At 33.9% G+C, this 72,089-nt stretch overlaps 1 protein-coding gene across 2 annotated transcripts; it reads right to left on the minus strand.

Moving 5' to 3' along the window:
• Nucleotides 1–2,087: 2,087 nt before the first annotated feature.
• On the minus strand, nucleotides 2,088–47,487 carry LOC143238762 (protein Wnt-11-like). 2 transcript variants are annotated; one of them, XM_076479277.1, is made up of 5 exons: nucleotides 46,703–47,487; nucleotides 26,211–26,452; nucleotides 23,863–24,140; nucleotides 7,706–7,998; nucleotides 2,088–7,308 (listed from the first exon to the last, which is right to left on the minus strand). In XM_076479277.1, the coding sequence occupies exons 1-5, from the start codon at nucleotides 46,783–46,785 to the stop codon at nucleotides 7,134–7,136; spliced, it is 1,071 nt and encodes a 356-aa protein (XP_076335392.1). In that variant the 5' UTR covers nucleotides 46,786–47,487; the 3' UTR covers nucleotides 2,088–7,133. The 2 variants fall into 2 exon arrangements, with proteins under 2 accessions (XP_076335392.1, XP_076335393.1); XM_076479278.1 differs by lacking the exon at nucleotides 46,703–47,487 and adding an exon at nucleotides 46,569–46,691.
• Nucleotides 47,488–72,089: the final 24,602 nt, after the last annotated feature.

Here is a 72,089-nt window from a genome sequence, read left to right on the forward strand (position 1 = left end):
CTGTGTATGGAAAAGTTTACTCCAGAACACAGCCCCCTCTAGAGGCAAGCTTAACTCTTTCTTTACATTATTTTGCTGTTGACCTAGCAGAGATGATATTCATGGCAAACCATAAAATTGTTAAAAAAAACACGTTACGATATTACCAACCTACGAGAATACGCACGGATAAACGAGACGTAGTCCAGTTTGGTCATACGTTGTTGCTATCTTCGTATTCAATAACATTTCGTTGCTTGCTTTTCTGTTCTCGATCTAAGCTTGAGAGGTAGACTCAATTAGAAACTAAATATCGTCACTAAACCTGTTGTACAACATCTCACAGCAAGAGAGATGCTATTCCAATAATCTAAAATAACAACTAGATGTTCAAGTTAACCATTAAAACTAACAAACCAATCATTCTTTCTCAATGAACTAAGTTAAATAAGTGTGTATGGAAAAGTTTACTCCAGAACACAGCCCCCTCTAGAGGCAAGCTTAATTCCTTTCTTTGCATTATGCTTCTGTTGACCTAGCAGAGATGATGTAGACAAGCACAGCCTTAGGGTTGTGATATGATGGCTCTTATCATATATAGGATCAAATCATTGTCTAAAATAATAAATGTGCATACTGAAAATAATAAGTTTTTAGTCTCCACATTATTAATTGGAATGAGTTTTGTTTCACTAGTTTAAAATTGATATCATGAATGTTTGTTCTCCAAAAGATCGATTAAGCCTAACAAAGCTACAACTATGGCGGAAAAGAAAGTAAAGCCCAATACGAAAATCATCAGCACATGTAAAAATGCTGAGTGAAACAAACGCTCCTGATTGTAATTCTTTCTCATATCATTCTTATACAAGTTCGACATGGTGTCGTTATATTTTAACAGATCTTCACGGGCATTAGTAAGGTTTATTTGTGGTTGCCTAGTAACGTAATCACGGAAACCAGACGAAGCTGCGTCTCTTTGCGCAGCCCAAATATAAGTTCTTTGGAAGCTTGAACAATGTGAATAAATGAAATATGATACATAAGTAGAACTTATTAATAACAGTAGGGGGTATAATTACTTTACTACAATAAATTCACTTTTAATCAGTCGTTTTAATAGACAAAAAGGCCAGTTACAACTAACTCAGTTTTATAATATTTGATTAAATTAGGTTCTGATAAATTTGTAAAGAACTTTTACTTTAGTAGATCCGGAGTTAAGATAAAATAAGATAAGATATGTAAATTAGCCTTCTTGGCTGAATTCTGCTTCAACCGTGATGGACATGAAATCGAGGATGTTAATGCATCTTTACTCAGTTAATAAGGAGGGGCTTCAGACTGGAAGAACTATTTATAATATATATATGGTGTGAACGACTTTTCCAAGCTGATGAAGCGAGATTATAATTAATTATACTTGTCATAAGACTTTGGTATTAGGCGTCGTACTTTTTTCAACAATAAATTCCTTATTTAGTCCCCTAGGGGTTTTCAAGAAGGAGAAAACTATATCATAGGATATCAGCCGCCATACTCTTCGTCAACTTTTGTACGATCGATTGTTTATTTTTTGAATTTCGCGCAAAGCTACTTGAGGGCTATTTGCGCTAGCCGTCCTTAAATTAGTAGTGCAAGACTAGAGGGAAGGCAGCTAGTCATAACCATCCACTGCCGACTCTTGAGTTACTCTTTTACCAACGAACAGTGGAATTGACTGTGACATTATAACGCCCCCACGGCTGAAAGGGCGAGCATGTTTGGTGTGACGGGGATTCGAATCCGCGACCCTCAGATTACGAGTCGAACGTCTTAACTCACCTGACCATATCGGGCCTTGTATGATCGAAGAGCATGATTTCATTATCACTCTTATGGCACGCTCACGGTTGCTGGACGCGAACCATGAACTCTTAACTTTACAGTCCGAGAACTATGTACGAAGCCACACTGGTCCCAGAATGAATAAAAAGTATATGAGCTATAAGAGTATCTAACTAGATTCTTAACTTGAAAATTACTGTGAGTAATTCGATTTTAATTAATTAGAAGATTATTGTGATTTTAAAACCCAAAACACATGATAAACAAAGTGGTGGCTGAAAACGACTTATAAATAAGCCAGTGCTTTATTGTGAAACTTAAATAATTGTTTGTTACATCTCAGAAAACATTAAAGTTACAATATATATAGAGACATATATGTATATATTACACACTTGTGCTTTGAACATCAACAAGTTATCTGTATTCAAACCTGAAAAGCGTTCTACAGTTTCACACGGAATAATAATTAACACATACACACACACTCACATCAGATTCACAACAAACACCAAGTAATCCATAAAATAAAGTTATGATATATGTAATTGATATGGGAAAAATGCGAGTGACAATACACAATAATAAATATGTACAATTTTTTTATAACTTTCCAATGGTGTTTTGATACAATTACCAGAGTTGGGTCTATTCAGTAAACGTTCGTGAGTTCAGAAACAGTAAAGCAATACACATTGTTACCAACGTAGGAGAATACAAACACATAAAAAATCCGGTTTGAACAACTTTTTCATTTACTGCTACGGTTAATATCATATATTTAGTGAATCATTAGGATATTGATAGCACTAAAATACACATTAATGAAATAACTTGTCTATAATACTTCTAACAAATTGTTGTTGCTGAATTCAGTTAATCAATGTTTGTTATACAACTCGTTTTAGTTTAGTTCATCTAACTAAGTATTCTGATTGGTGCAAAGTTTCAAGGATGCTATATTTCTTTACTACTGAAAAACATATTTAAAAAAAATTAATATAATTATAAACTCTCAAATTGAATTTTAATCAGAATCACAAATTATTTGCATCATAACGCAAGGTTTGCATGTAATTAGATAATGCTATCTGTCATGTCGCAGCACGACCTGAAACAATGAGATGTAATGTCTTGGTTAATAGCAGTTGTTCCAAGTAAATATTACAATGTTTGTAGTTTGATGTAAAAGGGCATGGTGTCATTGCTAAGCAACTGCCTTGCATCTGTGCTTCAACTGTATATATATATATTATTATTATTATTATATAAGCAAACGTAATCAAGTTAGGTAACCCGCTTCGATAACAAATAGACATAAGTTTAACGATCCCTGGGAAAATTTCATTAATATCATTAAGAAGTAAATACTTAATAGAAGATTTTTTTATATATTTCATTTCTTCGAGAGATTCTTAAAAAAATTTTGAAAACTTCCTTATTAAAGTTTCGAGTTTTATCTTTATAAAAACGTAAAACATTTGAACTTCTTCCTGAGATTCCGATGAGTTTGTTATGAACTAATAATAAAAACTAACAAACTGTAACCGATTTTCAAAACGGTTCAACATCTTCATGAAAATCTTGTAAGAATTGATATTTCTGTTGTAAGATTACTCAACGATATGAAAGTTATTTTAAAGTTTCGCTCAACGCTGCATAAATATATATATATTTACCTAAGTTAAACAAAGGAGCATTCAGAAAGCTTCCATTGCTATAAAGGTGTAAGAACGCAGCAACCCTCACAATTGGGTTGATATTGAAAGATATATAAGTTAGTGATCTAATTCTGTACAGACATATCCGTAAGAACTAAATGTGTCCTTATTGTGGGTTTGCAAAACGTATGAAAACGCGAACCTTTGTATTTTCGTTTTGCAAAAGAGGCTTTTCCGTTAGATTTATTATTCGGTCATACTAGGGCAACATGAATATAGATACTTAGTAAAATACAGAGTTTGAGAAAACAGTGATTTGTGTAACTTTAAAAAAGTTATATTTATAAAGCTGATTTCTCAAAGGTATTGTACCTTAAGGATCAAACAACATACACAAATGTCAGTATATTTCCTTATGAAAACACCAGAGGTTATTCACTTATTTCAAATAACTTAAAATCCTTTCCATAATATTCACATTGTGTCTTCTCAAGACACTTTGTTATGATTACTTGAACGCTCGCAATGACTCACAAACAAGTCAAGCAAAGTAGAAGAGTTTGGTTATGTTTTTAGTACCGTAAGCAAAACTTATTTTCATAATCGAAATCTAGTGAATATGAACGTTTTTTCAGTTTTTTTTTCTCAGTCGGTTACTCCTACACAAAGTTTAGAACTGTCCATTATTGATATTTCAATGTTTGTCCCCTTCTGGTACAGCGGTAAGTCTACGGATTTACAACGCTAAAACCAGGTGTTCGATTCCCCTCGGTGGACACAGCAGATAGTCTAATGTTAAGTTGCTGTAAGAAAAACACGCACATTTCATTGTTTTATGCATGTTTTAAAACTTTTTGGGTCAAACTTGATTTGAAACATTCTTATTTTACTATTTTTCTAAGATTTTGATTGCTTTGTACAAAATATGCCAGCCTGACGCGTTAGTGTGTAATTTGTATAAACAACCATGCAAACAGACATGTGTTGTTTAATAAAATTCATCTTGAATTTTAAGATATAATCCACAACCTGCATAATATTCAAGCATAATTAATTCCTGAAACTAGCCTAAACATACACTGAAGTTTTCATTTTATTTTTACTTACTAGTTTAAATAACACATTCAGGATATATTACTTGTATTGCTTTGATAGTAAAGTTGTGTAAAAAAGCAGCATTTACAGGGAACGATATATTGAACTTCAAATCAAACTTCTTTTAGAACGTCTTATTTACGTATTTACATCCATGTGGAATTTTTTTCTTTCAAAATGTGCATTAACTTAACATGCCAATTGAATGGGATAAATATCTTACTCATTTCACGGCCCGTTTCCAGAATACTTAAGCTAACAAAAATACAAATAAAAAGATATGGAACCAGAAATACAGCTGTCTATACCAGAAATGTTTGTAGGTAAATCTATGACAACTACAACTAGAGATAATATTTGTTTCTACGTGTTATATAATTGTAATTTCCTCCTAATATCTTTTCTGAAAATAAAGATGGCTGCTCAGTTTAAATCTAAAATTAATTAATAAAGTGTGAGAAATACATCCAACTGTTTCCTGCTTTGTTACGCAGTAAACTTAAATAATTTTCTTCCACGTTGCAGTGTCATAGGAAACAACATCATTTGCAGGGGTCAAAAGTACATTCTGAGAATCAATTTGATATCTAAACACCTACTCAGTTAAGAGACAATAATTATAAAATTTTCACCTTTCATTAAGAGAGATGTATTCAATAACGACAGAACAGAACCATTTATATATACGGATGGTGAATATAAGTAATAAAGCTAATATGAATACATTCTTTTCGTACAATTAATACACTGGCTTATGAATCTATTAGGATTAAGAGTTGAATGAAATGTTATTGATAGTAACAACAGACACAGAAAAATTGTGAAACACTGTCGATAAACACTATCAGTAAATTCTCTGCTTTAATTTACTGTTAGGAGATATTTCGTACCAGTGCTCTTGGTCAGGGCTAACATCAGGCAGCCCAAATAGTCATCTGATATTTAGAGAAATTATTATTTCACCTTTACTTTTGTGAATATATTAGTTACTGATTACATTAGTACTTTTCCTTTATTTTTGAACACATATTAATCGGTGGGTACTAGTCCAGCAATATCAGCCACTAGTATGTGTCATTATCAGTTTTTAAATATGCATTAACATACAAGGCTACTAAAAGACTAACATTGGTCGTTACTTTCCACAACTTTACATAATTCTTCAACTGTCTCGAAATATTTTCTTGTTTCGTTCCTGAGTCTTTTTATTCACATCTGAATTAATATTTTTTAGCACCATCTGAAGTGAATAATCACTAGTTTTTTAGCAACATTCATGGAAAGGTATCAGAATATTAGAATGAAAAACAAAAAAGTGGATATAGGATTACGATTTAATTGCTCTCCTAAATCCTAAATTGCCATCATTTCAAAAGTATATTTTCTACTTATTCTTCACAATTAGTATTGCTTTTCGTGAAGTTTAAATAAATAAATAAATAAAATAAAATATGTTTATGGCTTTGCAAACAATAATCTCCAGGAAATATATACATATTCGTGTTAACCAAAAGTATCTTTTGCTGGTTTGTGAGTCATCGCAAATGTTCGTGGCTTATTTTATATTAAACTTACTGTTGTTTATTGAAATAGTACGGCAAATACTATAGTAACAATTGGAAAAATTATTATTTTATAAATATTCATGCGGGAAAAGTCCTAAACTGTCAGAAAACCAAATAATAAAGGAAGTATTGTGCCAGAGAAAAGAATACCTAGTATTTAAAAAAGAAGATAATTGTACCAAAACAACAAAAGGAAATATTTGATTTGGTCATCAATCTTTGGTTGGAACTCTTTCAAAAAACGGTATCCTTAGACAGTACGAACGCCTTTCTAGTTGGCCGTAATGAACCGATATTCAGCGCCATCGTGATTTATTGTGTGGAAAGGTGGCAAATAGATGAGCTTTTTTAAAACAGGTAGTTAAGTTGGTTTTAAATAAAATAAAGGCAATCCATGCTCTATCTTCAGCCATATAAAACAACTCCTTAAGAATGTGATGGTAGAAGTTGTGGAAATGAAAGCACGTGGCCAAATTTATTTTAGTCCTAACGCTTGGTCAGTTATCTAGAAAAAACAAAACAAAAAACTTTAACTGGAACTAAGTGGTTGGTTTTCTTGCCACCGGAGACAACGTAGCCCTGTCGGAAGTGCGTGGTTGACTGTCTTGTGGTTGGTTGGAAACAATAGATCTACTATTTAGCTGTCTAGCTGATCGAAACGCTGTATACGTCGCAAAGTCGGTTTCTTTTGCCAGCTCAAAAATAGAAGTTGGTTGTTTCCAAAGGCACCAACTTATAACAGTTTGCATGGTTAATGTTGGTCATCACTTCCTTTTCTGTCGAGAGTGCAGGACTAAAGTAGCCAGAAGAAAAAGAAAACCATGAACTAATTGATCGATTCCTTACACCAGTTACAAACTTTTAGATGTTTTTGGTGTTTACTGGAGATTACCACTGTAATGTATTCTTAGACTAAACACAATAACTACCTGTACGGTGCATGGAGGTGTGCTACACATAACTTTGGAATACCCGACTGTTACTGGTATCAATAACATTGATAGTTTCAATTGCATTCGTACACGTCTACCTGTGTCCGGCATTCGTCACATTTGACGTAACAACACCAATAATATTTACAATTACACCGTTCTAATTTTTCCACTGTATAACTTTTATAACCTCGGCCACAACACATGGAGTCACAACTGTCGGTCCCATCGGAAGTGGCGTTACATCTCCTGGCGACAAAAAGATGAAACGATACCATTAATACGGATTTTAAATAAATTATGAAACATTTAACCATATCAATAGAATTAGTGAAGCAAATATGAATGAGTAACCCTAATCAAACGGGAGTTTTGAAAATACATAATTTTATGTGTTTTATTTTATAAATATCTTATTTATTCATCAACGTTAAAAAAGACATAAAAGCAAGCATCTCACCTTTATTGATTACAGAAACGATAATAATAACGATCTTACTAACATGTTTCTACAGTTAGGAATTGGAACTTTGATTACACACACATACACACTTCAAACATCTCTGTAACATCACCTTAACTATAAATTAATAAAGACAAAATTAAATAATTCGAACCTCAAGCTACAAATCGAGACTATCCTTACCTTCCCAATGTACCAACAGAACCGACCTTTGGGTTGGGCATGCAGTAGTCAGGAGATTTGTTCGTGTAAATGAGGTCGTCATTTTGATACATTCCTAGCTGGCTATTGACTGGAAGTAGCTCTGGCTTCCCCCTCACCCTATGATCTGTAACCTCTATAGCCACATAGTACTTTTGTTTCAAATAATCGGCAATAGTCTGAATCCTCGGCAAACCTTTCCAGCACGTTTTAATGTTGCAAGAGCCGGATACACCATGACACTTACACTGAGTCATCAAATTAGCACGCAACGCCTGTTGGACAAAAAGAGAAAACTAAATCACTTTTAAGATCGACGTCCTATGAGAGAAAAAAAAACAAAACTATAGTTATCCGAATAGTTGATGAAAACGTAGTAATCGCATTAACACTTTTCTAGAAACATCTTATCAGATTCTAAATGTATTTTATATGATCAAATAACAAGACAACGAAACGAAATTATTACACAACTGTACTATTTATGCAATATATAACGTATTGATTAAAATACTTCAACTAGCTTTTCGGTAACAGAATTTATGACTTTCGTCGTCATGTTTGTTTTAACTGTATTGGATTCGCTTTTATACTTTAAAGGGTTTGTATTGGTGTATCGCAAAAGTTGAAAATATTTTGGTATTTTCGTTTTAGAAGCTAGTTTCCAATAGAGTTTTACACGTTTTCTGAATAAAATCTACATAAATAGGATCTTCATTTTTCCTTGTTAGTACATTTAATTATAATATGCATTAAACCTCAGCCTCTAAAAAAAAAAGAAGTTAAGGACTACTGCGTTTTATTTCTTGTAAGATAAATATCTGGGCTAATAACAAGTAAGAGTACGAAAATAGCTCCCGAACTCACTTTTCGAAATAAAATAAAATTTATTTGGTATTTCAGAAGTGAAATTCTGAGGTGTTCACTAGCGTTCAAGTGAAATTTATTTGTTTTAAATTTCGGGCAAAGCTACACGAGAGCTATCTGCGCTAGCCGTCCCTAATTTAGCAGTGAAAGACTGGAGGGAAGGCTGCTAGTCATCACCACCTACCACCATCTCTTGAGCTACTATTTTACCAACGAATAGGGGGGATTGACGGTCACATTATAACGCCCCCACGGCTGAAATGGCGAGCATGTTTGGTGTGACGGGGATTCGAACCCGCGACCCTCAAGTTACGAGTCGAGTGCCTTAACCACCCGGCCATGCCGAGCCACGCATAGATAGGCACTATCTGGTCCTCTTTAAGAGGTTTACCAACATGATACGTACTTATTTATAAACTACTTATATGAGAAATGTTATATTTTCTGTTTTATATGACATTGTAAATAAAATAAGCCTCTAAACCTAAAGTATTTCTGTTGCACCTCTTTTTATTTCAAACATTTTAACAAAATATTTGATACTTAGTATTGTAGATTGGATAATGTAAGATCCATCCGAGGCGCAACCATGGATAAAAGCTTAACTTATATATAAACTGCTTTTGACCAAAACGTTATTTCTCTGTATTCTAAACTTGTCTACCGCTATTCTTGGCAAACAAAGGTTTCATGTGGAAAAGGTATGAAACGAAACAGTCGGTGCTTACATGGCTTGGTGGTCAACTCGCAACCTGTGGGTCGCGGGATCAAATACCATCCACTCTCTTCAGCAGTGGTAGCGTTACAATGCGACGGTCAGTCTCACTTTTTGTTGGTAAAGAGTAGCTCAAGAGGTGGCGGGGGGTGATTTTGATTAGTGGCCTTCCTTTTAGTCTATAACTTTAAAACTAGAGGCGGTAAGTGCAGATAGCCCTCGGTAGATTTGCGCGAAATTAAACAAGTATAGCAATCGATAAACCTGGAAGATTCGTGTCTTGGGTAGATAGATTTGTGTTTGATGAATAATATCAAAGAAACTTGCCAATGCAACTACACTGTGTGTTTCGTAAAAGCAACTAACAGACCCCAAAACAGTTCCGTTCACTGCGAAAGAAGTTAGAGACTTGATTATTTTGATATCGATTGCGAACTACTTTTCTTGGGTGTTAACACTTTTTAAATATTTTTGTTTCAAGATCTTTATATTTGCATATTCATGGGTGAGAAACGAACACTGTAAAGTTACGTAAGCATCCAATTTGTTTGAAAAGAAACAGGGTATAAATAGGTTTTTGAGGGGCTAATAAAAAAGAATACAGATCTTCTGATGACTTCAGTAGCAAGAGGTGATTATGCAGGTGGTGATGCAAGACATAGACTTTGATAACTGAAACTGGATAAAATTTGTTTAACAAAAAGCTGAACCGTAAATTATAAATTAGGGCAAAACTTGTACTTCAAGTAAGTATTACGAGATAAATATAGTGCATTTCTATGCATTTTTAGAAATAGGGATTGAAAACAAAGAAATGCTCCAGGCGGCGCAAATTTGGTTACTGAATGTTTTTCTGTGAAAAATGGTGTTTTAGTTCACATAAATATGGACTCTGCGCTTTCCAAACAGTCACTAACAGGAGCAATTTTCGTGGTGAATTGCCAGGATGTGAAACAAACAACCACCGATTCTAAGTTAATGATATAAGGAACCACCAGTCGCAGCGGAATCTTTGGTGTTTCCGCTGTTATTTTAAATGCACCTGGAAGAAACCACGCGTACTAATACTGACACTTTATTTATTTTTCGTCACAGAAGAGTTCGTACTTTAAATGTCACGAGGAACTGTGAAACAGACTAAACGTTTACACGTGCAGATCGTCAACTAGCTTCTCGGAACGTTCTGTCAGTGATTAAATTGTACATTGCAAAGATAATAAACTTTACTTTTAATTTTCTATGGCCGCACATTGTGTACAGGCTATAACATTTTTTAGGACTGCGAAGTGATAATCTAGTTCGCGTCCTGTTTAAGCCTAGTTGAGCAGTTTAAAATAGCCCAATTTAATCCTCGACAAGCCCGAGGGTAGGTAAGTCAGTACCGCGGTCAAGGCGCCGCATATTCCCTGTTTTGCTGTCTGTGTGGTCTGGCGTTCCTTCCCGACTTCGGTGGTGAAGTTGGTGACTTAATTAGCACTATTGTGATGGCCCAGGGGATAATTACAGCATAGCTATGGCACAAAACCTCCTTCCATATCCCTCCGGTGTTGAATACTAAGAGATTTCCATTACAACGAAGATTTCTGACCGTCGACCATCCTCTACAGAAGAAGATGACAATTATAGTCTTCTCTAACTCTCCTTGTCTCTATTTATACTTGATATGGCCTGAGCTCTTCCGTGTAATTACAACCATGTAACTATTACACACCTATAGTCTATTTATAACTATACACAACTCCAAGACAGTAAAAGTAACATCAGAAATGTAAGTGTAAAATGAAAAGCGCTCCAATTGGAAATAAATGTAGTTTGGTATATATTGCCACTGACTTGAATAACAAACCTTTAAATATGAACATGGCAAGAGGAATACGTGAATTTTTTTTTTATCTTTCCTTCTGCTCTATATAAAAAACAAAAGCATCCGTTTCATACTTTGTTGAGAAACTAACAGATGTTGGCTGTTTGGTGGGATAGTATCCAATGAGTGTGTGGGTGGGATTCGCAAAGAAGTGGTAATATACCAGATGAGAAGTTTATGAATAAACGTGGTAGACAGCATCGTTCTATGTTTGTACAGAGTATTACTTTGAGTGAATTACTGTGTTTTACTAGCACTCCTTGAACAAACCAGCAGTCACGTTCAGAACCTGATGGCGCCTGACTAATGGTATAATCATTCTGAATATGTACACTTCGCTCATAAGAAATGAAAAGGGAAGGTTTTAATCAACCCAGTATACGACACAAGTTATTCACTGCAGTAAAACTTAGATCTATGAATGAGAAACACCACTTGGTTTGTGATAAACTCGTTTAACATAAATGCATTAAAGAACTGACTCGTCTTTAGTGCATACCCCCTTAAAAAAAAACATCGGTATGGAACAGTCGCTACATAAACAGTTAGTTTGGAGGCTCTTAAAAACAAATATGGAAGACAAAAATGAGATTATTCAAGTTGAATGTATAACAAAACATGCGTGAATATTATGTAACTGATTAGATTATACAGGTATATTATATAAGCATGTGTGAAATGTTCAACTAACTATTAATTGAACGTATAACTAAACTTACGCAAATTTTGTAATTGATTATATTATAGAGATGTATCGCATACGCATGAGTTAAAAGTACAACTGATTGTATTGTATGGCACGTGTGATGTATTGCATTGTTTGCACTATTGTGTTACGTGCAGGAATTGTGGAAGTGTGTGTGAATTGTGTAGATGAGTGTATTATCTAGTATGTGAACTGTAAAATCGTGTTTGCTCCTTGTAGATCATTGTGTTATATATATTAATTCAAAGAACCTGCATGAATTTTGAGGTAACTGTTACGTACTTGCATTATACAAAACGTATGATGTGAATTGCGTTGATTATTGTGTTAAATGTGAGAAACTGAATGAGTTTTATAGATGGCCGTGTTACGTACATAAATCGTGAACACACGTGTGAATGTTGTAGCCGATTAGATTGTGTTATACACAGGAATCGTGAAAACGTGTGATTTATGCAGATGACTGCCTTTAATTTGCTTCATGAAAATGTGTCAGGATAAGTGGATAGTCTCTTATATAACCTAATCGTAAAATCACGTGTGAGTTTTACAGAAACTGTATTATACAGGTGATAATGATAAGTGTAAGTTTCGTTGTACGACAAGCACCATCCCTATAACTCAAGTATATGTAGTCTGTGTACTACCGAATGTACGACATCTGCAATTCGAAATTTCTAGCTTACACAAGGCCAAACAGAAGAACAGTTTTGTGTGTGTGTTTGTGTGTTACACTTAATAAATATTGATATAATTACATACAAGGTGATGGTATAAAATAAATTTACCACGAGATCTGGGGAAGGGGTTGACATAAGGAATTGCACTTTGATTTTTTACTTGAACAAAAATAACCCTTTTAAAAGTCTACAAATAAATCGACTATATTATATTTGCTAATTCTAAGAAACAATTGTTTTCTTTTTAAATGTCGTCACACTGGTTTATTCTTTGTTGTCTGTGATAATATTAGATCAGCAAATACCTCCTTCTCCCCCTAGCTCAACGACAAGACTGAAAGCTTATAATGCTAAAAATCGAGTTTCAATACCTGTGGTGGCCACAGCACAGACAGCCCATTTTGTAATTTTGCGCTCAACAACAAAACGAATGAGCAAAGGTAACTTAAAATTAAATGAGATCAGCGGGAAAAGCAAGGTGATGTTGTTGTTGTTTCTAATTAAACACAAAGCTACACAATAGGCTATCTGTGCTCTGCCCACCACGGGTATCGAAACACAGATTCTAGCGTTGTATGTCAGTAGACATATGGTTGGAGGGCAGCAAGGTGCTCACCCTCGTAGAATGAATCACTTTACGGTCTTCAATTCATTAAGTAGCAAAGAGGTGCAGGCACCTACTTTTTTTACTGAACACATTAGATAGAACAGTATAGCACCCTCTTCTTCTAACGAAATCATTAAATGGTACACGTTTCTTTAATTCGGCACATTAAATACCACAGCAGTGCGCCCATTCCTCTTACCAAGGAAATGAAGTATCACAGCAACGCCCTAAATTCTTTAACACATTAAATAGCACAGCAGTGCGCTCACGTTTTTAACTCAGCAAATTAAATCAGTTAAAACCAGCGGTGCTTTCAATTCTTCAAATTATATGCCACAACAATCAACTTTTCAAGTCATCGAATTAAATATCAAAACAATGCGTCAACTTCTTTAACTCAGCACATTGAAACTAAAGCTATGTTAACATTTCCAACCCAATAAACTAAGTAATACCACAGTGTACGTGTTTCTTTAAACTAAGTAATACCACAGTGTACGTGTTTCTTTAAACTAAGTATTACTACAGTGTACGTGTTTCTTTAACTCTAAACTAAGTATTACTACAAAGTGCGTGTTTCTTTAACTCTAAACTAAGTATTACTACAGAGTACATTTTTCTTTAATTCTAAACTGAGTATTACTACAGTGTACGTGTTTCTTTAATTCTAAACTGAGTATTACTACAGTGTACGTGTTTCTTTAAACTAAGTATTACTACAAAGTGCGTGTTTCTTTAACTCTAAACTAAGTATTACTACAAACTATGTGTTTTTAACTCTAAACTAAATATTACTACAAAGTGCGTGTTTCTTTAACTCTAAACTAAGTATTACTACAAAGTGTGCGTTTCTTTAACTCTAAACTAAGTATTACTACAAACTACGTGTTTTTTAACTCTAAACTAAATATTATCTCAAAGTACACGTTTATTTAACTAAAACACATTGTAGAACGCTCACATACTTAACTCAAAACATCAAACAGTACAACAAAGCAGTCACTTCTTTAGATCGATAACTTGAAACATAGAACAAGGAACTTACTCCGTTAATTTTACCTATTAAATTTTATTTCACTTAAAAGATAAAATTCTTAACCGAGAAAAACATTATGTGTATAAACAAAAACAAAACAGATCAATGTTGTCAAAATGCAGGATAAGCCAGTCTTCTTAATACTTGTAAAAAAGGATGTAGCGTAATTAGATCCCTACAAAATAAAATCTCCACAATTTGCAAACCCACAAATAGAATAAAAATAGTAAAACTACTATTTAATCTTGGGCTGGTGTTGGATTAACTTATATAGTGAAACATTTACTGCTGCTGTTGGATTAACTTGTATAATGAAACATTTACTGCCGGTGTCGGATTAACTTGTATAAGGAAACATTTACTGCCGGTGTCGGATTAACTTGTATAAGGAAACATTTATTGCCGGTGTCGAATTAACATGTATAAGGAAACATTTATTGCCGGTGTCGGATTAACATGTATAATGAAACATTTACTGCCGGTGTCGGATTAACTTGTATGAGGAAACATTTATTGCCGGTGTCGAATTAACTTGTATAATGAAACAGTCATTGTTGTTTATTAGATTAACTTGTATAATTATGTTAATAACTGTTGTTAAAATAATGTTGTGTGCGTTTTCGGTTTTTATGCTTCGAATTGAAAATAGCCCACCTAATTTTCTACAACCAGTAATTTAAATTGATCTAGCTATTAAAAAATCAACAATTATGTTTTAAATATTTTATGTCTTGTTCACAATGCATTCTTTCAATAAAATATTTATTTCGTACATTATAAGAGAACTGATTGATAGAATAAAAACTGTATTATTCTTTGATCACCCAGTTAAAGGTAGACCATCGTTCGGATAGTAAAGTTATTAAAAACACAGTGTTTATATTCTGTAGTTCATTGTTATGATTTCAGTTCATGCTCTCGGAAGTCATGAGAGAGAATGATTCTCTGAAACCGGCCTGATTTACGTACTAAATCGAGCCACACAATTTTCTTCACTTAAAAAAATTCTTGATTACAAATAAAACGTAGCTACAAAACTCAGTGTCTGGTCTTATTTCCCTGTTCTGATGAGCTGATAAGGTCATGAGAGAAAAGAATGTTTAGTTTTTCAATAAGTTGAAACTGTACGAACCAGTAATATTACGATACACAAAAGGGCATGTTATAGTGCAAGGTGTCATAAAATTTGATTTATCACATGGCGCGTAAAAATGAATAATAACAATATATTTTGTTTGTTTTGAATTTCGCACAAAGCTACTCGAGGGCTATCTGTGCTAGCCGTCCCTAATTTAGCAGTGTAAGACTAGAGAGAAGGCAGCTAGTCATCACCACCCACCGCCAACTCTTGGGCTACTCTTTACCAACGAATAGTGGAATTGACCGTCACATTATAACGTCCCCACGGCTGAAAGGGCAAGCATGTTTGGCGCGACGGGGATGCGAACCCTCGACCCTCAGATTACGAGTCGCACGCCTTAACACGCTTGGCCATGCCGGGCCATAAAAACATATAATAATAATATTTTGAAATAAAACACTTTTTTTTAACTTCATTCATAAAAAAACCGGCCCTGGTCCAATGGCTAGCATAGCCAGACTGCAAATCCGATAATTTGTGGTACGCCTCCCATTGCGGCAAAAATAAACAAAACATGCTCCGTAGTTTAGCACCATGGCAGCACTATAAAAATAACATTCAAATCGGTCAAACAAGAGAAAGCAATGACTACTGTAATATATCTAACTGCCTTCCCTCTGCTGTTCAGTTCAAATTATGTAGTTTCAACATGTAATTTCAACAGCGGAAAAGTGAAATCGCAAAATAGGGATATTTTATACTGTAACAGATAAATCATGTTTGGTAACGAATTCTAAAACAACAGCAAGAGAAGCTGGATGTTATATCAAACAAAGTTCCACTAGATGGCGTTCTCTGTCTTTGTTTAATTGAAATGGATAATGTTCGAAACCAAGGATCCGATCTGCTCGCGCATGATAATATTTTCATTACGACTTAAACTACCATAATCTGAAGACAACTAGAGTTTAAGATCTTAACAAAAAAGTTTGGTATCACCAAACCTCAATTCCTACTAAAAGCTATTAAAACTATACGTTATGTAAGAAACAGTTACGATACAAATAATTCAAGAATTTCCACTTGATTTGACTAAGTTTTCAAAAGTACTGAGACAATTTAATGCAATCGAGTGCTTTATAATATAACATAAACTCAATAGTTTTGTTTCTGAGTGTTGTATAACACAACAAACACTATGTAGTTTTGTTTGATAGCATTTCACAGCTCAACAGAAACTTGCTAGTTTTCTTAGCGAGTGTTGTATAAAACAATAGAAAGTTGCTAACATTGTTTGCAAATCAATTTTCAATGAACCATTAAACAAAACTGAAAAAACAGTGAAACTGTACAAATGATTATATTGTAATATATGAACAATAATGTTATAATGTATGAATAATGATTACAAAAGGTAATGCTAGAATATATGTTGTCATAAAATAGAAATTTTCAGATGTACTGCATAGACCAGAAAAATTAAATTAGAAAAACGTAAATCATTTGAAGTAAACCACATTGTTAAATTCATTCATAAAAGACCTGAAACGGTCATAGTGGTTAACGTGGTCGGACTGTGAATCCATCAATTCAAGGTTCCCGTCCCGTTAGTGCATAAACGTGTTTTGTATTTTGGGACTACGTGTGCACTATAAGAATGATGTTTTCAGCCAAACAAGAGTTGGTGGTGGCTGCTGTTGTGTTATGAAACAATTTTTTTTGCGAGTATTGTATAACACAATAAAAAATCGTCAGTTTTGATTGCAAATACTCCATAACACAACAGAAAATCTCCAGTTTCGTTTCTGAGCATTACATAACACAACAAAAAATCTCCAGTTTTTTTTTTACGAGCATTACACAACACAACAGAAAATCACCAGTTTTATTTGCACCTACATACGCTAATACTTGGTATAACAGTGAATATATATACATATATTTATGTGATTATATTACGGATTACTGCGTTGAAACACACTACTGTTTGATGTGTAAAGAAAAGATAAACTAGTTAAAACCATTTTACATAGGTAGCTATCTATTTTACTACTCTATTATATTTCTATTGAAACGCAGACTTCTATTTTTGTCAGAGCACAAATATAGTGTTTGTTGTGATGTTTGAGTGATTTCAACAAAATTCCGATATTTATTTAATTTATAGACCACGTGTTTTGTTGTTTTATCTTAATACATACTAATGCGCATTCATAACTGTTAGTCGAACACTTTCTGCAGTTGCTAAAGTATTCAAACTTAATTTTTAATAATAAATTAAACTTATCTTTAGAGAAATAAATAAACATTGGTAAAGAAATATGATACACTATTTTCACTGTTTTCTCTATATCGTAAGTTACTAGAATCATTTCTCTGGTTGTTTTAACTTTAGCTTGTGATACATGTATTTAACTGTATGCCACCACACCGGTAACCTGATTTGTGAACTTTGAGCAGTAGCTGTTTAAATGAGTTCGTTGTAAATCAAGGACATTGGTGTTCATGGAACTACAGTAGCTTTGGTTTGTTCATTATATTTAACTAATCTTATTGCAGTTCTCGTTTAAAAAGTCATTCCGCAAATATGTGTTCATTAAATGCTATATATGTGTGAAATTTCTGCTCAGACCGGTCTCTGTCCTCATTAATACAGCACTCAAACGAGTAAGTGCTTTAAATGTACTTGAAAACAAAACTGAAGTGGGTATTATACAATGCTTCACAGTGTAATACGATGCTCAAATTGAGCTCAGGAATTTAGAATATTCAGATACCAAAGGTAGTTTGTGTAACTGGTTTATCATTTCACATACTCTGTAAAAACCTGAGGTGTGATACAAGTATTCTCAATATTAACGTTATTTATTACGAAAATGAGTAAAATTTCACAGCTCAGTGTGTAAGTGAACAAAACGTAGGTAAAGTTTTAAGTAAATGGTGTGTATGTACATCTTTTTCAGGTGTATAATTTCTATCAGTATTTCTAAGATGTGTTTTCGTATTTTACTTTCTTAAAGTGTGAACAGATTTCGTTAATCAATAGTATACCAAAGATCTCGGTTAAACTGCCTCAGATGAGATTAGTTCATAGGTTTTCATATCATAAAACATTCGTTGGAAATATTACACATTCGCATTAAGGAAATAAAACTGTCAGTGAAAAATAAAAAGAAGGAATCTAAAGAAACTGTGTTGGTTGGTATAGGAAATATAGTTGGTTTCTTGTCCAACCGTTTCGATCAGAGCTAAAACGTGATATGCTATGGATACCAATAACACGAAATTTAACCATAGAGCTATAAAAGTTTTTGGTCGATTTTTTTTTTTTCCAAATTGGAATATAACTTTGAATTTGCTTCTGGTTTTGTATTTTCTAAACAACAACAAAGAGCTTTCATTACCATGATAGACAAGTCACGAAATCTTACGTATTTGTAAGGCAGCATAAAACAACAGACTGCCACTCATGATAGGCTATTGATAAAAAAAAATCGTACACATTTAATCACGAATGAACGAGGTTTCTTCTGTTTGTTTTTATCATTTGCGTTGACCATAATGGTATAATGCTTATCGGATTTTATCTGTTTTCTTAAATCTATTATTCACAGTTTATTGTCATATGGCGAATTTTAGTTTAACTTCGTAAGTAACAAAAACAAGTGTAATGCCATTTCAGGAGGTTTAGTTCAGTGAAACATACTGTATGACCCGAATTAGAAACGAATCTGTGTCAACCAAGACGCGAAGAGCGGGTGGTCCTACAAAGCTTATATAAACTTGTTTATAACGTATGGCTATTTTAACACGTATTTATATCTTTATATGGATGTTTTGCAAATTATGTGGAAATCTATTCACAGGCTGATAATATTTTTGTTCAGATATTCTTTGTGTTTAATGGGAGCAGAAGGTACAAATGTGATATATTGTTTCGTATTTTTTGACACAAAAACAAGAATTGCTTCTCACAACATTATCCTGTCATTATACCGATAGAGGGTGCTATAAAGTGAAAAACAACCTTTCTTATTACAGCATTGCTCTCGCCATTATACTGATAGGGTTGTTTGTTTTTAGTTTTGCGCAAAGCCACACGAGTGCTATCTACGCTGGCAGTCCATAATTTAGCAGTGTAAGACTAGAGGGAAGGCAGCACGTCATCACCACCTACCGCCAACTCCTGGGCTACTCTTTTACCAGCGAATAGTGGGATTGACAGAACATTATAACACCCTCACGGTTGAAAGGGCGAGCATGTTTGGTGGGACGGGGATTCGAACCCACGACTCCCGGATTACGAGTCGAGTGTCTTAACCATCTGGTCATGCCAGGTTACTAATAAAGGATACTATAGAGTGAACTTGCCTTTCTTATTACAGTATTATACTGTCATTATACTGATAGAGGGTACTATAATGTAAACAAGCCTTTCTTATTACAGTATCATCCTAGCTCTGATACTACAATAAGTCGTTATTCAATGATTAGTCAATAATAACCATAAACAGTGTAAACTTTGCATACTAGATATTCTATAAACACAAACACTTCTGAACATTAAATAAACAAAACTATATCCATTCAGATAGCCTATTTCGAAACTTTGTGCTAAAACAAATAAACCAATGCTTTAAAACTAATTTGCACGTCATATTGATAAATCATTCAATTCTTTTTTTTAACACATGTTGCTTTTCAAATCACTTCTGTATTTCACCAAATTCACAAGTATCGATGTAAAACAGTTGGTCTGGTTTAGCTCTACAACGAAGCAAGAACCATCTAAATTTTGATTAAAAATCCCATGTCTTCTAAGAACGCGCGAAATTAATTTTGCGAAGAGTCGGCACTCCTTTGTGACGTCGTTTGATGTTGTAGATATTATTAAATTAACTTGTCGTGAGATGTTTTCATCACCTCGAGATCAGTAAAGCTAAACTGTTACAATATTTCTACGTAAGGATGAGTCATAAATGTTGAGCGGAATCGTGTGTATAATTAATATAAATTACTTCCCCAGAAATTACACTCGGACAGCTGTCCTATAACGGTGATTACGAAATCGTAAAGATATACGAAGTAATGATGCCAAAAGTATTCCTTTGTACGAGATTAGCTATATACAGTCATCACGAAACTTTTGACAGATGTTTATGCTGAATTTATACGTCTGAATTGAAAACCGTTTCTCTCTCGTAGATAATTTTATAAACTGTTAGGGGCACTTTTTTATCCTTTTGCTTAATGAGTATATATATATATACACTTTCAGTCAGTTACAATATATATATATATATATATACTCTTTAAGCACTTTCAGTCAGTTACAATATATATATATACATTGTGATAAAAATCAGCAACTATTCACATTTTAATCCTCAAACTATCTATATATTGTATATGTTAAGTAAAATTATTTATTTTCTACGTCAAATACATTGGAAATTTAAGGAGTAAGTTGTAGAATTATTTGTTTTGTTCATCAAAACTACTGAGGGCTTTTGAATTCACCGCGAAGAATCGATCCTAGGATTTTAGCGTCTGAAGTCCATAAACTTGCCACCGGTCCACCACTTATTTGCAATATGTTTCTATTTACAGATTTCGTTTGAGTATAAGGAATCCTTTACATAACAAAGTTAAGAACACACGGGCAGTTTAGTGCATAAATAGTTTAGAAAACTATTTTATAAATCTGATAGGGACTTGAACCCTATCAAATAGTTCTGAGGTTCAGAGAATAATTGAAAAAAAAAAAAAAAGATCACTCTAACTGTGTAAATAATATTTAGCAGGTGGCGACATCTTTCAGTAGCCTCAAGAAAATATAGTAAACATCAGGCTAAGAGAATAAGAAACACTCTGTAGGCGTAGAATTCTTTCTTAGTCACAGTTCAAAATCATAAAAATAAATTTTCCACACACACACAATTTTAGTGAATCTACAAGTGTCTAACAGTATGAAAGTTGGAGCATGTTTCTCTAGCTATGTTTATTGCATAAAAGTTGTTGCTTTCAACACAGTAAGAGACAAAAATACATTTATTACATTCAGCTTAATACTTTATATAAAACAGGGTGTTAGTAGTTACCGTCAGCACTAACACAGTCGTAGTTTAAAGTATGAATTTAGTAGGTTAGTTGGTCGGTCACAGGGGAAAGCAGAAAATAGGTCATTACAATGGTCAAGTCCCGCTCTGGTGCAGCACTAAGTCTACAAATTTACAAAGCTAAAATCAAGGGTTTGATTCCCCTCGATGAACTTTGTGTGGCCTGATGTGGCTTTGCTATAAGAATCACAACCACAATAGTCTGAAAATGTTAGTTCTGTAGAGTTAGCGATCATCAATGAGTTATGCCATACAGAACTCAGACTTTGTCTCATCCAGCTCAAACCTCAATATTAGAACCAAATACAGCTCTCTTTGTATTGGAAAGTCACCTGAGAGGTACAAGAGACAAACTCCAAAATTCCATAACTTAGAGATGCCTTGTGAAAGGAGTGGCGGTCTATTCCTATAGATGTGTACTACCTGTTGACGATAAATGTTAGTAAAAGAACAAAGACTGTCAAAAACGACACAGATGGGCCTTTTCCTTACCTAATTCAAACAATTAAGTAGAAAATAATGAGTGATGCACACGCCAGAGGGACAGAGAGTTATGTACTACGTTACTGGAATTAGGTAACATTTATTTACCAGTTCACCCTGTAAGGAATGTAATGAATATGGAATGAGAACTTTAAGATATAAGTTTTGTTTTGTGATTTGGTTTGAATCACCCGTTTTATTTTATGTTTTTCTGTCTCACATAGTGAGCGGCAGTTCTAGTTGTGAGGTGTTGAGAACTCGATCTTCTATATCTATTTATAATTCTTGAATTTAGTTTATTTCACACGAGAACTTGTATCTCTCACTTACCCACTCTAAGTTGGTCACACTTTCGTACGTACCTCTCTCAAAAAAGAATACGTTATTTCTTTTCCATTCCATGGTTTGTATTCTAGTTTTATTCGTAAAGTAATTGCTGATGGTTGCAAAAGAGATCTCTCTGTCCTACAATAACAAGTGGTATGAAGCTGGGCTTACTATTGGTACATTAACAAGATAATTAACAGATTTAAAATTGACAAAGACGTATAGACAAAAACGTTCACAAGGTTACAGGCGTATCTTTAAGTCAGTGGGTGCTTTGTTCATTAAGATGACAGAATAAAGCAGAGTTACACCACTAACATTCGACCACAGTTTCAAAAAATTCATCGATGCAAAGTCCAGTTGACATTTATACGCTAGCTTGAATGAATGTAGTTTCGGAAACTAATATCCATGCACTGTGAAGGGCATGTGAATAGTTTACTAACAGTGTGCGTGTGTTTAAGACTGACTCAAAAACCTGTTAGAGTAAAAAACTGTGGTGTGGGAAAACATCACACAATCACAGCCACACATGAGAATAATGATGAAGGTTATGATTCCAAGAGTATGGATTATACAGTATTCAACTTATAGTTAGTGATTAATCTATGGTTCCAAGAGTATGGATTATACAGCATCCAACTTATAGTTAGTGATTAATCTATGGTTCCAAGAGTATGGATTATACAGCATCCAACTTATAGTTAGTGATTAATCTATGGTTCCAAGAGTATGGATTATACAGCATCCAACTTATAGTTAGTGATTAATCTATGGTTCCAAGAGTATGGATTATACAGCATCCAACTTATAGTTAGTGATTAATCTCAGTCTAAACGAGTTATAATAAATTTAATAAGAACAATAATGTTTTACCTGACTTTAATGAAGCCTGAAACTCAAATATGTCAAATAATTCTAATTTTTCGCACCAAAGAGATTTCTAAGGATCAACTGTAAACTTATGTTTCATTACGTTATGGTTTTTATCTACTGATCACAAGAGTGTCTTATATGCACATACGTTTTTATCCATCGCACCCTGTCCTCCTGTGGGTCAGATGTAAGTCTCAGGGGTTACATATGGCATTATCAAACTGTACTTGTGAAGCCATTTTCCATTGAAAAAACGTTTTTCGCTTACTTACACATTTTTCATGTAGTTAATCACAATTTGATTATTAATAACATATGATTAATAATTAACCATATAATTTGACTTTGTATATCAAATGTTTGATAAATACGCAACCTAGGCAGCTGACGTCTGACGTTTTCACAAACAATAAAATAGTTTTAATTCAAATTTGTAATGTAAATACAGTTACATCATTAACTTACTTGGATTAAAACGAAAGAGTTAAAGTTAACCTAACAGGTCTTTATTTTCGCCTTTACATTAGTAAGTTTGTATATCCTTTTGAATCCATGTGAATGGCAAAATGCCTATATATCTCTATAGTGTGTAAAATAGTTACTTGTGAATTAATATGAAAGGTAAAAGACATTTTTATTTTTATTGCATCTGAGATGGTTACTTCTGAATAAATGTCAAAAGGCATTTTCGTTTCTATAGTGTGTTACATACATTTCTTTCATTGATTTTTTAATAAAGTATAGTAAATCAAAAGATAAACATAGAAACATTACTTGCCCTCCTTCCTGCTCTGTTGTTATGTCTGTTTAGGACGCCATCTACAGTTTTCTTCGTTTTCTTTCTCGTCCAAGGACCATCAGAAAACGAACGGGAGAATTTTATTCCATATTGCAGGTTATCTGCGCAGCCGCCCCATTTGAAATCCCCGTGTGGTGGTCCATCTGGTACACGACCGCAACCGCATAAGAGCAGCGTCCCGGCACTACAGGCACGTGCGACTGTGTGGCCCAAAGCAGCAGAGGAAAGGGCATACACGAAAGCTTGTTCTCTCGTCCCTGTAATTCAGTCATACAATCAACACCCATAATATGTCGTCATTTCATTTTAATACATCTTTTATTATGGGTGACATAACCACGTGACTGTTATTCAAATACGTAGATTATGGAGAAAATTTAGTGGCGTTAATTTGCACACAAGTTAAGTGATGGTACGAAACTTTTAACACTTTGTTCAACGCTCTTTTTCTGAGCATGAAGGAACTTCTAAAATATGTTTGTTGTCAGAAAATATTGTTGAAATCAGTTAAAGTCTAACATGTTTTGTGTATATCCCACAGATTATTCTACTTCTTTATCTATTACCGTTTCCCTTCGTTTGCTTTTACAGATCTCTCTAACCGCCACGTCATCATGACCATATCTTAGAGCATGGCTTGAAAAAGAAATTATAAGCAATACTTCCGATGTCAACGAAACTACGAGAGATTGTAGTAAATTGAAAACCATTATTTTTGAAAGGCCGCACATATTTTAGTGTGTAAAATAAATTATCAACCATTAACTAATTCAATAGCTAAACAGCATCCTCCTTTGTTGCATTAAACTCTACCAGTCTGATCTCCTAGAACATTTTGATAAAGCGTGGGGCAAGTCAAGACTTTCTGTTTGTTTGTTTATGAATTTCGCGCAAAGCTACACGAAAGCTGTTTGCGCTAGCTGTCCCTAATTTAGTGGAGTAAGACTAGAGGGAAGGCAGCTAGTAATCACCACCTACCATCAACTCTTGCGCAACTCTTTTTCTAACAAATAGTGGGATTGAACGTCACATTATATCGTCTCCACGGTTAAGAGGGGGAGCATTTTTGGTGTGACTGGGATTCAAAACCGCGATTCTTATATTACGAGTCGAACGCCTTAACCCACCTGGCAATGCCGGGCGCCTTCTGTTTAATTTCTAGCATTCGTGTATTTTTGTTTAAAATAATTTCTAACTGTAATTAGCTTTGGACCTAAACTTCAAAGTACCAATCAACACTAACTTTACCACAACCCTCCAGACGTTCTAATTAGAAAATAAAAGTGAAAATTAACGTCAAGGCTGATAATGTTTGTAACAAAATAAACACCAAGCACCTTGAACTTATATCCTATGTCTCAGTAAGTCTAAACAAATAATTAGCTGCGTTATCCATTTCACATGTTACATTTCTTTCACAATTTCTTCCAATGCCCGGCATGGCCAGGTGTGTTAAGGCGCTCGACTCGTAATCTGAGGGTCGCGTGTTCGAATCTCGGTCGCACCAAACATGCTCGCCCTTTAAGCCGTGGGGGCGTTATAATGTTACGGTCAATCCCACTATTCATTGGTAAAAGAGTAGCTTAAGAGTTGGCGATGGGTAGTGATGACTCGCTGCCTTCCCTCTAGTCTTACACTAGTAAATTAGGGACGGCTAGCGCAGATAGCCCTCGTGTCGCTTTGCGTGAAATTCAAAAAACAAACAAACGCTTTCTTCTTGTATGTCGTACCTGTAATTACTACATTTGTTATGACATGCATGTTTTTCTATTAATTTTACATGAGGAAAGGGAGTAAGAATTTATCTCTCTTCTTATGATCCGAACAGTCAATAGTGTCTGATTTTTAGAACAGCCTGCGATGTAACAGACAGCCGCCTTTCTTTATTATTAAAAACTAGTTAATTTATTGAACATGACCAATTTAAGGCAATCCTGTAATAAAACAGACATCCACCTCTGGTTTTGTTTTCAAAGCTACCTAGCCTATTACAGGAAGAAAAAATACAGAAATTACATGCTTACGAAGTAAAATATATTAGTAATTAGACCAGTGAACTATTATTGTGCAGGTTGGATAAAACAAATTATTTATATAAGGATACAAATATAATTACACATGCAATCTTAAAAAGAAAATACTGTGAAATAATTTAGTATTACACGAATTATTAAAATATTTAAATAACTGTAAGGCTTATAAAAAAACTGGATCAGTGGCATAGCGCTTAGCTCTAAGGTCAAGTCAACAATTCTTCTGAGTTTAGTATGCCCGTGCAAGTAAGCTAAGCACTGAAACACAACATTGGAACCTTACGTAACGCATACCTGATGTAAGATCAGGGGTGTAGTTTGGGGCTAGAGTAATCGATGAGCAATTCCACCTTCTGCTGCTAAAAGTTTCCTGGCAGGTTGTCATGGTAACGTTAGATGCTGTGGTGACGTAAGGCATGACCTCCAGCTCGTGCTTACAAACCTTGCACTGTCTACCTTTGTCTATCAAATGTCGGTTCCGGGCTTGTACGCACCTGGACCGCTTGTCCCAAGTTATCGTCGTCTTAGCTAGAGATCTGATAATTAAATAAAAAACACCATAACTTATTATTGAAAAACATACCAATAGAGGGAATGTTAACTAAGTTACGTTCACGCTAAAGGATTATGTTTAGTTGGCTTTAAACACCCTAGTACTTGCATTGCCTTGTCAGCGATTCTGAATGTGACGGTTTTTGTACTAAGCAGCTACGTCATGTTTAACAAGATAAAAATCAGTTAGTGGGCTTTCTCACGTACACTACACCGGCGTTCGTTCTGGCATCAAGAATGTCTAATGTACGAAGCACGAACCGCTACACTCACGATCTTTGCTCAGTTGTTTTCAGGTTCTCAACACCTACAACTGAATTCCATGACCCTGCATGCGTGGGTCTCAACTCTCAAAGAGTTGAAACCAGCTTCTGATTTTGTAAAATCAAAATACTTGACAAAGTTCACTCATAATATGGTCTTCACAGTCCTTGGAGCCATTTTATCTTATGCTTTCTCCCTACAAATACTGGAATACTTGTATTTCACACAGTCAAATAGCTTACTTTCTCTCTTTCTCTTTCGTTTGTTTGTTTTTTGAATTTCGCGCAAAGCTACACGAGGTCTATCTGCGCTAGCCGTCCCTAATTTTGCAGTGTAAGACAAGAGGGAAGGCAGCTAGTCATCACCACCTAACGCCAACTCTTGGGCTACTGTTTTACCAACGAATTGTGGGATTGACCGTTACATTATAACGACCTCACGGCTGAAAGTGCGAGAATGATTTGTGCGACCGCGATTCGAACCCATGACCCTCGTATTACGAGTCGAACACCTTAACCCACCTGGCCATGTCGGGCCCCTCTTTCTCTTTCACTCGCTCTACCGAACCTGTAATGTGACGACTAAATGTTACGTGGTATTAACGCGACTATTAAAAATTTCGAATTTCGTTATATAATTAACTGCTTAATATAATAAAAAAACATTATTCACAATTTCAGTATACTGTATTCTATGAATCAGTTTCAAAAGTGTGTCAGAACAATCACTTTAGCCCCTTATCCCATATGAGAATAATACTTTCCGTGTTAAGTCACAATTACTTTAGTTTATTTAAAAGTAACTTTTTGCCTGACTTATGAGTTTTCTATTCTATTTCTTACCTCCAGTGGCAGAGCTGTATGTTTGCGGACTTAGATTGCTAGAATCCGGGTTTCGATACCTGTGCTGGGTAGAGCACATATAACCCATTGTGTAGCTTTGTGCTTAACTTCAAAAAAATTCTCTCTCTTTGACATTGTATTTTTTTTATTTGTTCACTGGCTAATACAAAATTTAAGCCTTCTTGAAGTGTCTGAAATAAATTTTGTTATAATTGTGTTACTGAGATATTGGATTATACTTAATATTTATAACATATTCACTGGTAACTATAAAAGAAGGTTTTGTTTAGTGAATATCAATTTTTGTAAAGTACTAAAGTATATAACATATATATTATTGTATAATGTTTAAGGTGGTTACTTTTGATTAGTACAAGGCATTTTTATTTTTATAGGGTGTGAAATAACTCAACATCTCAACAGTTCTGTATTTGCTGGTGTATAAAACGATCCCCTGTGTAAGACGACTCTTAGAGTTTTTGGAGAAAATAGAGTGTATTTCTTTGAGATTTGGTCTGTAGGACGACTCTCTGTTGCAAGCAAGTCTACGATGCTACTTTTGTAAAGAAATTATTGGAGGCTATTTTAACCTGTGATAACCTGCACTCTGCGATAACCAATACAACCACCAGTGTGAGGTTTTTATGCTCATCAAATGCTATAGACAGTGCAGTGCAGCATAACCTTAGTCATAAACATACACTAAACAACTTTACAAAGTTTTTATCATGATTGAGCTCCTTTTGCATTACTAAAAGTATTAAACCTTTAGTTATAATGACTTACTATAAAAACCTGTTTATAAACTTTATGCACTATACAAACTCTAACTTTTTTATATAAAATTAGCAATATTTTAATGTGAAAAGTGAGATCAACACATTTCAAATAAAAAGATTCATAATTAATTTTAACTAGAATGTGAGATAAATAACTTATGGTTATGAAGAATCAAAACAAATGAAACGATTATAAATATGTTATTGTAACGCAACAGGTGGCACTGTGTCAACGTACTTACTCAAAAGCAAACAAAAGTAAAAGGAACAACATAATTTGTGTTAAACATGCTATTAAGTGGAGAGTCCTTCCTGGAACTCGCATCTCTTAAACTGTGTAAAATGAGGCATTTTTGTAATAATAAAAAATATTACAACTGTCTACAACTTCTTATTTAAAATAAATTGCTCATCGTATTATTTGTACCTGGATGACTGAAGATATTAGTGATAAGATAATATCTTTACTCAAAACTGGCGTAGTCTGAGCCAAATAATGAAATAAGACTAAATAGAGTTTATTATATTTGATTTATAAAGTCCTACAAGTTGAAGAAAAAATCCAAATGGATTTCCGATTGACATTCCTCTCACATCAAGAAAGCAGACATCTAAAAAATATATGTACATACCAACAACTGAAGTTACGTCCTAGACAGGAATTTCCAAGCAAAAAACGCTATTATGTTAACTAAAACGTGAAAAAATTACTACAGACACGGGAAATGGTTCACTTGATGGCAAAGTGCCAAAACTCTCAGAAGTTTGTTTTTACACGGATAAGTTTAAATGTTATAGATTCTAGTTCAACCAAGGATAGCATATCCCTCTCTTATCGCATATTTCTTAATGTAAACTGTACTTTCTGTAAGGATATGTCTATATATGTATATGATATTACTCCTAATAACGCCCTCTCTCTAATTATCGCCCCAGGTATTTTTAAAGCTTACCTTGTGTGACAGCAACAGCAATCCAACATATGATCCACTTTTATTACCATAATTTTGATGTGAAAAAAAAGAAGGAAACATACACCATTATAAGCATTAAAATCAACAAATCACATGTGGCAAATAAAATATGAAACTGCACAACACTATAATTAGCGCTCCCACTGCAGTTTGCAACGCCCCCGAGGGCGTTAGATATAATAATATGAAGTTCCACAGCCTATTTATCACATGTATATATGCGTGTATGTAGTATGTATATAAGTAAATACGACGGTTGTGTTAAACCATACGTAAAACAATGAGGTCAATAACAAATAATACGAAAGTATATTCAAACAAACTAATGATTACAGCATAATCACCATAGTAGAAGAGACATGTGAAAACTGAGCATTAATACAGTGAAAAGGATACCCAGTCTATCAGCTGTATGTAACTCGTGTTCGCAAGCTTTACATGCAAAGTGAAACTCTTTAACTTGATTTTTTTAAAGTAGGAACGACGGAGGTGCTCAAATTGTGCAACTGAAAGTACCAAACTATTTTCTGCAGCTAGTTTTAAGACTAAATCTCTAACAGAAACCAGAAGGGTGATAAAACACACGTCAAAAATGGCACCTGAACGGCAACTAGATTAGTTCAATACAAGTTACCATAAATACTGCACACCCACTGTTCTATTAAGAAGGTGCAAGTTTTATGTACTCTAACATACACGTGCTAGTCACTCAACCATGGAGAATGCTGAGAGTGAAACAGGTATGATTTAATTGAGTAAATCTATAATACTCGTTTTTTTGTCTTTGTTCTGTATAATATAAAACATCATCTTTTTGTTTTTACTTTGAAATTAAGGTAAGTTATTACAATAGTTAATGTCTGGTATTTGAAAACGAAATCAACAAATTGTGTTGATGAAAGTAATTTGCTTGAAAGGACCAAATTAGTTTGTTACAAATCCTTAAATATGCAAGTAGTTCTAAAATTACGATACCTTCTATGAGTGCAAAGGACTGCTACAAGTAGATAAAGAAAGACCGTAAATTGTGAGAGAGTAAACATCTATACTCATGACCAATTATTAAGCAATTTTTCATTTTATCTGGATAAGTAGTTTAAGCAGGTATGGTGTTTCCCATTATATAATATAATTACAGTGAGATCTAGCTAATAGTAACACAATCGGTTTGGTTTGTTTTGAATTTCATGCAAAGCTACACGAGGGCTATCTGTGCCAGCCGTCCCTAATTTAGCAGCGTAAAACTAGAGGGAAGACTGCGAGTTATCACCTCCCACTGCCAACTTGTGGGCTACTCTTTTACCAACGAATAGTGGGATTGACCGTCACATTATAACGCCCTCACGGCTGAAAGGGTGAGTATGTTTGGTGCGATGGGGATTTGAACTCGGGACTTTTAGATTACGAGTTGAGCGCTTTAACCACTTGGCCATGCTGGGCCAACAGTGACAGAATTATTGATGTTCTGATTATTCATGCTAATTGGACGGGGAAACATAAGTTAGGCACTGTTTATATTCTCATAAAAATTAAACTTATACTTGTTTAAACTTATTGAGGATTTTAAAAGTAAGAAAGACGGCAGGTATGTTATAAAATACACCATGTTTTTTTACAAGTACTAAAGATCTAAAGACATTAAATTCCAAAAGACTTTTTTTTAAAAGCCTATACCTGCAAACTGGAATATTAATAGGTTGGATTATAAGGCAGTAACTGTGAGGTTTTTGACTTCTGAATACCAAACAAACATGAAATTACTTGGCATGACTTAAAACTTTGATTATATTTAAGCTCACGTCCAGCTGAGGGGTATTAAACTGTTCATTATTTGTTTCTATAATACACGTGTTAATTTTCACGCTATCGTCAAATTCAGCTTTTTCGTATATAATATACTTATTTCTTAGTATTACCCTTTACCAGAGTAAATGTGAGTGGCGTATACAGGTGACATGCATGATTATATAAGACTAATTTTACACCTTAGCAGCTGTTCCGGATGCATAATGGTAATAAAGAACCGAAGACTACATATTGTTTTATTAGAAACAGAATGGTAAACTGAAACTTTTTCTCTTTATTTTACAATATACTGACCTAGTCTTAAGTTTCATTATTCTGTTTAAACACTTATTTGTTTATTATCGGAGTTGTACTACCAGCGAATATTCATTTTACTTGTTACCTCTAGTGGTCTGTTTTTCAATAACTAGTTTAGTTTTATATATTTTCTATTTCATTACGTGCAACTAACAGTTGAAGATTTGGGTCACTGTACGGTAAAGCTCGCATATTTGTACCTGATTTTAAAACCTAAATTGTACTTACTTATGCTTTCATTTCACGTTTAAAACTTGAAAATAAAAGGTTAAATCTGACGGGCGGTGTATCTATCTCTATTGCTGTGTGGGTAATACCTACACAAGTACCTCCCTACCAAAATACGTTATTTTATGGAGAGAAAAAGTCAGTAAAAAAAGAAAAAGCTATAACAACTAGAATAAATACTTTCGAGCCGAAATTCAAGGTTTCTAGGTCACGTGACGAAGAAACTGTCTGCAGAAAACTGGCACAGTGCCAAAGAGCTTAATCTAATTTTTATTTTATTCATCTCTGAAAATTTATATTAATTATATCTTCTGATCACGACCTTACAGTTTTAGGCAAATACAGTACATACAGATTAGAGAAAAAACAAAATTTGACCTTAATGCTTTTATCTGTGATACTACTAAAATATACAGTGTGCAAAAAACACGTACTAAAATATACAGTATGAGAAATACGTACTAAAATTTACACAGTGTAAGAAATGCATACTAAAATTTACACAGTGTAAGAAATACATATTAAAATATACACAGTGTAAGAAACACGTATTAAAATACCCATTCTAAAAACACGTACTAAAATATACAATGTGTAAAAAACACGTACTGAAATATACAGCGTAAGAAATGTATTAAAATATACATTGTAAAAAAACACGTACTAAAATATATAGAGTGTAAGAGGCAAGTTCGTCCTTCAACACCTTTTATAAATTGCGAATGTTTTAAACCTGACATAAAACACTAGAGTCGAAGGGTGGAGTCGCCATCAGACTAGCACTTTTATGGAACTAAACCACATAGTTTCAAAAAACGAAATGCTGAGAAAAATTCTTTCACATTAATCACGATGTGAAGGTATCACGTCGCAGCTTCATTTTTTCCTTTTTTGTGTAATCATTGTTGGTTGTTGTTTTTTTGCGCGAAAGTTGTGCGCGTTGATTCAGTGAATAGATAACTTGTTTCAGAATCTCGTGCAAAGTGCCACACTCTTGGATTAATAGACTAGAGCAAGGATTCTGAAACTGTGGTACATGGAGCTTGTGTCAGTGGTACACGACACAATTAATATAAAAAATCATAAAATCTGTAATAAGCCCTACCTAAGCCTTTTCACGAACTACATACCTTATTTATGGACTCACCTTCTACCTACATAAGCCCGTTAGTGTTTTCTTCCCTTCAAATTCACAAAAGTTGCACCATATATTCTTCAATCTTGTCAGAAAAAACAATCGCATCCTTCGGCTTAATGGGTAAGTGTTAAAAATATGAATTTTTGCTACCAGGATTTTTCTTTTTTTATTTAGAACTGTGTTTGTATTTTTTAAAAATAAATAAAAAATCAATAGGCGAACCTGAAACGTTTGAAAACCATTTGACTAGAGGAGAGGTAACTAGCTAACAGAACCCTCCGTCAAATCTTAGAACCACTCCTGTCCGACCGAATAATTGGATCTTACCATCACATTTATAGCATACCCGCGGCTTGAAATTCCGTTTTGGGACGAAACTGGTTGCGAAATATAATTCCATGTATTGGCAGTTTGGTCACATTAATCACTAGGCAACACGATAGATAGCCTTTACTTTATTATTCATGTTTTCTTTTGACTTGATTTTATGATTGTGATGATCTCATGCTTAATTAAACTTTGCAAATTGCACAAATGCAAAAAGAATCTGAACAATTTACTTTTGAACAATAGTGGTCAATGGGTTATTTGAGTTTGACCATTTACGTCATCTCTCCCTTCTTACTTGATAGTCACAAGTTACTTCTCAACTGAAAAAATAAGATTCAAACTAAATAAGCCAAGGTTAAGTTTGCGATTCAAGAAATTTTGTTACCAACACAGCAACAAGAGAACAATAATAAAAAAAAACAATCATTTATGACTTTGTCTTGAAAACAACGATAAAAAAAACTGTTGTTAACAAGTGCTACCGGTGAGCATAGATTTTCTTTCCGATGTCTCAATTTCTTCGTCACAAAATATAGAGGTCCCGCCCTAAGTGAGGAATTGAGGAGCTAATCGTGAAGGCGTAATACGTTTGGGGACACCAGTTTACCGACCCCTTCAAGTTCGCGAGGTTTTAATATGTCGCTGCCGGATGTAGCGCTCCACACACACCGCTGTAGATAGTGAGGGTGAGGCTTTCGGGTCCTAAGAAAATTACAAGACCCCCTACCCACAACCCCGTGCTAGAATTCACAAGTAATACACGGCATTGTGAAAAACAAAGAAACTTCAGTAAACACGAACATTCTGTTGAGACATCGGGGAGATGGGGACTCATGGGGTTATCGTGTGAAACTGTCTAGAAAAATCTGTTAAATTTCATATTTTGTATCATATGCTTATAGTTATGCCAATACTGAAAACTATCAACAGATGAATGGGTCGGAAAATGTAATCCTTAGAATTTTAAAATATATTTTTTCTAGGTTATCAAACATCGTCTAGAAATAGTCACAGGGGGCGCTATAATCTCTGCTACAAATAAGACACATTTAATAGTTATTTTTTTATTCACTGAGTGTTCAAAGCTGCCACATTTAATAATTTAGTTATAAACGACGGAAAAAAGTCGGGAGAAAAAATTTGTCGTCCAACCTAACCAAATGAAGGCCTATAGAAACCTCAATTATAATGCTAACCCTCTGTGCTGAACTTATTAACTTGTTTTAATCCTAATTTTGATCAAAACTCAGAAAGCTACTAGAATATTAATCTTCATCAAGTAATTCATGACCAAAAACCTCTTTTTCACTTTTTGTGATTTATTCGTTATATTTCATTCAGCTATTAGATTAAAAACTCATTGGTTCCCGTTTATCCTCTGACATTTTGTTTTTCAGAGAAGGTTATTCTGAAGTCTTTAAAAACTATGTTTTCATCTTTAGATGGCTCATCTGGAAGTCTGAGAGCTTACAAAGTTAAAACTCGATACAACCAGTGAGAAAACCATAAATGGCCCTATGCATAACATTGCAGTTAACACCAAATAAGCAACAACACAGGTTTGCGGTTCGACTCACCTCCCTAAAGATGCATTTTATATTGCAAAGAAATTAGATTACATGCCATTCTAAAAACGTATTTCTGTCTTATAATGACTACGATGAAAATATAAATGAAATATGTTGTAAGATTCTGTATTGTGTACCCTTTTAAAAAAAGATTGGGCATGGCCTCGTGGTTAGCGTTCTCAGATTTAGAATTCGAGAATTCACAATTTTGGTACATTGCCGCAGAAACGCACTCCGCAGTTTGAGTCTTGGGTGTCTTTTAAAATCGAGTAACAGTGACTGTCAAGCTACAAAAATTCGGTTAAGGCAACCTAAGCGTTGGAGATGGGTACTGTTTGCCAGTTGCCTTCCTTTTAGACCATCAGATGAAAATTAGAGACGACTTTGCAGAGATAGCCATTCATTCGTGCACAAGACTTTGAAAGAAAGAAGCTTACGTCAGTCACAAAGACACTGTTCGAACAAATGTCATACTGCTGTTAAAGCAAACCACTGTTTAATAGAAAAATTTCTGATTAATACCACTAAATAACGTACAAAGAGGACACTGGATTCCTAGTGTTTTTGTTCTGTATCCGTACTTATTACAAACGATAAAAAAAATGTTTACGCAAACAGAACTACAAAGTGTTGTATAAAAATAACAGGCATTCCAGACATACCTGAAAAACATCCATAATGAGCCGCAAATAATATGAGAAACCCCTGTATATCAGCTTTCCTTCACTCCATTACTAATGCATACGTACCAGCGAGTTTTCAGATATCAATTTCAAGTATTTTAATACATTTAGCGGCCTTCGATAATTGATACAACCAGTGATTATTTTTTGTATTTAAGTCCGTCATATTGTAGCCACAAGAACTGGCTATAGAGAGTCGAATTTTTATTAGCATAAAATAATCAGTTGCGCTGCACATCGATTGATATCGATTTAATTATTGGTGGACATAACGTGTTAGTCACTGAACCACATCGGTTTCTGAATCACACGAAACTGTGAGGACTCTTAAGGTCGTGTATCAATTAACACTTTGATGTAACAGGAAATGTGCATTCGATCGTTCAGCACGTTAACAGTATACAAACATCGCACTTATTTGAGATCAGCTACTGTATCACTAACATACAAACTAAACCAGCTGTTATAAAATACAATATTGCATCGTTTCTTCTTGTTTGAAATACTGTATAAACAAAAACAAGTACAATTTCTGTACCAACATGTACATCATCTGCAGTGCTTTAGTAACGCTCAAAAACACAGTTTTTACCTTAAATGCAAGAATAATCCTATTCTTAACCTGATGATGACCCAAGGATGTCGAAACGTTGTTATTCGTTTCGTATTTTAAATAAACCTTTTAATATGTATATCAGCCATTTCTGCAGTATTTATTTACTTCAAATGGGTTCTGCGTCTCCATGTTCTGTTTTCGTTTTGGATTTCGCGCTAAGCTACAAGAGGGTTATCTGCGCTAGCCGTCCCTAATATAGTAGTGTAAGACTAAAGGGAAGACAGCCAGTCATCACCACTCCCCGCCAACTCTTGGGATACTCTTTTACCAACGAATAGTGAGATTAATCGTAACCTTATAACGCTCCCACGGCTGAAAGGGCGAACATGTTTGGTGTGACGGGGATTCGAAAACGTGACCCTCGGATTACGAGTCTAATGTCTGAACCACCTGGCCATTCCGGGCCGAGTCTCCATGGAGAGAAATTTAGTGAAAGGAACTGAGTTACTAAGTTTAATAATAAGTTATTTATATAAATCATTGTCTTAAAAATCGTCAATAATAATAACAACAGACTAAATAATTTCAAAAACCCGAAATGAAAAAACTGTGCAGGCCTGCGATAACTTTATTGTCTGAAAATTTATACACGTCCTACAGTAATTCCTGTACGTTGAATCCGAAAATGATATCCATTTCTCTCCATCACGCACAGAGTTTTCGCGAAACATCACATGTATTTTTACTTAAATTAATTATTTAAATGAAATAGGGTCACATTTTGTTATGCTCAATATGTTGATAACCACTGAGTATAGATTTATTTAAACCAATCGCGAAGTGATATCGTTTTAGAACTTAAAAAACAACAACATGGTAATAAATAATGTTGATTGTGGTAAACGAAACAACAATTTAATACAGGTAAAAGTTTGTTGTTGTTTTTTCTCCCGATTTGTTAAAAATTCTTACGCGATAAACGAACAAAATAATATTATTTTCTAAATCCGCGTAGCGGAACTATGAAAAACCAGTCATTAACACTAAAACAACTTTTATTAAGTTTACATTCGCAGACCCGCACTGCAGAACTGTTAAGGAAACCGTTTGCTAAAACAAAATATCAATAGGTTTAACTGAATCTTTTAACTATTAGCGTTTCTTCAGACTTTCACAGGTTGTTGAACAAAGGATAACTACATTGTTCGAACTCTACAGACGCCGCCATATTTCTATTTTCACCAGAATATCTAAAACGTATATGTTTCAATTTATTCGTCATCTAGAAGACTGGTTCTCAAACTGGGCTCCGCCGATATAAAGAGGTCCAGTGGTCACTTCAGGACCCAGCATGGCCAGGTGGTTAAGGCGCTCGACTCGTAATCTGAGGGTTGCGGGTTCGAATCCCGTCATACCAAACATGCTCGCCCTTTAAGCTGTGGGGGCATTATAATGTGACGGTCAATCCCACTATTCGTTGGTAAAAGAGTAGCCCAAGTTGGCGGTGGATGGTGATGCCTAGCTGCCTTCCCTCTAGTCTTACACTACTAAATCAGGGACGGCTGGCGCCGATAGCCCTGGTGTAGCTTTGCGTGAAATCCAAAAACAAACAGTACATAAATATTATCTTTCAGAGTTAACTCACGCAACCAGAAATTTATTTATTACACTAAATATAAGTACACATTGCTGTCTGTAAGAGACATTTTTTTCTCTTTCATAGACCAAAGTAAAGTGAAAGAAAGGTGCCACAGTGTGGCTATTATTCAAAATTTATTTTCAAACTTTAGATGTGGACCTCAATGTAGGCGTCTTAGATTTAGCGAAAGGATCTCGAACTTAAACATTTGGGAATCCTAATTCACAAACCGTGACACCACAGAGAGTCGTGAATCATATGGTACTCAAATGCTGTGTATTAATTAACACTTACTATACCAGGAAATGCTCATTTGACCACTCAGCACTTCATAAGAAAAGAAAACCAAAAAGATGGCACGAAGCTCGTAATGTCGTCATTAAACCGGATCATTATCCTTTCTGTTGTGATAACAAACAAACAGTACAGCTGGTTTAGTCCACATGTTATGAACCTGGATTTTAATAGCCTGTACTTGTTGACCTTAGTACGTGTCAAAAGTGAAAAGACAAATCATGGTAAAACCTTGAGTATACTCGGCTCAAGCGAAGCCTGCTGACTCAAACGAAGGAGCAAAGAGATGCCACTCGGTCTGAAAAGGTCTGATATAAATAAAAGGCAAGCACATGTGGTGCATGCCTTTAAGGTTAACAGTGTAACACATTTCTAAATATGCTCTTCTAGCTGTGTAAGCAATCTAAGCAAAGGATTCAAAACTATGTGGCTGTGGTGATGTTGGCAGCGGCTCCCAACAGTGAATGTCATTTTTAAAGTTCACCGGTAGACTGCGAGATACCGCAATAAAACTGAGCGTATTAAAACTAGGGTATACGCGAAGCGAAACTGTTAGTATATGAAAAACTAAAACATCAAAGTTTTAAAATCTTCTCGTATAACCTGTGGAGTAGAATGTACATTTAAATATTTCATTGAAACCATGAATACTTAACGTATAAAACGTTTATACACTTGGCAAATTACGATAACATACCTTCAACAATACCAATGTACAAAATACTCTTAAAGTATTATATAAAGTGGAATATTCCATCACTTCAGAAATTTATAATTAGCAATTAGTTTCTTCAAGGCTTCACAAATGTGTATCTATATATATATATATATATATATGTGTGTGTGTGTGTGTGTGTATTCACATATACTGTATATATGAATAGCTTTGTAGGATAATATTAGATTTAAAACGTTTGTGTGCCCATTAAAATAACTAAATAATCATTTATACGGAAAGAAAAACGTATAGTTAATATGGTGGCATCATTTCTATAACAACTGTAAGCACGCATACGTTTAAAGATTTTCTAAATTAAATTCGTAATATTAATATTACGATAATAATAGTTAATATCGTGGCATCATTTCTATAACAACTGTAAGCACGCATACGTTTAAAGATTTTCTAAAATAAATTCGTAATATTAATATCATACCCCACATTAAGTCAATTTGTGGCCTTCACGTTAGTACTCACATTATTGAAAAACAAATAGATTTAACTGTTTTACTTTATGCTCAAGACATTTTATAGATGTCTTTTGTGTTTCTTTTATATCCTTGATTTGGTAATTTACGATACTCAACAAGTTAATAATAACCTCAACTGTTAGCAGTTTACCTCGGTCCTCATCGGTGGACTCAACAGACAGCCCGATGTGGCTTTGAACTTAGAAAACAGACAAACACACATTCAGTCCTGGCCCGGCATGGCCAAGTGGTTAAGAAATACAACTGGTGAAACAATGTAATATTGAAGACTATTTTTAAACCTATGGTTTGTTTGTTTCTGTTTATAGCTGTTGATATTGTCTTTGCGCAAATAACACTAATAACAAAAAATACCTTGAGGATGCTTCATGAAATAGAGAACTATATAATAAATATAAGAAGGCCCGGCATAGCCAGGTTGGTTAAAGCGTTCGACTCGTAATCTGAGGGTGGCGGACTCGAATCTCCATCGCACCAAACATGCTCGCCCTTTCAGTCAATCCCACTATTCATTAGTAAAAGAGTAACTCAAAAGTTGACGGTGGGTGGTGATGACTAGCTGTCTTCCCTCTAATCTTACAATACTAAATTATGGACGGTTAGCACAGATAACCTTCGTGTAGCTTTGCGCGAAATTCAAAACACAAACAAACACTCAGTCCTCATACCAAGACTTGTACTTTAGGTACAGTGTTATTAAAAAAAAAAAATTATCGCCCAAAGTACTACTAAACCTTTAGCCTAACGTTTCCTTGCAATAGCTTTATTCGTCGATAATGTGATTACCATAAATATTTGATACTTGAAAGACGAGTTTACACTACTCTCCAGAAGAAACAGATTTACATCACATTTCACTTTGACTAAGGAAACAAGCATATAAGACAATTTTTGTACATTTTCAATGGATTGTATTATATAATGATATGTTCCGTTTTTGTCATCAAAATTATTTGATTTACACTTATGTTCTAGGCTCTTGAAAGACTCTAACAATAGTATTGTTTTATTGTTACTGAAGACGTTAGAGTTAGATACTTACCAGTGTTTCTGATTACATAAAGGACTAAATCTGTGTACTCTAAAATTTTTGCACTTTTGTGAACAATATTCAATAATTTTTGTTTCACTCTATATTTAAAAATATTTTTTTATAATTTTTACATTTTGAGTAAAGTTGCCTTAACTGAATTTACGTTGCACATTCATGACGTCATCCGATACCATTATCACATAATACACACAATATATTTTACAGTTTGTATTTATTTTATATTTTGATGATAATATTAGTAAAAAGGTCACAGACAAATATAAAAGAATTTAAAAAAACTCGAACGCTTTCGAATACCTGACTAATCATTTTTTATATTGAATATTTTAAATAAACTTCACTGTATTGTTAAACTGACGATATGATATAAAGTTTCTTAATGTTTTGTTACGATATAGATTTACGGTTTATTATCTAACATATTTTTTATGTTGAAGACATGTGGTAAAGTTTACCTAATACATTGTTATGTTGAAGGCGTGTGGTAAAAATTACTTATTATATTGTTATGTTATAAAGTTTATATCCTATATTATTATGTTGAAAATGTGTGATAAAAATTACCTATTACATTTTGTTGTTGTTGAAAATTTGTGAAAAGATTACCTCATATGTCATTATGTTAAAGATTTGTGGTAAAATTTATGTCGCGTATTATTATGTTGAAAATGTGCGGGAAAGTTTGCTTCATATATTGCATTGTAAATTTGAAATAACATTTATTTTTTTTTTTTTATATCGAGTTATAAATCTCTAAGAAGGTTTACCTAATATAAAGTTTCAGACTTTTAATTAATCTACTGTGAAGAAATGAGTTGGAAGAATAGTTGTATTTTACTTCATTATTTTTTTAACTTTCAAGGAAAATTGTTGAGATACTTAGTTGTAACCATGTATTACAAGAATAAAGCGTGAAAACAGATAAGCATACGTTTTGTATGATTTAAATCTGTTTAAGTAACAACGCATGGAGTAATCACGAAGAGTTATAAAGTCATGCGGTATTTTAAAACAGCGGAAAAGAACACTGTTGGGAAGAGAAAAGCAAAAACAGAAAAGTAAACAGGACGTTAAAGAAATCACATAGTGCAGCTAGGAAGGGGTTTTACAGAGTTTCGTTGGATGTCAGAATTACCTCTATAAACGTTAGGAAAAAATGAGATCAATAAACAACGTGACAGGTAATTTTAAAAGCACTATTTTGAGAACGTTTGCCTTGATCTTTACATCCGATGTTTTAGTCAATGTTTATATTCAGCTCTTTATCTACAACAAGCAAAACTCTAACAAACAACTGCTACAAGTCTGATAAAAAAAAAAAGATATTTTCAGTGCTTAAAAACAAATTTTCCTTGCACTTCTGAAAAATTAATTACTAAATGATGAAGATATATCAATAGAATATGTGACACTTAAATCTTGAAAATCCTCTAATAATTTGAGCGTTTGGCATTCGGTTATTGAACACTACCATTGTAAATACATTTATATAGTCGCTTTGGAAATATACAGTGTCGGCCAGACAATACCTTCGTTAGCAGCATATTTAATTCAACTGAGGGGTAATCGTGTTTTATAACAGCTCCAGAATTGCTCTTGGAACTGTACTTCCCCTATCGTTACTGAGCGTAAACTGATAGTCATGGCTATACACTGTTGCTTATCGACGCAATTTCGTTTATAGCTAGTTGTTAGAAATGACAGTTAGGTCAGTTTCAGAACACATTTTGAAAGGTTTTAACTGACCACGTGAATGTCAGCTTTCGTGGTCATGTTTAAACGGAACAAATGCACGAAGGTCCATTAGAGCTGCGCTGGGGACTTGACAAGTATGTGGTAGAGCGACTAAGTTATGATTACAGCTATGTTGATGCCACAATGTGGTTAGAATCTTATGAGTCTTCATCACGTTCGAGCTTCGTTTGTTTTCTTGTTAACATTATCAGAATATACGTAAAGCTCCATCAGAGAGATTCTTTTGGGTGGAGTGATTCCTTTTCGTAACTAAAGTCTTTATTTAATAGATGATGGAGTTTTGATATTGGCTTGAAATACGTTTTCAGAACTTATTTCTGTTCTTAACTTTCTGCTTCCATCAAAAACATCGGAATTTCCCTTTCTTGAAATATTGCCTCTTTCTTTGTTTAATTAACTTGTTATATGAACTATGACGTTATACTGTGAAGTATCTCTCCAACCATAATTCTACTAATGGCGGCATTGCACTGTCGAATAGTTGGGAAGTCACTGGAAATCAAGAAAGAAAGCGCTACACATCTGGCGTATCGATCGTAGCGCAATATCTTATATTTGCGGACACACGACATTATATGCTGATATGCAAGTAGGTTTTATAAAGTGTGATTAGCCATCTGTTTGGCCGACATGGCCAGGTGGCTAAGACACTCAACTCGTAATCGGAGGGTCGCGGGTTCGAATCCCCATCGTACCAAACATGCTTGCCCTTTCAGCCGTGGGGGCGTTATAATGTAAGGGTCAATTCTACTATTCATAAGTAAAAGAGTAGTACAAGAGTTAGCGGTGGGTGGTGATGACTAGCTGCCTTCTCTCTAGTTTTATACTGCTAACTTAGGGACGGCTAGCACAGTTACCCCTCGAGTAGCTTTGCACGAAATTCAAACCAAACCAAACTAGCCATCTGTTATCTTACAAAAATGTTTCTTTGGGGCAGAGATTTTAACTACCACAAGAGTGAGTCTTTCTTGTTGCTACAAGTATGGTACCTTCCTTAAACCTATGAACAGCCAACAGTGACACTTTCCCTATATTAATCAATGTCATGATTTAGCAGTTACCCAAGTTAAAGAACAATTTATGTGATTGCATAAAAATAGTCAATACGTCACTGCCTTAAGACCTTACGTCTACCTCACTTCTTTCTTATTCATACGTGCGGGTCGATTTCACCTTCTCAAGTCAGACAATAAAAGTTTTAATACCCATACCAGCTGTCTTGAGACACAAATTGTTATCCATATGCGCATCCTTTGGTTAACTGTCACACTTTCTTTATTTATTCATACCCCGCTGGTACAGCAGTAAATCTATGGATTTACAATAATAAAATACGAGTTCGATTCCCCTCAGTGAACTGAGCAGATAGCCTGATGTGGCTTTGCTACAAGAAAACTCCTACATCTTTATTTCTTTTGAAGAGAGGATATGTCAGAACAAACTATATTTTAGTACTATATCTTTAATAGAACAGCAGTAAATACTGCTGTCATTTGTTTACCAATTTTTTTGCGTATAGCATAGCAAATTACCTTTGACCTACGTCAGAAAAGCCAGAAGCACCTGAAACTATATCAACTTTTTCCCTAGGGGTCATTGTGTAGTTTTTAATTAGGTAACAAGGAAAGTTCAAAGAGACTCTTTGAATAAACGTACATAATAATATCGAATATGTTGTTTTGTATTTTGTAAAAAGTCATTTGGGCGACGCATCAGTCGTAAAACGGAGTTGTTTTTGTTGTTTCCATGACAATTATGGTGTTGGTATACAAGTAAACTTTTGGAAGTTATTTCTAAGATGTTTCATCAATGTGTGGAACAACAAGTTTAGTCTTTACCCAAATCACAGTTTAACAGTTCAGAGTTTCTCCGCCATCAACTAAATGTAAAGCAAAGCAAACGTAAGAAAATATCACCCGATAAACCATATATATATACCCATATGTAAGAAAAACAAACCCATTGACACTTGTATTCCCTGAAAATTTGGTTTGAATAACGTGCAAATCTACACGAGGACTGTCTGCGCTAGCCGTCCCTAATTCAGCAGTGTAAGACTAGATTCGAGCGCCTTAACCACCTGGCCATGCCGGGCCTTCCCTGAAAATAATTTTCATTCTACGATATCTTAAACCTTTAATAAATCATCTGTTGAAATTTTTTTGAAGTTTTACAATAACCCAAAGGTTGGGTACACGATTTCATTAATCGATACCCCCAGAAAACGTATAAAAAAACATTGTCAGAAAGAAACTATTAGCACCATTGAAGTTGCGAATGTAACATATTAATATTATCCTTACATAAATAAATCACATATACATGCACACAGGTAACCTTACTTCTCTTTCGTATTTATATATATGTTATATAACTTATTACATTTTTGCTTGACTGTTTAAAGTAAGAATTTTCTATACATACATATGCATAGAAACTCTTAGATGGGCTTGTGAATAGGGCAATCGACACTACTTGCGGGTCGAGGGTTTTCATCTCCGTCACCTAACATGCTCGCCCTTTCAGCCGTGAGGGTTTTACAGTGTGACGATCAATCCCACTATTTCAAACAATGTATATATTTGAATACACAAATATCTTATATGATGACAAGAGTTTCAGATAAAAAGTATATATGTTTCACAATACACATCCCCGAAATAATCCGATCTGACAGGATTTCACGATCGTGCAATGTATCCAAAGTGGGATTTTATACGCGGGAAAGCCCAAACAAATAAACTACCGTGGGAAGTAAAACGAGATCGGGGAAGAGGGATGAACTGCCTTTTAATTTGTATAATTTGGTAAAAATTGTATTTTGTGATTAAATGTACGTCACATATGGTCGGGATAAATTAGATTAAGAAGTGTATCTAGATTCATGTGTGTATATGATCTGCTATAAAGTTACACTGGATCTTCTTTTAGTGTTAACAGTCACCCATGAATAAGTACACATTAGATTGGTCAAAATCTAACTAAAAATCGAATTATTTTATCCGGTTTTGGAAAGACTAAAAGAAAATCCCAGCCTTTATAAAATTATGTTTACTCTGCAGTTTGACCTGAAGAATATTTGAAACTCTAACGAGTGGTAGCAACTCTGACTCCATACACTTACATACCACGATTGTTACAAAACAAAATACGTACGAGTTATACGTTACTTCTGCTCTACACAATTCCTTTCGCCAATGAGAACTACTACATTTTAGTTTTATGAGAATTTCACATCACAGCTTCGGGTAAGTGGTAGTAGTATTTTCGCAGGATCTCGTTCTGAACACCTACTAGGACTTCAAGTAAAGTGTAAACTGATTAAACTTTGATTAACCAATGAAATCGCGTAACGTTTTGATGCCGTCATATACATACGTACGTTTGAACAGGTACTTTTTAAACACCTGTTACCATGCTCCAGATATAGTTCACGAAGCAAGATCCTAGTTTTCATTGTGCTGTGGTTTAAAAACACACACAGAGAGAACCTAGAACCAGATAGAAAAACAGATCACTTTTTCCTACTGGGAGACCAGAAGCTATGTGACAATTATGAAATGAAACAAAAAAAAAAACAAACGAAAACGTGAGAAGATCTGCCATCTGGTGGTGCTTTTATTTTTTTTAATCAGCTGAATAAAAAGGAAGACGTATCATGTGAAAAAAAAAAGGTGACGGAGATTCACGTATTATCGATTTACGGGCAAACAGAAACATTTGGATGTAATTTGTCTTCCATAATTTCATTAATTATGTACTCGTACAAGTCATAGGACAAAGTAAAAACGCGTCCATTTCTCAGTTCTGATATTTGCGGTGTTAAATCAGGAAGTAGGATAAACTACATTATGTACCGAGGAGAAAACTAGTTCTGGGATAACGATTTCCACGAACTTGATAGTTTTAGGATAACAAAATAACCACATATCATGAATCGCATTACATTTCGGATACATCGTCACAGAGAATAGAATTCATAACCCAAAGACCCTGGTATCCTTTGCCTATATCACGTACGCTAAGTAAATAAAAACAAAACCAAAATAAACGTGAATCAGCCATTTTTATTTCCTTCCCTTCCTTTATTTATATATATAAATATATACTTTATTTATTTTTCAACTCGCTTGTTCTGTTTTCCCAATTTACATGCATGAGCTAATGGTCCCGGTCAGTGCACGTCGCACGTGAGAACGTCGATTCTTTTTTTATTATTATTATTTCTGAACTTACATAGCATGCAACAACGCCACCTAGAGTTTATCAAAACTTTTCAGCTTTCAAGGTAATATCAACTCTAGGTGGCCTTAAATATTTCGAAACAAACGCTTGCGGAAAGAAAACACTTATATATAGAGGCAGAGCTAACTTTTAGTTCTACAGAAAATCAGAGAGCTACTACATTATGAACGTATTGCTTATATTACCACAAACGTTAATTAAACAACGGCTATTTACGTGTAGCACATGACTTGTTACAGAAAGAACCAACGCTCAACATACCCTAGAGACAATCTGTAAGCTATAATTATATCTCATCTACTACTTAGAAGCTCCGGCATTACGTATGCGTTAGTTTTTGTTTGTGTTATATTATTACTATTATTTTCTTTCTCTCTATTGCTAATAATACAAATTCCAAAATATCTCACAAATTATTTAGATAAGTTTCACTCACCGTACAAATGCCAAACGGTCTTAAACACCTTAGTTTTTGCTACGTATCATTGCCCCACTTTATCGCGGCAAATTCCCCAAGCAGACAACAAATACCAGCTCTCCCCTACGTGACACAAGTCACTGAATACTTACAGCCACTGGATAGCGGCCACGTGCGCCACGAAGACTGCCGTGACAACGAGTAGGCACAGGGAAACGCTCGTGTAGAATCGCATATTACTAATCCATCCAGGTGAGCCCACTTCTAGGCGCAGACACAGAGTTTACGGTGGTAACTGTGGCTTGGAAGACGGTTCCTAGTCGACTTTAAGCAACGGCTGGTGTTCGGGGGATAAAAACAGAATGGTTCCCACGTCCGCTTAATCTATATATGAGCGCCGTCAGTCTAAATTATATTGGTTTAACATTCGTTCACAATTAACCGAGACCTGTACATTTCTCAGCGGTAAGCTTATTCTTAAAGCATCATTAAGTGATGCAACAATAGATGTCATTCAGTCTTAAGAAAATGGTGAAAGCTCACTAGATTCTACAGTGTCCGCTAACAACAATGGCTAAGAATGCGTCCGTTCGCAAGAACTTGAAACATAATTATTAACACCCAAGGCCAAGACTTGTTCAAGAATGAAGAAAGAATTCTGATGGTAAAATATTCTGATTCATGTTAGTTAGTTTTCACTGTTAACAGGTTGTCAACTTCGACCTCTGACTTTTGTTGAACAGATGTTGAATAAAGACAGGTCATCCTGTTCATTGACAAAAATCTCCAACGTTAGCTTCCCATTGTAAGGCCACGTAAATAAATACGATAATCTATGAAATATCTGGTTAACAAATACAGGCAGTCACTTTTCAATGTCTTTGTATGGCATATCACTTATTGGTATTGTACCATGTTCGGAAAGAACGAGATTCGGTAAGGAAAACGGATAGAAGACGTTACGAAAACGGTATTTCCTACGGAATGATTTCGTGCACGAATCGTAGGCGGGTTTTTCGTAGAACACGTCAATCTTATAGAGATTTAAAAGAAGAAAGAGAAAAAAGGGCCTACACATAGACGTACTACGTGTCACAGCACACAGTCTAATGTAGCAGGTTTTCCTAGGTGGCTGTAAAATGTGCGCTCCTTACCTCACCGTAATACAAAATCTCTCCACTCAATCTGTACAGATACACTCTCCGTGCACGTTGGTTTCGAGGAGATATGTGTTACTTAGGCCTAATTTGTTGTCAGCATGAAAAGAGATATCGGACACCGCCGGTAAGAAGCGTAGATTGCATGACAAAGGTGAGGACATCTGCGCGTGTCATTACCCCAGAGACTTTTTCAGCATGCAGAGCAAAGTGGTTTCGTTTGGAACTGAAATATTGGGGTTTTACGGGAAGTAATTCGTCGGCACAAACCATAGGTAGCGAGCGATACGGCAACTTGCTGCCGTCCAGTGTGGGTGAAGCAACGGTTCAAACTTCGGAGTACGTCTAGCTTGTGCTTACAACTTACCTGCACAGGCATTGGTTTAATTTACCCGCCTGCGAATTTTTTTCTGATGTGACCAATCGCGAATCATTGCAAATAGGTGTTAAAGGACAATCCCTCAGAGGAAGTTAAATATCCTCATTGTATGCCTAACGTTTCTTTGCCACAATGTCCAAGATCAAATGTTCCGGTCAACATCTATGAAATACGGAATGAATAACACAGTTTTCAGATACAGATTATTTGTTTTAGTAAATAAATAATAGAACAACTATAACCAAGAAATACGAACGATAAACAGATCCAACACACTAAAAATATATATAGATCGTAAAGTTATGGGAGTTTTATTCGTCTGAAACCACACGTGACTAACAGATGAACGTAGATTACACTTTTGCGATCTTAAAGTAACAAACGTGCAACTTGTGAAGTTCTATCTTTTGACTACAAATTAAATTACCACCTCAGTAAACTCTGTTTAAAAATACAGAACACGTTATTTCCCGTGACGCACCTTAGCATGTAATGTTTTCATGCAAATAACATTAAATATCTAAGGCTATTAGAAGAGGGTATTTAACAGCCTAGCATTAGTTCTGTCTATCTAAACACAAAGTAATAATTAAAACAATGATTTGGATGTTCTATTGTAACGACGAGAGTCACTAGTGTCTTTCCATTATCTGTACTCAATAACAGTAGTGATGTATCATTAGAACAGTGTTAAGTGAACGTAGTAAAGATTCTTAAAGATCTTTAACACCTAAAATTATTAATTTATAAGTATGATGTTTCAACATCTGTATAGTATAATATCATAACTGTATCATCTAGTACATGGAACTGTTGATACTATTACCGTATCCCTAGAACATTCACCCAGTATAATATCATAACTGTATCATCTAGTACATGGAACTGTTGATACTATTACCATATCCCTAGAACATTCACCCAGTATAATATCATAACTGTATCATCTAGTACATGGAACTGTTGATACTATTACCATATCCCTAGAACATTCACCCAGTATAATATCATAACTGTATCATCTAGTACATGGAACTGTTGATACTATTACCATATCCCTAGAACATTCACCCAGTATAATATCATAACTGTATCATCTAGTACATGGAACTGTTGATACTATTACCATATCCCTAGAACATTCACCCAGTAAAATATCATAACTGTATCATCCAGTACATGGAACTGTTGATACTATTACCATATCCCTAGAACATTCACCCAGTATAATATCATTACTGTATCATCTATTACATGGAACTGTTGATACTATTACCATATCACTGGAACATCCACACAGTTTAATATCATTACTGTATGTTCTAGCACATGGAACTGTTGATACTATTACCATATCCCTGGAACATTCACCCAGTATATTATCATCTATTACATGGAACTGTTGATACTTTTACCATATCCCTAGAACATCCACACAGTTTAATATCATTACTATATCATCTTGTACATGGAACTGTTGTAACTATTACTATATCCCTGGAACATTCACCCAGTATGCTATCATTTATTACATGGAACTGTTGATACTATTACCATATCCCTAGAACATCCACACAGTTTAATATCATTACTGTATCATCTATTACATGGAACTGTTGATACTATTACCATATCCCTGGAACATTCACCCAGTATACTATCATTTATTACAGGGAACTGTTGATACTATTACCATATCCCTAGAAAATCCACATAGTTTAATATCATTACTGTATCATCTATTACATGGAACTGTTAATACTATTACCCTGTCCCTGGAACATTCACCCAGTATACTATCATTTATTACATGGAACTGTTGATACTATTACCATATCCCTAGAGCATCCATACAGTTTAATATCATTACTGTATCATCTAGTACATTTAACGTCTAACGCTGCCATTACGTACTTTCAACATCTGAAGAGTATAATATAATTACTGTTTTAATCTAGTGGCTACATGTATACTGTTTTATACGCATGAAAAATTTGTGCCATTCAACGGTCAGTCTACCCCACTTCCACAGTCGTGTTAAATCAATATATTGTGCATTTAGTGTTAATACAGTTCTTCAACATCTGTATTTCTCAGTGGTAACTCTAAACCACTTCTCTGGTAAGTAAATATTATTATATCTCTTTAACAACAACACTTGTCAGCGGTAACTCCATACCACTTCTCTGCTAAGTAAATTTTATTATATCTCTTTAACAACAACACTTGTCAGCGGTAACTCTAAACCACTTCTCTGCTAAGTAAATTTTATTATATCTCTTTAACAACAACACTTGTCAGCGGTAACTCCATACCACTTCCCTGTTGAGTAAATATTATAATATCCTTTCAATATCTATATTTGTCAGTGATAACTCTACACCACTTCCCTGCTAAGTAAATATTATTATATCTCTTCAACATATGTATTTCTCAGGGGTAACTCAAAAACACTTCCGTACTAAGTATATATTATTATATCTCTTTAAAATCTGTGATGTTCACCAGTAATTCGCACCAATTCCACACTAATACCCATTGAAGATCCTGCTACATATCTTTTACATCTATACCAAACTTATACAGTAATTCTACATCACCTAAACACTATTATCATGTGATGCTAATGGTTCACATTTTTAACATCTGAACATCTGTAAGAATTAATATTTATCTGACATCACACTCACACTAGTAATGACAAAGAAAATTATAAGAACGTTTTAAGATAAGAAAATGATATCCTTCCTATATTTGCGACAGATAGAATTATTACAACAGTGGAGATGCGCATTTTACCTTCAACTCTTTCATTATCAAGTCTGAGAAAAATTATTACACAATAATAACTGTGAAAATAATACTAAGCTGTTTCATGTAGTGAACATAATTTATTTGCAGATGCGAAATAAATTAGTAACGTGTTAAAAATATTTTCTTTTTTCTAAACATTTCTAAACATCAGGTGGCAGCCTCTATATATAATCGTATAACAGTTCTAACTGTCACGTGCATAACATCACTAACGATTTACGTCATTCAACAATTGTGTAATATAAATCAACAATAGCTAAGTAAGGAAATTAAAATTAAAACAAGTACAGGCACCTGTATTGTTATTAATGTTAAGTCTTGGTTGTTGTCTTATATATAGAGAACTTCATTCATTTTTTTATGATTTATATTGTACTATTTGTAAACAAGCTGAACGTCTGAAAGTCAAATTAGATTACATATTTAATTATGAGTGCGAGATTTCGAATGGTCTTTCAATCTGGTTGTAAATTACTGGTTAGTTACCAGATGTAAGAACCAGTACAGTATCAAAAATGTTCTTGATGTTGCCTTTATTAGCGAAACTGCTGTCGTAATAAGCTGAAACATTTGTGAAACGCACAGAAGTTTTTGTTTTCGTAAAATCTGTAATTTGGAAGTTTCGTCAAGTACTGGGGTTTCAAGTATTAATTACATAAAACAAAACCACCTTAGTCTTTAGACTTAGTTTGATACGCTTATTCTGATGTCTCACAAATTTTCTTGACAGAAGCTAACTTAATATTTTCCCTGGTAGGGAAAAAAGGTTTTAAATTGAGATCCAACTGTAACTGTATTTTTTACCACATATTCTTGAAAACTTGTGAAAGTTTATAGATGTAGAATAAGAACCAATAAAGGGGAACATTTTCTAAACTGTTGTTTATTTCTTCGACTTGTAATTCATTTTGATAGGATGATAAAGTTTCATTCAACACTTTGGAATGATTCTTATTTAGTGACACAAGTTGGTGTTTTTAATATACTATTTTCAGTTAGAAAATCCTGTTGAGAGGAACAAATATGCATGCCTTTATGACAAAGAAAATATATAGATTAGTGTAAGTCTCTTAAGTAGAAAACAAAAAACCTAATATTAATGAATATACTAACGTATCTTTGTATTTATTCTATTTTTTTCCATACTTAGGTGCTGTTGGTTTTTATAATATCATTGTTTATGGACATCATTACTGATATTTTATTACCTGACAATTTGAACACTTGAATGATGCAAGGTAAACCAAGCAAAAATTAATATTCTCTTAAAAGGCACGTTAGCAAATATAGATATATTGGTTCTTTATCGGTCACTTTGGTAGATCTCTGGATTGCAGAACTGGTGAACCGCGTTCAAATCCGTCCGATACCAAAAAATATTCCTTATAGTTTAATCTGTTAGAATGTTATAAGAGTGAGAGTCAAATACTTAGAAGAATGGATAGTAAAGTGCTGTTGGCTGACTCTCTTTCCTCTGGCAAACATTTCAAAATCAAAGACAGCGGCAATAGTCTTAGTAGGTTTGCATAAACAGACAAAAATTATTCCTAGATATATTCTATTTAGTTTGACAAGTTTTCCTACAAATTATTCAATACAAACTTTTTTTAATATAGTGAGGAGTGTCGTGTCTTGAAACTTCTTTAAGAAGGAAAACATAAATTAAGTTCTGTTTTAAAATTACTTAATAACCTTCTGAATAAATCTGTAATTTTATCTAGCATTAGCAATCTAGAATAAGTCAAGAAATAATTACATGAAAAATGTTTATTTTAAAATTAATCCACTGCTTTAACTTTTTGTTTTACGCCATCTGCAAATCAAAACGTTCTGTAAGCAAAATTGTAAAATTCAGCCCTTACTTGCTGGGTGAGAAATCTTGTAAATAATGTTCGTTTTTGTATCCAGTTAAATAGTCATTGGTCGGAATAATCACGTGTCATTGCCAATATTAGATTTTTGTAGTATTAGTTTGTAGTATTTATCGATTATGTTGTAATTTACTTTCAATAATGTATTATATTAAGTTAATCAAGAATACTTTAGTGTATTGTGGTTTATAAGTAATAATGTAATACACTATAATTTGTTATTACAAGTGAAGTATATCACAGTATTTATTTTAACAGTATTGTTATACGTGGAAAGTTTATTTTTAACATTGTAGCATACCTCATTTATCAATACTTCTGTAGTAAATCATAGTTTATCAAAATATTTAGTATATTATAATTTATCATAAGCATCATAATTACTCTTAGCTCATCAGGAAAGTTACGGGAGGCCATAGGTTATCAGGAAAATTACTGCAGCTCATATTTTATCAGTAATAGTACAGTATATCTCAGTTTTCAAGAGAACTGTAGTAGTTTATTTAATTATCTTACAGTACCTTTGGTTCTTATAACACATAGACTCTTTACTACATGGTACCGATGCGTTATATTTTGAATGACCTGGTAAGTGTTTTTAAATTAGTCTACGTGTTGATATACTTGTATTATCCTTGCTTTCACTCAACATTAGCTACAATTGTTTCTTTAGTATAGATCTTTGAAGTCACTAATCCAGACCGTGAATTCAAAAACATTATGACTAACACTTCTACACGTGCATATAGACAACAGATGTTTTTATGTAAATTATTTGGAATTTAAGATATTAAATGTTATGTAAAGACTCCGAATCTTATTATATATATTATTATAAAATTAAAGACTGTTTAATCATACATATTTCAAAAAGTAAGGACTTTAACTTTTACTTTTTAGGCTCCTTCTGTCATAAACTAATATTTCTTTTAGTTCGTATATAAACTTAACTATAGTTTAGTTGCATCCTTCCGCATCAAGTAATATTTCTTTTAGTTCGTACACAAACTTAACCATAGTTTTGTAGCGCCTTTCCGTCATCAAGTAATATTTCTTTTAGCTTATGTATAAACGTAACTATAGTTTTGTGGCATCCTTCCATCATTTAGTAATGTTTCTTTAGTTCGTATACAAACGTAACTATAGTTTTGTAGCATCCTTCCGTCGTTATGTAATATTTCTTTTAGTTCGTATACAAACTTAACTATAGTTTTGTAGCATCCTTCCATCATCAAGTAATATTTCTTTTAGTTTGTACCTCCATCTGTTTGTAAATGTTTTAGCATCTTTATATCATTTTTTATTTAATTAATAATTACATCACACTTCACGTCAAACATAAGAACTTCTGAGGCAACTAAAAATTATCAAAATTTAATATATTGATATTTTCACTTCATTCATTCATGGATAATTAGTGTAGATAATCTTCCATAAAGAACAAATAATGTTTTATTAGTATAGTGTGGGCTTTTTATAAATCATTTTACGCTGCTAGTTCGCACTTCAGTGTCCTGAACCCTTTCTCAACAGTATAATAAACAAATTTGGTAGTTAATGACTTAAAACACCCGCATTTACAGCCCTTTCATTTCCCTTCCATTTCTGAATTGTCAAGAACCTATTCTTAATAGCTGTCCTTACTTCGAAGCTGCAAGTTAAAATAATGCCAGGTGGATATATAATTCGCCCTGTGGCTGGTAACATCTGATCCAAAGACATCCTTTGTACTAACAGTAACCGGTTTCGTTTGTTTTGTTTTTCTTAAACGTTTGTCTTCATTTGTGTCTAGCTCATTCGTGTAACCTGCGAATGACCGTGCTTGCTTATATTCAGCGTGTTCGCAAAGCCACGTATTAAGGAGGACGTGATTTAATCTGTTATACTGTGTTTTAACATTTAAACTAGAATAGATTGGACGAACACGTTGTGGTTCTTGGATTTTACAAGAAGGTTACGTGATACCTAAAACACAGAGGATCTAAGAGACGATAATCACCGCTAAATTTCAATTTGCTTCTCAAGAAATCTTTAGATAAAATATATATTAGGTACTACTAACGATATGAACTCGTGAATACACGTTCCACGTATAATATTGTTTTTAAAACCGTGAATTCCTGAATGTGTATTGTAGTTGTTTTGTTGGTGCTAAAAATATAAGCTCCTTGACAAGTATTATGTTTATACTGTTATTTCCAAAACCATGGCCTACGTGATAAGTATCACAAATATTTAGTTAGTGCTGAAGGTGTATATCACCCATGTGTATTTGGTGCTTGTGGCTCCAAATCATGGATAAGTTAAACATTTAAAGCCGTTGCTAAGGAATTGGCTTCCTGGATATATATAAATATAGTAATAGTCTAACTACTAACATCTATTACTGTTGTTCAGCTAATACGAATGGTGCCTCTCTCAGGACAGACACTGAATGTCTACAGTTGTTGCTAGTAGCACCAATATCTTGACAGATAATTTACAGCTGTTGACAGACAAAAGTTTACCTCGTGTAAGGATGTGATAGTTAGTAAGATTACATATCCGGATAAATCATTCAGGACGTCTGGCAAGGCCATGTGGTTAGGACGTTTGACTTCTAATTTGAGAGTCAGGAGCTCGAATCACCTTAACACCAAACATGCTCGCTCTTTCGGCTGTGAGGGCGTTATAATATGATGGTCAATCCTACAATTCGTTAGAGAATGAGTAGCCCAAGAGTTGGCGGTGGGTGATGATCACTAGCTGCCTTATGTCTATTCTTATACTGCTAAATTAGGGACGGCTAGCGCAGGTAGCCCACGTGTAACTTTTCGCGAAATTCAAAACAAACAAACAAACGTTCAGGGCAAATGAAGTCTCATTTAGGATCTTTCTTACCATCTCAACGAAGACTGCACATCCGGATACTTCTCATAGAACAAAATAAATCTAGAACGAATGTACTGCCAGCACATCTAAATGGCATTGTTGAACTGAGGTTTCTTAACTATACTCAAGTATAGTACACGTGTGTTGGTAAAGGTATGATATTCTAAAAGTGCAGTACACCAAAGATATTGTTACAAAGATCGACAATTATACCAAGAACATTGTTTATTTATTTTAAAACTATATCTACGATGACTAAACTGTAAAAAACACTATTTATAGCAACGATATTCTTACACTATAACACAATTTTACTGATAATAATATTGTTACATTGTCGTAAAAATATGTCTGATAACAAGGGTGTAGCAACACTAAAACACACGTGTGTCGACTATATTTAAACAGGGAGCAGAAGCAAAGAATTATTATGCAAGAAAGCCTACTTTAAAAGCAAGGAAGGGTCTGATATGGGCGCAATACGTTATACATTATAGGAACGAAAGCATCGTTGTACACTGTCATAACAGCACATCAAATGTTTCTGAGAAAACCTCCAACCTGGGCTAGCTTACATTATTTCTGATTGTCAGTCTTCACTTTAAACTAGGTGTTTTATCAATTATTTATCAACCATAAATGACAAAAAAATTCATTTTCGTAGCAAAAACATATTGAATTATCACAATCAATTGTACTAGTGATATGAAAAGGGTCATTTTAGGTAATAAGACAGTTTCAGTCAAAGTAACAGGTATTTCCAGTCCAAAGTATCTAAAGATATTGAGAATTAACTTCAGCAAAATCCACTGCAATTCATTGATGCTAATGACTCTCACCAAAAAACGAAAACATGAGAAAAATTCCAACAAAGCGAAACTTCCAGATGCTGTCATCGCGAACTCGCTTATGTGTGTGACACATACTGTTGTTACCAAAATTGTTTATTTACATTTTGTTACGTTTTACGTTATTTTATTTTGTGCGCACATATTTTAAAGTTTCGTAATCTTAATTTTTAGTATTCTTCAACTTTAACATGTCTTTAAAGATGGTGTACGGACTTCTAGCTCTAAAAACCGGGTTTCGATACTCGTAGAGGGCAGAGCACAGATAGCCCTTTGGTTAGCTTAGCGCTTAGCTGCAAACAATCAGAAATACCACACAAATAAAGTTATTTCTGTAAGAAGCTGAAAATACAAGTAAAATATTCAACAAATATCTTATGCGTAAGCAAGAAAGACAGGAACACAGAAAGATAACTTAAGTTTAGATTACTGTTTAGAAGAAATAAGGTAGACCAACATCTATATTAAGCTCGGCATGGCCAGGTGGTTAAGGCACTCGACTCGTAAACTGAGGGTCGCGGGTTCGAATCCCCGTCATACCAAACATGCTCGCCCTTTCAGCCGTGGTGGCGTTATAAGTTATGGTCAATCCCACTAGTCGTTGGTAAAAGAGTAACCCAAGAGTTGGCGGTGGATGGTGATGACTAACTGCCTTCTTTTTAGTTTTACACTGCTAAATTAGGAACGGCTAGCGCAGGTAGCCCTCGAGTAGCTTTGCGCGAAATTAAAAAGTTGTACGTTTGTTTTCTCTTAGCAAAAATCTACACAATGAGGTACTTGAACTTTTTCCGCCGCGAAGATCAGGCTTTGGATTCTAGCGTTATAAAGTTAATGCTGAGATGCTGAAATGAAGAGTGTTTATACACGGGTAGGTTAAAAATTCTGGACGCCTGTGAACAGTGGAGAAAATAAGTGTCCTTACAAAACGTCCCTGATGAAACTAACAATGCGTCTGTATTTTTACTATAACCGTATTTACAAAATCCTTGTTATAAAACTATCGACATAACCATTTGTAACAGTAACACTGTTGCAACATTTCTTTAAAACTAAAGCTTAAGTTTTGATTAATTTCTCACCCTCACCACATACTGATCGTTCAGCGGTAAGTGATAACGTTAAAAATGAGGCTTCTATACCCGCGCTTTGTGCTTGAAAATAAATAAACAAACTTTCTTTTTATTCTCAATAATTTTAATATTTAGTTTAATATTAATAATCATTATCACGGTATAATATAATTCAGTATAACTTAAATTATAAATACAACACTATACAGAGCTTATAGCTTATTCTGGTTGACAATATTAATTATCAAGTGTCTATTTTATCACACTTAAAGCTAAGATAATAATTTACTTTTTTACATTAAATAAATATTCTATGGTTTCTTATAGTTAAACTAAATTTGTCTTACTTAAAAATAAAATTAGTTATAATAATTTACTTAGTTTTTTTTTTGTGTGTTTTTTGAATTTCGCGCAATGCTACTCAAGGAATTTAGCAGTGTGAGAATAGAGGGAAGGCAGCTAATCATCACCACCCACCGCCAACTCTTGGGCTACTCTTTTACCAACGAATAGTCGGATTGACCGTTACATTATAACGTCTCCACGGCGGAAAGGGCGAGCATGTTTGGTGCGACCGGGATTCGAACCCGCGACCCTCAGATTACTTTCTTTAGTTAGAAGTAAATTAACCAAAATGCTTATGCAAATCTCCTTTTTAATTTTATATTTTAGTTCATTTTTGTTTTAGGTTAAAACGAAATTTTATTCTTTATAAATAATGGTATTGTATATATTAATATATTACTTTTCCCTCAAACTTGTCCAAACTTTATAAGATATTTATATAACACATAAATATTCAAAATATTCTACAATGAAATGAGAATAACACATTCGGTAATAGTTTCAAGTTCCATCAATATTTTACGAAGCAAAAACTCATGGTGTTACTGGTGTTAAAGTGAGTTTTGTCTAAGATAGCAGTGTGGGACGTACACAAAACACTTAATTGTATTTTATATACACCACTTAATGAATATTCACAATGAAACATTACAAATGATGGAATTATGAATGGTATGACTTCTACAACAATTAACTTGTCTCACTATAACAAATTTTTCAGCACTGACAAAACATTCCCAAGATAATGGGTTTTCTGCCAGTCATATAGAACAAATAAATATACATACATACGTAATGTTATATTCTTTTGGTATTATTTTATCAACAATCTAGTGCAATCATGGATCTCTGGGCCGGAGTGGTTTCTTGCTCTTAAGATATGTATAAGTTAGGGTAAACATGCTTTAGAAGTAGAAGCGTTGTTGCTGTTGCAACACTACTTAGATAAAGCTTTCTCTCATTTTCTAACCCTAAGTTAAATGATAGTTCAACGTATTACTAGTCAAAATTTGTCATTTTAACAGAGTGCCTTGCTTCAATTATATGGACTGAAGTAATAACACTGCGGTATCGTCTGTTGATGTGAAAGATGTCACTGAACAAGTAAATTGACATTAATCTCCATGTTGTTTTGAAACATTTAAAGAAAGGAGGAAAACTCTGAGCAGGTATTTGAAAGAAATTATAGCATAGAGATTATCAAAGAATTAACAAGACGTCAAAAATCCGGCTAGTTTTATGCGGATGGAGAATTTCGAGCTGGGCCTTTCGAAAATTTTCGAATGTCTGATGGTTTGTTTATTCTTTAATCGTCTGTACATTATTATGCTGATGTATTGTGAACGACTTCTGTAAAGCCTAATAGAGTCCTGATTGATGTTGGATTTGTATGATATATTCACTGGCCAAAACAATCTAACTCCAATATAAACTGTCTAATGATAAAAAGCATCGGATTATGGAGATACATTAAGGTGACTGCCCGGTTGGTCAGTGCTAAGTCTCCTGACTTACAATTTTATAATCCGAAGTTTGGGTTCCCTTGGTGGACAGAATGCAGTTATGTCATTGTGTAGCTTTGCGTTGAGAGATCAACAACAACACTGAGTTAATTAGTGTAAGATTATCAAAATGTATCTGAAAAGATACTTAAACAAGAGAAAGACAACAGACTGAGATCCCAAACAAATTTAAACAGAAGAGAAAAAAACAAAAGTATTCCCAAATTCTCGCTACCAGACATGTTCACCATTTCAGTCATGGAAGCGTTACTTGTGACGATCAATCACACCATTCGTTGGTAAAAAAATAGCCCAAAATATCTGACGACGAGTGGTGTTAACTAAATGTCCTTCTTATAGTCTTTTGCTGCTAAATTAGGAACGGTTAGCTCAGTTAGCCTTCGGGTAACTTTGCACAAAATTCCAAACATATTATAAAGCAAGTAATACACTCTTTTGCCTGTATGTATACTATGCGGAATGTTTAATATTATTTTATCACCTTAGTAATTCATATTAACATTCAATCATTACTTCAGTGTGACAGAGATTGGTAACTTAATGAATGATAGGTATAGTGCACACTGTGTAATTACGTTTGAACTACGTAATATTTTGTATGTTAAGTAACAACACATTTAACTAGTCTTCCACAATCTCCATCTTTTTTTTTTTAGTAGGAAAACTTTTCCACGAAAATATTATTATGATTTTATATTGTCCCTGGGGACCATATTTATTTATTATTATTAAATAAGACCATAAAATAAAGACAATTTAAGAAATTAACTCAAAATTATGCGCTTTATTATATTTTCTGGATTCGCTCATAAATTCATCATCTTTCTAATTTTTTAGCTTATTTATAAATTTCTTTGAGAAGAATACAGATAATCGTCAAGCTACAATTCTCATAATTTTCGTGATTAATAACTACGTGATTCCCCTAAGTTATTTGAATACAACTCTCCACAGACAAGTATCCCTCGTGAAACTGTAGAACCTCTTAAGTAAGTGAAATATTAACATTTAGCGAACAATTAAGTCGTTTAATATATTGTTTTACAATATCACATGAGGTTTATCGTAATTATCTAAGCATTTTTGCTAGATTATTAATTGTTATTTGTTCTCCGACTTTTTAATTTTGTTATATTCATTGCTTTCGGCCAAAAATTACGATAATGACCAAGCGAGTCATTAGTTCTCAAAATCATAACACAACAATTACGATACGAACATGTACAATAATGGCCAACGAGTCGTTAGTTCTCAAAATCATAACACAGCAATTACGATATGAACATGTACAATAATGGCCAAGCGAGTCGTTAGTTCTCAAAATCATAACATAGCAATTACGATATGAACATGTACAATAATGGCCAACGAGTCGTTAGTTCTCAAAATCATAACACAGCAATTACGATACGAACATGTACAATAATGGCCAAGCGAGTCGTTAGTTTTCAAAATGGCCTGGCATGGCCAAGCGCGTAAGGCGTGCGACTCGTAATCCGAGGGTCGCGGGTTCGCGCCCGCGTTGCGCTAAACATGCTCGCCCTCCCAGCCGTGGGGGTGTATAATGTGACGGTCAATCCCACTATTCGTTGGTAAAAGAGTAGCCCAAGAGTTGGCGGTGGGTGGTGATGACTAGCTGCCTTCCCTCTAGTCTTACACTGCTAAATTAGGGACGGCTAGCACAGATAGCCCTCGAGTAGCTTTGTGCGAAATTCCAAAACAAACAAACAAACAAACAAGTTTTCAAAATCATTACATCTTGTTGTATATGGTAAACAATGACGAAGTTAAGTCACGATTTGAGCTACTGGTTTATTGTTGTAAATCACATCCTCAAGCTAATAAGTTTTCAGTTTATAATCCATTATCAGTTTCATATTATAGAAGGAAACCATTATAAGATACATCGTTTTCTTAATCTTTCTTCATGTTATTTATGGCACATCTACTAAAACTATCTGCTGCCATTTTTAATTCTGAACTGTGACACCTACCAGAGGGAAGACAACCACCGGGGAGAACTAACCAGTACACTTTTAGAATGCTATTTTCTCAACAAACAGAAGGATTGATTTTCACATCATAAAGCCTCCGAGGCTGAAAAAGCCAGCATGTTCAAAGCCGAGTTTCATTCCAATAACCCTCAGATTGTGAATTGAATGTCGTAACTAGGCCTATCTCGCAGTATTACATGTGCAGTTGTTCTATACATGAATTTGATATGAATTAATATAAGAGTATTGTGATTGAATTATTTGATTTTTTTTTACATTTTTAATCCCATACCCCTCTTCAGTGGCACAGCGGCATATCTGCGGACTCAAACCGCTAGAAACCGGGTTTCTTTAGCTTTGCACTTAATTCTAAACAAGCAAACACACATTTGTGAAACTATCATTAGAATATTATGTTAAATATAAATTTACACCAACGCAATTACACTTATTTTTAAAATCAGGCTCCAGCATGGCCAGGTGGTTAAGGCACTCGACTCGTAATCTGAGGGTCGTGGGTTCGAATCCCCGTCACAGCAAACATGCTCGCCCTTTCAACCGTAGAGGCGTTATAATGTGACGCTCAATCCCACTATTCGTTGGTAAAAGAGTAGCCAAAGAGTTGGCGGTGGGTGGTGATGACTAACTTCCTTCCCTCTAGTCTTACACTACTAAATTAGAGACTGCTAGCGCAGATAGACTTCTAGTAGCTTTGCGTGAGACCCGGCATGGCCAAGCGTGTTAAGGCGTGCGACTCGTAATCTGAGGGTCGCGGGTTCGCATCCCAGTCACACCAAACATGCTCGCCCTCCCAGCCGTGGGGGCGTTATAATGTTACGGTCAATCCCACTATTCGTTGGTAAAAGAGTAGCCCAAGAGTCGGCGGTGGGTGGTGATGACTAGCTGCCTTCCCTCTAGTCTTACACTGCTAAATTAGGGACGGCTAGCACAGATAGTCCTCGAGTAGCTTTGTGCGAAATTCAAAATAAATCAAATCAATCTAATATCAGCTAAATTATTATTACCATTATTCTTTTAAAATTGTTACAGTTATTGTGAAGAGAGATAGGAATATAGGGAAGTGAACAGTGAGTATGAGTACAAGAAATGTACATAAACTGAGGAATATGAGACAATATGTATCATGTTTAAAATGTACAGAACAATTAGAGCTGAATATAAAAGTTATCCTACCCTGTCCTCTACAGACCTATCATAAGTAAGAACGTTTTGAAATTGAGGATGTTAAAGAGAGAGGTGTGTGGGATTCGTGAGAGAATTGTATAACAAAGCCAGGGAAGAGGAACTAGTCCTAGAAGTGGTAGAACTAATAAACAGTGGTTCTAATTGTAGGGAGGAAGAAACGGGAAACTATTAGAAGTTTAAAAATGGAAGAACGTATAACGGAGTCGAGATTCTAGAAGAATGCTTAAAGAAACTAGAGATTTAAGATTTATGGATTAAATATCTGACTGCAATTATTTACTCGATATGTCAATTAAGAGCTATATCAACATACATTAATAGGTTTAATTTGGGGCTATCACCCAAAAAACTAAAGCTATGGAGCATATCTGATACAGAACTATCTCTCATGACTTAAAGCTACTCCTAACCGTAATTCTCGATATAAGTTAACGTGAGGCTGAAAGTTAGCTGTCAAAAAAACAAAACTGTTTCTGAAGATGTCAGAGCTATTGAGACAGCATACGTATGAAGGTTTCTCAGACACTGACAGTACTTTTGACCGAGTTAACCATGCATGCAAAGTTAGTGGAAATATCAGGATTCTGAAGAACCACTACTCTAGTCAATGAGTAGCAGTCCGAACTGATTGAGAGCCAAGTTGTTGGTTTACGGCTAAAAGAGGCTTACGAAATTGATGTTGTCACTGAAATTATGTAATTAGCATTCAGAGTTGTGTATGTAGTTAATTACTGACACAGAAGGAATCGAGATCAACGTAATGTAACTACGTTCAGAGTTGTGTATGTAGTTAGTTACTGACACAGAAGGAATCGAGGTTAACGTAATTTAACTAGTATTCAGAGTTGTGTATGTAGTTAGTTTCTGATACAGAAGGAATCGAGGTTAACGTAATTTAACTTGCATTCAGAGTTGTGTATGTAGTTAGTTACTGATACAGAAGGAATCGAGGTTAACGTAATTTAACTTGCATTCAGAGTTGTGTATGTAGTTAGTTACTGATACAGAAGGAATCGAGGTTAACGTAATTTAACTAGCATTCAGAGTTGTGTATGTAGTCAGTTACTGATACAGAAGGAATCGAGGTTAACGTAATTTAACTTGCATTCAGAGTTGTGTATGTAGTTAGTTACTGACACAGAAGGAATCGAGGTTAATGAAACCGCTAATATTAATTACGCTGACGATACAGCACTTACGGATAATTCTGAGGAAGACGTGCAACGGTTACCTGAGAGGCTAATTGATAGCAGGAAAATCTATAGACTCAAGATAAACATCAACAAAACTAAAACAGTGGTAGTTTCACAAGATGAGTAAACTCACAGAATATACAACAGATAATGAGATGGAACATGTATAGGAGTTTGTTAACGAGTTACGAATCGAATCTTGCTTGACAAGGATGGACCTTGTTTGTTGAAACAAAACGACAGTTGGAAGCTTTTAAACGTGGTATTATATCGGATGGTGAAGGTCAGCTACATAGAAAAATGAACTAACGAGGATATACTAGCACGTGGAAAGAAAAAGCGACAGGTGATAAACATACGTATGGAACAAAAGATGAACATGTGATTAGATCTGAGAGAAAATAGGCAGATAAGAGTTGCTTGATAAGATCGAAGATAGAAGAATTTGAGGCAGGCGGAAAAAATTATTCGATTACATTATAAAGTAAATTGGATGTGAGAAGTGTTAATAATAAAAGTTAAAAGTAGACAATGAGGAATAGTGAACAGTGGGGTAACCACAGCCGTCGACCCACTGAATTAGGGACAACACCATTAATAATTGATGTTAGCCTTTACTTATAGAGTCTACTCATTGGATAAATTTGATAAATATTACTCTCCTTTTTATATTCCTTATTATATTATCCTTAATATATCGAGATAAAATCTAAGATAGGCTACAGATTGTCCCTCAAGTTCATCTTTACCCGTTCATTAAGAATTTCAAACAACAGGTACATAAGATAACGTTTTGTCTATCACAAACCACTGAATTTGTTTGTTTTCATAAAACCCATATAATAATTTTACAGTTCTGTAAAAATTATCTTTATTTAAATCATTAAATATCATAACAGGACGTATAAGTTATTATTATAAATAGATTATTATTTTTATAATTACTTTTACTGATGTTTTTAACAAGCCATACCTCTTTAACACAAAAAGTATTCAATATGTGATAACAAAGAAGGCCTTTGATTTAAAAGTATTTATTATTAAGAATGTTTATTCATTACTCTTTGATCAAACCGACCAAAAACTGAAATTTAAACCAGTAATTAATATAGCTATATAATGAACCACGCAGTAAGTTTAATCAATATTTGTATAGAAAAAGACCACTCGTATGAAATAAACTGCTACAAGACACGTAAAAACGAAAATATAAGAAATACCTAAATATTATTAATAAAGGAAATAGAGATATTGAAAATACTGCAAAACACTGTAATATTCTATTACAGTAAGACATAACTTTCTTTTGTAACACCAAACAAACTTTATATTCAGTCACTCAAAATTTCCAAAAGATGATAGAAGAAGGTATTGTAAGTCAAGAAATATAAAAATTAATGTTATTTTAATTTGGAACTAATTTTGTATTTGCTATAATCGAAAGGAATTTATGTTATAGTACAAAATATTCATAATATTGTTTGAAATTCATGAGGTTTTATACCTCTAATCAAATTTTTCATGAAATATTTGATTACTTTAGGCTAAAATACAGCTGCATGGCTGTTGGAAAAAATTAAGTTATTTATCTTAAAATAATAACGGTTTCCATAACCTTTAAAACATTGTTATAAATAACTCAATTTTATTATGAATAATCAACTCTACATTTAAGACCAACAAGAAATCACATATTGTTCTATAAACTATAAACTTTAACTTACGCGTTTTTGTTTGATAATAAAGATTTTTTTTTGTAAGTAATTTTTATTTGCACCTTTTCATTACACCAAAATAGAGGGGTGCAGAAATTGTAAATGATTAAGTTTGTTTTAACAGGAGAAGTCCTAGAATTTTTATTATGCGAGCTGGTAAGGGCTACACTAAGGAAGCTTTTTTAATGTTTTTAAATGTTATTTATGAACTGCTAAAACTTTAGCCGAATTCTAACGTGACCTATACAACTTTACTACAGGAAGTGTAGTTGTCCTGTAGCGAAAACTATAAACATTTTACTTTTGTCTTGATAAGTTTACATTGTTTTAAATTATAGTTTTTATTATACTTGTGACAGTAGTTGTTTTGTTTTTATTAATGGGATGCTACTCAAAGTAAAGAGTCTAATAAGAACACTATATAATAACGTTATTCCTATGCTCACTTAATGGCTGGTTAGACTACCTTCCTCGTGATAATAGACAGGAGTTAGGGTAAAGTTGCGGTGATCGGGTGTCAATCGTTGTCTTGGTTTGTATAATATCCTAATTAGTTGCTTAGAATAAAGTTGCAGTGATTAAATGTCAGTCTTTGTCATGGTTAGCAAAATATCTTTATTGTTGCTTCGAGCAAGGTTGCGGTGGTCGGATGTCATTCATTGTTGTGGTTAGCAGAATATCCTAATTAGTTGCTTAGGGTAAAACTACTGTGTTCAAAGAAACAAAGAAATAAAGGATTTTTTTGCATTATTTCGCATTGTTTACTTAATATCTTACTTCATTTCACCTTTGCTCTTTCGAGTTTTCTGATTTATTGTACAGTTCATTTCATTGTCCATAAGATAAGATAAGAATCTTAAAGTGCAGTTATATGAATTTAAGGCCTGGCATGGCCAAGCGCGTAAGGCATGCGACTCGTAATCCGAGGGTCGCGGGTTTGCGCCCGCGTCGCGCCAAACATGCTCGCCCTCCCAGCCGTGGGGGCGTTATAATGTGACGGTCAATCCCACTATTCGTTGGTAAAAGAGTAGCCCAAGAGTTGGCGGTGGGTGGTGATGACTAGCTGCCTTCCCTCTAGTCTTACACTGCTAAATTAGGGACGGCTAGCACAGATAGCCCTCGAGTAGCTTTGTGCAAAATTCCAAAAACCAACTATATGAATTTAAATACCTTTAGCCACAAGTGATTGCAAAACATATCATTTTTTATAGATGTTACCTTTCTGCGTCATACCATACTGCTCTGTATAATCGTCACTATCGTAATACATATATAACATTACAAATAATATAAAAAAAGTTAAATGAATAAAAAACTCTACTAGATATGGATTAAAGCATTATACCCCCCTTCCCCAGTGGCACAGCGGTATGTCTGCAAACTAACTTCGCTAGAAACAGGGTTTCTATACACATGTTGGGAAGATCCCAAATATCCTGTTGTATAGTCTTCCAAACAAGCATAAAACATTATGGGATAAAAATATTACAGCCTGGTAAGATTATTCGACTGATAAAGTATTTGTTTGAAATTAAATATTTGACACTGAGTCGACATTTTTATCGTCATTGGCACCTTTCGTGACACATGAGATAAATAGCCATTTCAGAGACACTTAAGATTCAGGTGTGGCCGTCACTAATTTTGAACTACAGAATAGAAGGAGGGCAGTCAATGAACAGCACACAGGGGCTAGTTTGTTAGGGTATTGAATATTATTTTTATAACTCGACCACAGTAAGAAATCATGTCAGCGACACCTTGACTCGAATTACAGATCCTTTTATACGCTGCTTGATACGTTAATCAATAGACCTTGCCCAGTATGCATTTTAAAGTGCTTATCTTTAATAGATTTATTGTATACTACACTTATTTTGATATTGAAGTTAATAATTCCCTTTAGTCTTCAGTACAATTTAATAACACGTATTTGAGACTCTATTCAATAAATTTTCGACCAATTATAATAATCTTCTTAATTTAAACAGCTAATTTTCATGACATTTGTTGGCGAATCTTTCTGCATTACTAGAGTTAAATAGAAACAAGTATTATTTTTCATCATAATCATTTCTCTAATTATGTAATTATCCATACTTCGAAGTATTCTGTAAAACAATTTAGTTAAAATTACCTTTTCTTTCCTGAAATACATGAGGGGAATCGTGTTTCCCATTAAATTAAGAATAACATTGAAGAGTCAGGTAATTACAGAGGAAGTAATTTAGAAAAAAAAAAAAACGAAACTAAATTATATAAGATTACTTAAGTGATAATCGATAAACATCTATTATACTGGAATTGCTTTGTAGTTAACAATATGTGTTACCTATCATTACTATTTCGTAGAATTTCAATATCCTTTGCACGTATAATTGTGGAACAGTACTCTTAGCTCCCAAGTATATCTTCAGGTTTTTAGAAAAAAACACCACTTTAAACAAATCTGAACAATGTATACATATAAAAAACGAAATCTAATGTTCTAGGAGAAACATGAGAATAAATGTTAGACATATCGATTAGATATATGATAAACAACAGCAAACCTTTAAACATGTATCTGAACAGGACAATATGTCTGTCAACGTACACTAAATTACAAAATTAATAAAACAACAGAAACATCGTTTTAAGAAAAATCATAAAATTAAAAACTCACTACTTTGATTTTCAATATGTTTATTTTCTGATGTCTTTATGTTGTAGCTTCACTACATTGATTTTCAATATGTTCATATTCGGATGTCATTATGATGTAGCTTCATTACACTGATTTTCAATATGTTTATATTTGGATGTCATTATATTATAGCTTCACTATAGTGATTTTCAATGTGTTTATAATCAAATGTCATTATGTTGTAGCTTTACTACATTGATTTTCAATGTGTTTATCTTCAGATGTCATTATGTTGTAGCTTTACTATATTGATTTTCAATGTGTTTATCTTTGGATGTCATTATGTTATAGCTTCACTTTTTGTTTGTTGTCTGCACTTCTGTGGGCTTACGAATAACTTAAACAAGTTTTTGTATGGTAGGATTTTTTGTGACTAAATAAAACTGTGTAACTCACGTAGGTATATAATACTTTATATGTTTCTGTAGTTAATAATGAATATTATTATCCTACCTCTGAAGTTTAATACATAAGTCAATAGAAAGAAGGCAGCTGAAATATTACCGCAGCGGAAACGTGTGGTATCCAACTGAAAACAATAACAACGTAGATGTATAAGTGATTACTTAATTATCCATATATATTTATCAGCGTGGAGATGATAAAGATTTTGAAAAAAAATATTCAACGAAAATTATTTGATTAGACAAACAACTGAAATAAAATATATTCAGTGTGAAATAAACTGAGAACAAATAATGATTAACAGTAGAAGTGGAAACTTTCTGACGAGTTTATTCACACAAGAGAATTTGTTTCCACGTACTAGTCAAGATAAAAACATATAATAAATTATTACGCAAAAATGAAAATTATTTACCAATTTACTAAACTTGGAAATTCTCCAATCAAAAGAATTTTAATTTAATGGATTTCTCTCCTGCCTTTTTTTTTTACCTTGCATAAAACAGAATGAGATTTACTAAAAGAATGCATGAAGTTTTGCCATTGTAATCAAGAGAACTACGACTGTTTTAACGTTTTCCATTTTATTCTAACCGAAATAACAAAATCTATTACAATAATTGTGGACCCTCGTTTGCTTATTACAACATTAAGTGATGACCTCACTTTATTTTATTTTTAAAGTAGTGACGTTTCATTGTAAAGTCACGTGGAACTTCCTGGAGTTTTCTGTTTCCGATCAATTTCACCTTCACCGCACTCGTATCATTAAGCATAACCCAACTCCTATGGAGTATTGCATCATACGGTCATCATATTATAATAGCTCTCATTCATTCAGCAGGGTAGTTACGCTCCTATCACAAACTGACACTTACGTGAGTAAAAAAAAGAAGGAACCAGGTGTACTTACGCAACACACCTACTTTGTAACATTAATGATATTGTGTGGCCACAGAGACAGAGAGAGAATCGATATGACGAAATGTGATTGTTCTGTTATTTGGAAAATGAACTATGTCTGTGAAGTCTGTCTCTTTTGTCCATGGGAAACTCTTTGTAAACATAATTCAGTAAAATATGCTGTTTTTTTACATGGAAGAAGTAAATCAGTAAAAACCTATTTGATTTATAGACCAAATAATTCAATAAAATATCGCTTCTTATTTGAATACAATTTCTATCGTTCGAAGAGTAATTCAGCAAAAAATGTCATTTTCTAAGACAAAGTAATTCAGTAAAACAAATTTCTTTCAAAAACAAAATAATTTAGTTAAATGTTTCTTTTTCAGAAAAAAATCACTTCAGTAAAATCCGTTTTCTTCTCAGAAAGATTAAAATCAGTAAAATCTGTTTATTTTTCAAACAAAATAGGCCCAGGATGACCAGGTGGTTAGGGTGCTCGACTCACAATCTGAAGGTCAAGGGTTCAAATCCCTCGTAACACTAAACAGGTTCATCTTTTGAGCCTTCAGAGCATTATAATGTCACGGTCAATCCCACTATTCATTGGTAAAAGAATAGCCTAAAAGTTAGCGATGGGTGGTGATGACTAGCCGTATTCCCTTATTCCCTCTAGTTTTACACTACTTAGTTGGAGACGGCTAGCACAGATATTCCTCCTGTAGTTTTGCGCGAAAATTAAATAATTCAGAAGTGTGTCCCTTTCTCAGATATTGTAGCATAATGAAATAAAAAACAACACTTAAAATGACTAATTCATCTCATTCTAATTAAAATGAAATAATTTTAAAAGAGAACTATCATTCTTGAAAAGCCTTAAGGTAAATCTCATATATATATATAATTATTAATATTAACTTTCAGATCATATGGACCTACCAAATTAGATCAAACTACAAATTATGCTGGTAATGGGTATAACTGATTTAACATAATTTTTTAAATGTCTAATTATAAAAGTTATAATGCGTTGTTTCGTCAGTTAACGAGATCAAGGAGTTCCACGCTTACTTACTTGGACTCATACATATAGTTACTTCTTTAAGGACATACGAAAAATAACAACTTCACACATGACAGAATACTGTTTAATATATGTATATAAATACAGCATTCTTCGTTCTCATTCTGCGAATAGCATTTGTTTTATTTTATAGTTATAATTCTGTAATATACATCAAGTACGTCGTCTATTTTCCAATCTACATCGAAAATTGTTTCAATTATCTGTTCGCCATAACATTTTCTTCTTTTCATTGTCATTATAGTTCAGATGAATTTTTTTATTCATATAATGTTATTTCAAAGATAGTCTTACCTTGGTTTCCTTTTTTTGCCTTTCTGTAGAACGTTTTACTACTACGTTCCTTTTGACTTTCTGTAGAACGTTTCACTACTACGTTCCTTTTGACTTTCTGTAGAACGTTTCGCTACTACTTTCTTTTTGGCTTTTTATGAACGTTTCGCTACTACTTTCTTTTCGACTTTCTACAGAACGTTTTGCTACTATTTTCCTTTTGACTTTCAGTAAACGGTTTTGCTACGACTTTCCTTTTGACTTTCTATAGAAAGTTTTACCACTACTTTTGTTTTGACTTTCTGCAGAACGTTTTGTTCCTATTATCCGTTTCCATTTCTATAGAAAGTTCTTTTTCTTTTTTAGAGTTTGTTTGTGTTTTTGGAGAATTTATTTTTTTCGTTATTTGTTTCAGTTTTGTGGAATTTTTATACTGGTTCTTTTCAGCGACTTTTTTTCTAGCTGTCTTTCCTTTTTTGCAGAAAGCTTTCTTTCTATTATGTGTTTGTCCTTCGTATGAGAAAATTTATTTGTTGTTTATTTCCGTTCTTGCAAAGAATTTTAATTATAGTTTGTCTGCTTGATTTTCTGGTAAAATTCTTTCTTTAGTTTTGTTGTTCATAAACTTGGTTTATATCACCTGCTTATCTTATTGATAGAGTTTTGTTTCTTTTGCTACAGAAAACATTGTTTTTATTGTCCGTTTTTCTTGTCTTTTTGCATAGCTTTTTTTCTGTATTATTACAGAAAGTTTACACTGTTGTCTAATTGTCGTTCTGTAGAAAGTTTTTCTGTTGTTTGTGTTTTCGCAAGAATTTGTTTTTGTTGTTTTGTTTGTTTGTCAATTTTGTTTTTTAATGATCTTTTTACATTGTCTTCATAACGTTTTTTTTCCTATTCTCTGTGTGTCTTCTTGCTAAACATTTTGTGATTACTGCCTGTTTGTCGTCCTTCTATTTTCTATTTACATTTTACAAAAAGTTTTATTTCTATTGTTAGTTTATTCTTCTACAGAAAGCTTTACTTCCATTATTCTAACTTCTGTTCCACAAAAAAACAGCGGTAAGTCTAGTGGTTTAGAATGCTAAAGATCGGGTTTTGACATTCAAGGAGGGAAATGAACAGAAAGTTTTTGTTCACTTTTATACCTAACAACAAATATAACTTTTTGTAGAAACTTTGTTTATATAGCGTGTTTGTCT

This window comes from Tachypleus tridentatus, chromosome 13 (assembly GCF_004210375.1).
Source record: "Tachypleus tridentatus isolate NWPU-2018 chromosome 13, ASM421037v1, whole genome shotgun sequence".
Taxonomy (NCBI): domain Eukaryota; kingdom Metazoa; phylum Arthropoda; class Merostomata; order Xiphosura; family Limulidae; genus Tachypleus; species Tachypleus tridentatus.

Excerpts from the sequence above, each read along its gene's own strand:
- LOC143238762 (XM_076479277.1), bottom strand. The coding sequence starts at position 46,785 with ATGCGATTCTACACGAGCGTTTCCCTGTGCCTACTCGTTGTCACGGCA. Across the intron at positions 24,141-26,210 it reads CACCCCTGATCTTACATCAG|GGACGAGAGAACAAGCTTTC; the intron begins GTATGCGTTACG and ends ACTGAATTACAG. Across the intron at positions 7,999-23,862 it reads ACAACAGAGCAGGAAGGAGG|GCGTTGCGTGCTAATTTGAT; the intron begins GCAAGTAATGTT and ends TTTGTCCAACAG.